Raw genomic sequence first — 72,089 nt, 5'->3', positions numbered from 1 at the left:
GTGTAACAACAGTATCTCACAAACATCTACCCTTAATTTATGGTTGAGGTATTGAAGGCAAATTGCTGTTTATGTGACAGTGTCGTGACAAAGACGTGTGCTTTCTTTTCGCGCTTTCAAACAAAAAAAGGTGCTGAGGAGAAAATACTCAAAGTTTCCTTCAAGTGTTCGAAAGTGGGATGGGCCATAGAAAACTAGTCGTCTATGTTCTCTTCACTTCACTGGAGTTGATTTTGTTAACACCACCAACCCGATTTGGATCTTCCCAGCAATGAGTGGCATGCTAGGAACTGTAGGTGGTGAGTTTGCCACAAGTGCGAGTCTATGCCTCAGCCCAATGAATGTGTATGTTGCCATGAAGTGCCACAGACGAAAGAACGTTTGAAGAAAGACAGGAAAGGCGCATCTAGCTGTGTTACCAATTTGACCGATTTTGAGGCACACTTACATCCTGCACTTCTGGGTACTTTTTTTAATGAGGAGCAGGAAGAACTGGAGAAAAAACAATAAACCGAAAGGAGAAAACGGAGACCTATCAAAAGAGTAAGGATGTTACATTAGGTTAAAATACCCTAAACGCTAAATAATGCACACTAAAAGAAGTGATTTTATTTTCTTGCAGGCAGAATCAGTAATTAGTTGCTTACAGGCATGTATTGGAGTGGATACTAGGCTACAAGGTGACGCTCTCGGAAGCAACAATCGGATTGTGCTGCCGTCATGCATTGTTTGGCGAATCCGAAACAATTTTCCAAGTCCAGATGGCCATTACACCGGATTTCAATGGCCAACTGAAGGCACATTATGAGAGAGAACTTTTATTTATTTATGAATAGTGATGAATGATGATGAATTAAATATGAATGATGATTCGTAAGAATTCTTCATTTTTCACTTCAAGTATATTTTAGGCTTCGTAGGAAAGTATCCAGTAGGCCTACAGTTTTATTAAACTGCAAAAAACAATAAATCTTTGAAAAAAGCAACCGCTTGTACCAACTCCGACCAAACTGTGATCCACCAATTACATCTAGAAAGCATTTGTTTCATCCGTCGCTAACGACGCCCACCCAGGATGACGTAATACCACCAAAGTCGTCCCAGAGCAGTAAAATATGGAGTTATGCCAGTGGTGGCGCTGCGAAGCAGTCGTTTTGTATAAATTTCGCCCTAACCAGTCGAGCTTCGAGGTTAAGATTAAAAAGTTCGCTAAGCATAATTCTGCGCTAAGAAATCAGGGATATTTAAAGAAGGGGATACGAAGGCTTTTATTACGTCTGACAATAGAAGGGCTTTTGTTCATCGTAAATAATCTGTGTTTATCGTAAAATGACAATTGGCACCGATAGTAATTTAATAAATCTTGTTATGATAACTTGCATTGCACTATTAGCATCCGGCCTGGATATTCACAGCATGCTCATGGTTGCTTGTTAATTCAACTACCCATATACTTGCTTTACATCCAGCCTACTGCAAAGGCTTTGTTTAAAAAAAACAGCTTACTGGTAACTTTTCAACTGTCTTTGTAAACAAGTATTCTTTAAATATGCTCTACGTAACATTTGCTAACTGTCTTCTGTAGCTCATTATACCAGCTGCACTACAAAACTTTCTATGATTTAAAAAAAAACACATGTTTAAAGCATTGCAAACTACCGCCCTGGTAGTGTCATGAGAATAAGGCAATCGCTGCGAGCCTTCATATCCCCTTCTCTAGATATCCCTGTAAGAAATGCTTAAAAAAGTTACTAGACTTCGGTCCAACCTGTCAGGGGCACTTTAACAGAACATTTTTAATGTAAAGCATTAAAACATCACTTTGGGCCCCTAATTTGCGCGCGCAATGCATTCAATTATCTTTCCGGGCTCTTTTGATACATTACGGGCCCCCCAGGGCAATAGAATAACAACTTTAATGCTTGAATTTAGTCGTTTAGGATGGTTTTAACCAAATATTTTTGCGCATTAATTATAAAACCACAATTTTGGGCCCCCCAACAATCACAGGCCTGGGCCCTCAAGGGTACGCCGTACCCCCCTCTCATAGGCATTGATTGTCAGACGTAATAAAAGCCTTCGTATCCACTTCTTTACATATTTATGATTTACACATAACAACTTCTAAGTAGGAAATAAAGTCAATCAATATTACCGATACCAAAAACAAAACAGAAACGACAACCACAGAACACTTTAGCATTATCAAAGATTAAATTAATAAAGCCAATGAAACAATTCCTAAAATGAACCACCAACGACATAGCAACTGGATGATAGAAAGAATCTTGGAGTTGATGGAAGAAAGACGACAAAAGAAACACAATGAAAGTGAATACCAAATGTTGAACAAACAAATAAAAAAGCTTATAGCAAACCTGTGAAAAGTACTACGGTAGGCTATACCTATTTTATAGTACTTTTCACTGTCTGTACTATACATTTTTTACTAACCTGTACTACAGTGACGTTCGGTGGCTACCGTTGGGAAAGCAACTTGGAAATATGCTGCAGCAAGGTAGTAGGCACGAAGGGCGTAACCGTCGGGTGAAGCCCGAAGGCGTGTTGCCGAAGGCCACACTTCCAGCGGGGGGTCTGGGGGGCCTTCCCAGAAATTTTTGAAAAACACTTCCAATTTGGTGCGCTCTGAGAGCATTTCCAAAACATATCAAAAATAAAAATCTGTCAAATTGTGCTTCGCCTATGTCGTGATCATACATCCATTTAATGTTTAGAAGTCATGAACAATCTTAATTTTAACGTTGCAGGACCAAAGTCCAGTGTTAGACATGGAATAATAGTTGTCTAAATATTTATTTCGTCATGAATGTTCATTCTCAGATATTCAGTTAGGCCTGCACTACAAAAACTAACACTTAGGCCTAAACATTACATCCGCAAGCAGAGGTGGGCACCCGCTACTTTTAAAGTAGCGCGCTACCCGCTACCGCTACTTGGGCCAAAGTAGCGTGCGCTACCGCTACCCGCTACCCGCTACCAATTTACAAAAATAGCGCGCTACCCGCTACCGATACTCCGGCCAAAGTAGCGCGCGCTACCGCTACTTCTTCCGCTATTTTTGTCTAAAATGACACTAGGAAACACTCAAGTCCCTAGTGACACAAAAATGACCTTGAAAACGAATGTTATCATTCGTTTACGCTGTCATTTTAACGTCGTTATAGAAAACACATTCTAAGGGAAATTTATTGTTACGCAACTTTCAAAAACACAAGCATTTCAAAATGAGAGTTACCAAGTCCTGCCCGCTTTTTTGGACCCTAAGTCCAGCACATCACTAAGTCCAGCACATCTTTTCCAACAGAGAAAAGTCTCTCCATCACAGCACTGGAAGGAATGGGGGTGTTGTATTTAATGAACAGATGTTTTAACTCGGTATTCGAAAAGCTCAAGGACTTGCTCCTGTCCGAAAAAAAGGCGTCCACAATTGCTGCTTCCTTCTGCACCGACGTTTCATGGGATGGCGCAAACACTCCAAAAAATACATCCTCGGAGTCATGACTGATGTTGGTGTCACTCTTCTCGATATCAACCTGGCTTGATGTCTCCCGCAACAGTCGAATTACATCTGTCTTGACTTTTTCTCGCAGTGCGTCAGCATCATCCGTGGAAGCGTAGTGCAGAAATTGTAGCCACGACGTCTTGAAGGAGGGATGAAGACATGATGCCATAACGCATTTCATGTCGTTGAAGCACTTGTTGAATCGTTTCTTCATCCCTTCAAGGACTTTCACTTTCAAGTCCTCACAGGTCACAAGATCACTGATCTCGGTCAACTTCTTCGCGCAAATTGTGATGGTTGGAAGCAAGACTCCGTAATATGCCTTGGACTCGCCCTGGAGAATGTCTAAAGCCTGGCAGATAGGCTTCATCACAAGGAGATATTCGCCGAAGAAGTTGCCGTCAGCTAGAAAAGACCGAAACTTTGCAACCAAGCCGATTATATAGCTGCTTGACCACGCCAGTATTGCAAAAAAACAAGCATTTTTTTCAATTTAATTTAAAAAGTAGAGGGTAGCGAGAGTGCGACTGAACAAAAGTAGCGCCTCTCCCGCTACCGCTACTTTGGAAAAAAATAGCGCCGCTACTGCAGCAGCTACTCCAACTAAAAAGTAGCGCCGCTACCGCTACTTTTACTAAAAAAGTAGCGCCGCTATGAGCGCCGCTACAAAAGTAGCGCGCTACTGCCCACCTCTGTCCGCAAGCAATTTGTACAAAAAGCTGGATAAGTTTGCCTCCTGCGTATAGAAGCTTAACGAACTTAAATATTGCATCCGCACCTGAACGTTCATTGGCAAAGTAACGTTATATCAACGCTGTAAAAAGGGCAAAGGCATGACTATGGAAGCTAGTAGACTAAAGTACATGGCGAGGAGACATCAAAAAACAGCAACAATCTTTTTGCTTTTATGATACTGTGCTGTGTACCGTGACGAGAGACCATTCTGTGCGTACGCGTATGACCAGTTAGTCTAGCGCTTGTAAGCATTGACGTCACTGGGAAAAATACTCTAACCATAACACATCTGATTGGCTAAGCAGCTGGTGACGTTTTGCAAAACGAGTGAGGATTGGATAAAACGAAGGCGTTTTTTGACGTTTTTGGACTTGGGGAAAGCAACTTTGCAAGTTGATTTCCCTGAAGCCTCAGTGGTTGTTTCTGACAGAAGCGTTTGCGTTAATTGGCATTTATAGGCAAGACATGCGGTTTGGTGAGGACTTAGACTACTCACAAGCGTTACGAGTAATTCTAGTCACGAATACAGTAATTTTCAAGTTAAAATAGACGTGATAAATTATTATTTTCGTGCTGGTAGGTCTATATCGATTTTTGTAGTTAGTATCTTTTTCGTCCCGGACGCGTTAATGACGAAAAATAAAATGATTGAAATGATTGATTGATTGATAGAGACTATGGTTTTATCAATGCATATTTTAAATCTTTTGGTTTTGTCATCTTTCTTTTTTTGTTGGTGCCCAATTTGTGTGTTTACTTTATCGTTCTCTACGTGTTTCCGCCAGCAATAAAAAGTAAACTTAGCCTACTATGTTTGGCATATAATTATATTATATTGCAGCAAATAGCGAGTGCATATCGGCAGCAATGGCGAGTGGTTAGCGCATTGGGCTCACAGTCGAAAGCCTGCATGTTCGACTCCAGCCACTCGCACTTGCTGTTGTTTCTCTGGGCAAGAAACTTTACGATAATTGCCTCTACCCAGTGATCGATTTCGAGCAGTGATGTACGCGCATACAAAAAATATTGACGCCGTCAGCGCAAACGCAAACGTTCGAAAAACTATACGCCGCATGCGTCAACGCAACTTGTAAAAAAAGTTGGCGGCGTCAGCGTTAGCGCATACTCTAGCGCATACTCATTTTGTTTGCTAGGTGCCAAACATTCACACGGTATAAACCACTCGAAACAACACACTTTTCAAGCCACTTCGCGATTTCTCGTTACAAGAAATTATCTTTTTGGCCGGAAGGCACATCTGGCATTGAAAATATAAGTTTTTGCCTTTCGAAGAAGAGCTTGTAGGGCCATGGATTTGTATTATCATGCTCCATTTCACTTGGAGATTAGTATTACCGTAAGTCAGTGGTTCTCAAACTTTTTTTTGTTGCGACGCCTCTGAAAAAGTTTTCTGGACTTGCGACGCACCAGCAAATAAAAGTGAATGAAGAAACTTATGATTAAAGTTTTGTTTATTGATACAACAACAAAAAGCAAAGCATATTATTTAATGTGACGTGTGGGCTTGTTTGTTTTCACAAAGTTCATTGAATCTTGAGAGAATTTTTGAAATTGCCACCAGCATTTCTCTTTCACTGTTTATTCGTGATCGATATTTGGTTTTATCACCGCCAAGGCAGAAAATTTTGCTTCACATAAATACGACGTGGCGAATGGGATAATAATTCGCAGTGCTTTCTTTCACCAAGCCTGGATAGTGGATAATCGTCATTCATTGAATCCAAAAATTTGCCGGATTTCCTACTATGAAAGGATCACGAGTCCATTCGTAGTTTGGAAAATTTTCCGGGAAGTATTTTGCAAATTTCGACTCGAGCTTGGACAAATGTAGATAAATATGCTTCGCAAATTTGAAGGGAAAAAAACGCACTTGCAACCTCAACTCTTCACTATTTTCAAACTGAAATAACACCAAGGAAAATGATTCAGAGTTTCCAATTTTTTTTGGAAGGATAGACATCCAGTACTACGTTAGGGTATCAGCAGTGGCAATTTTTTTAGTTAATTGCGGTGTAGGCTAATCGGCTAAGTGCATTGGACACATGTGTCCCAGCGGTCCTCAAAGGGTTAACCTCATTTTTATAATCATAAACTGAGTTCAGCCAAGAAACGGAACTATTTTGCGACGCCCTTGGAAAAGTGAAACGACGCACCAGGGCGTCGCGACGCACAGTTTGAGAACTACTGCCGTAAGTTATTCCCTGAATACAATAGTGTAGTGTAAGAAACTGTAGCATATGCCTATCAAGAAAATTCTAGTATTATACTAACTGTCGCTCCTAGTAATATACTAACTGTCGCTCCCTAAAAATCCATTATAAAAAACACTCTTTTTAAAATAATTCCGTTTGAATAAGACTAATATTGCTTTTAATGCCATAATTCTCTCAGTAAGCTCTATGCTTTTTTCTGATAAGATTTTTAAAAAGTGGGTTAATGGAAGACAAAACTGCCAGACACAAGCAAGTTTAGATTCTGAACTGCACAACTCTTTGTTATTAGCATTCAGGGATAGTTAGCATTACTAGTGTTATTACTAATTAGCAGTAGGCTACTCAAAAGCCTCTCACAATTGGCCCCTGGATGCATGTTTTGCTAAACTGCACATCAAGTTACAAAACATATATAATTACATACTTACGCAACAGAATGTATAAATTGTCAAGTAAAAATTACCTTAGCTTGATAGCCTACTGTATGTAGGCCTACACATTACTACGCAGTCTACGCTACATAGCCTAGCCTACAACAAGAATAATCGGCAAAGTAATGTACTACATATAACATACAGAGTACAACATCATGCAAGCAATCACGGTCGGAGACCAAATATTTGAGTTTGTTTAGATACATAGGCTGCACTGCTCATTGCCTGAGAAGTTTCTGATTTGCCCCAAAATGCAAGACTTAACTAATATAAATTAAAGTGCTCACAATTGCTTACAAACGCCTTCAACACTGCTTGCCTAAAAAAACTTCACACTACGAAGCCAAGTCATTGTTTACATTTTACATGGAGCGGCATTACCAACCTACCTACTTGCTTGCTTACATTACATTCCTGTTTTGACCCGTAATTTCTCAGTAGGCCTAAGTTGTTTTAACTAGCCTAATTCTTTCTTTTTTTCTGCAAGACTTCAGTCTCCACGTGGGACTCTAGCGTCAAAGGCAGTAGTGCGATATACAAACAAACTCCAGCTGACTGAACAATAGATGACACTGTGACACAACACTAGAACAATGGGCAATTGCAAGACGTTAACATTTTGCAGTTTGACAAAAAAAATTGCAAACAACAACTAAGACATTAAAAAGTATGCGTTGACGCTATGCGCTAAAAAACCGCGAAAACTTTACGGCGCATCCTCAAGCGCAAACTATCCAAAAAAATGTGGCCGCAAGCGTTAGCGCAAACAAAAAGTCTACGCCGCATGTATGCGGCGTAGAATTTGCGGCGCATACGTACATCTCTGATTTCGAGTAATGGGTAGTACCAAATTTAAGTCATGAGTAAAGTAGACAACCGAAAACAGACATTGCCGTCGGCTGCAGCGTGGGTCAGGTGTACGTCGGAAGGCGTACACCGATGCATAGCGCTCAAGTCCGCTTTCCCGCAATGCAGGATAAAGATAAAACAAACAAACAAAACAAAATATTGTGTTTTGTTGTGATGGTCAGAATAGAGTCAAGTAAAAACAAACTGAACTGAATTGAATAAAACTCGAGAAAACACCGAAAAGCCTAAGTGGGAAATACCCCAAAGTAAAACTTAGTCACAACACACGCCACAGCCACATGCTAGAGACCAGAATGATCGTAAAATGGAGCTGGAGTTTACCCGATTTTCAGAAAATGGAAGTGATTCGGAGTTTCAATTTTCACAAAAGTTTGAGAGTTTGGTTCTGCAATTTGCATTTTAGTTAAATCAACTAAGTTCATGGCCTATAGCTTTGTTCAAAAATGGGAAAATATTGCAGAAAATATATAATATATAAAATATATATTGCAGAAAAATGGGAAAATATAAAATATATATTGCAGAAAAATGGGAAAATATATATATATATATATATATATATAATATATATAATATATATATAATATATATATACAGAAAATATAAAATATATATTGCAGAAAAATGGGAAAATATATATATTTAAAGCTATTGATTTATTTTCTATAGCTTTGTTTGTAGAAAAAAAGCTGTCTCTACGATATTTGATCTGGCGATAAAATGTGCTCCACTGAAAACATTCACGTGCTACCAAGATTGACAAAGATTTGTGCACTTCTGACTAGTCCTGAGCTATGGATAGTTCATGCTAAAAGTTGGATGGTAGAAGTAGGAGATTGCGTACTAAAAAGTAAGGTAGACAACTGGAGGGTCATCTCATAGTGTTATGACAAAATTTGGTGCAACTACACTACAGCTTGAGGTCTACCGCCAATCCGCCATATGTCCCAGACTCAGGTGCAGTGCATGTGACCTGTCCATGGGTGGTCAAAGTGTATATTGCCATAATAAATGTATAGAAATACTTGATATCATTTTTATTTAATATTACCGTATCATTCAAGTCATGATAGTGCAGCATAGACACCAATCATCATGCTACAGTAGTTACGGTAGGTAGTACCTACCGTACTAATATACCGTACTAATACTACCGTACTAATACTACTGTACTAATAATACTGTACCTACTAGGTACGGTATTATCACACTGCTGCAGTTAGGTTTTACCGATGTTCTAGCACCCGAAATTTCAAGCCAAATATAGCATTTCATTTGATGAGAATGAATTTACTTTAGGGCAAAGAAAACTTTTGCAGTTCTGTCTATTTTTGAATTTTGCAGTGACCCTCCAGCTGTCCACATCACAAGAAAAATCTCTAGGCCTACATTGAGTCGTCTCGGTATTCCACTGACCCTATCATCATGTTGTAGACTACGGTATGTATTGGCTTGTATCATGTTAACTCAGAATTAGATTTTGAAGTGGAGTAGATTCGCAGTTTAAAATGATGAAATTTTTTTGAGTCAGATTTGGAGTAAAGTCTAGTTTGGTGGACTAGGAGTGCAGTCGGAATCTCAAAAATCATGCTCCGCTCAACACTGCCACATGTCTACAGTGCAGGGATAACTGATGAACATGAACTATCAAAAATGAGTGCTCTTCATTTTGTATTCAAAACCTCTAAGTCTAACCATATTAACCTTTTTACTTTAATAATATTGGTTAAATTGTTGCTTGTTTGATTATACCAATTCGTTTTTTTTTTCAGATTACTCTGCAAAGGTTAGTTGAAATTATTTTAAAATCATGCAATAAAGTGTGTTCAAATGAGTTTTGGATTTTATAATTTGAATTTTATTGTATATATATACTTTATCATATACATATAGTTTGGGTTTTAAGTTAAACTCTTGAAATCGATTATTGGATCTTAAATTCTTAAATCCATACATCTCCGCTACACAGACTGAGAGAGAGAGAAATATGTTTTTTGGTCCTTCCGGTACAAGAAAAAATTGAGTTATTACACAATAGAACACATATTTAATGCAGAAAGGACTGACAGCACTGAATAACCTTGCGGTTTCCTAGTCGAAGTGTTGCCTGTCAGCAGATGTAACAAGTAACAGCAGATGCAACCTATTTCGTCCCCTGAAAAGATTGAGAGAATAAATAGAAGAAAGCCAAAGTCGCTGATCGGAGTTTCGGCAAACATTTTAAAATTTTCCCCTTAAATTAATCATTGAATTTTTATGGGCCACTGCAAAATAAGTGTGAATTTAGTCAACAAAATTGACCGTACCGGTAACATGATAATGTTCAATTGGATTGATTGATTGATTGAATCTTTATCCTCGGACTGGGAAAGCTTCTTGCAGAGCTTAATCCTGGCAGTTTCGCATACTTGTAGGGAGGCTTTGAATCACTGACGCAGGCCCGGTCACCGAGATTGACAGAGTGAAATTTCCGATCGTTGAAGTCTTGTTGCCGGGGAACTATTCCATCCATTAGATCAGTGTTTCTCAACCCCGAGTCTGCGGACTCAAATGAGTCCGCGGAAGGGCCTGGATGAGTTTGCGAGCACAGTTGCTTTTGCTAGTAGTCAGTTCATATTGTATTACAAATAAAACGTAAAATGCTCCTATTTCACCAACTTTATCTTTGTGATGTCATAATAAATTGGCTAAAATTCTAAAACTGACTGTGTTCTACCGGTGAGATCACAGTCAGTTTTAGATTAGATGCCTGGTGAACAGTCTCAAACAGAATTACTTAAAATGGCTAAAAGAAAACAAGTTTTTGGATATAATGATGAATACTTGAAGCTTGGATTTACTTCGATTGAGGTGAATGGCCGCAGTGTGTGTTGTGCTTAACAGTCTTAGCTCACAGCTCTTTAAAGGACACGAAACTTCGTCTGCACCTAAAATCAAACCATGAAAATTTTATTAACAAATCTCTTGAAGTATTATATTTAAAGAAAAAGAGCATCAGGTGAAGAAGTCGCATTGATCGCCCAACTCCTTGGGGAGGAATAGTATATTCTCACAGTCATGCAGTGCGTGCTTCTTTTGCGGTTGCATGGAAAATCGCTTGTGCAAAAGCACCTCACACAGCTGGAGAAAATTTGATTAAACCAGCATCTGTTGAAATGGCCAGGATAATGTGTGGTGATGCTGTTGCTAACAAACTGGAAATTGTTCCTTTGTCAAACGACACCATGAAGCGGCGTATCGAAGAACTCTCAAGAAATGTTCTGCAACAAACAATCGCTGCCATAAGATGCTGTGAAAGATTTAGTTTGCAACTGGATGAGACAACCGATATCGGAAGTGATGCACAGCTCATGGTGTTTGTGCGATATTTTGACACAAATGATTTCGTTGAGCAGTTTCTGTTTTGCCGTCCACTTGCTAAAAATACCACAGGAGAAGAAATATTCAAGAAAGTGGATTACTTCTTTGAAGAACATCAGCTTGAGTGGTCTAATTGCGTGTCTGTTTGTGCTGATGGTCATAGGCGCCGACTTTTATTTTTGCATGGGGTGGCGGATAGCACAATATGGCAACCTAAAAACTTTCAAACTGCATGTTTTTGTTTGATTTTTACTAAGCGTGTTTCGTAGATCCTATTGTCTTTTCACACCTGACTTGTAGCTCGATAATTTACAAAGCAACTTTAAAACAAAGCACAGGAGGTATGTCGTGAATTTTATTGTTACGTTGCTGCTCTGACACTTAACATTTGGCAAAAGTATTTTTGCGAACAGCAGCTCTGTCAATCCAATTGTTAATCGTCAACTTGTAACCGTGAAGCTTCAGCTTGATAAACATTTAAAATTAGGACGTGGTTCAATCTCTGTTGCGTCATGGTAGATGGCAAGGAGGTTTTTATGTGCCTAAGTGCACTAAACGATCGCTCCGCCTCGCAGGTGGTGGAAGGCAACGATAAGCAGGGTTGGTTGATTTAAATCAAATGATTTAAATCATTGATTTAAATCATGATTTAAATCAAACAATAAAAATCAAAAAAATCAATTAAAAAAATCAAATGATTTTTTATTTGCTAAAATAAAAATAAATAACATCAACAAACGTTTCACTGCTTCTCTGTAATACAAAAGTTATATTTTAATACGTAAGGCTATAGGCTATGCATGTTTTGAAAGGCAACTTAGTTTACTTGGCAGTTCACAAACAGTGTTGTTCACTAAACATAGTTTTTAAGCGAGTTTTTTCCACTGTTGGTCTGGTTCAATCAGAAGTTCGAAATCCATTGGGTACTGCAAAAGCTGGCGAGCTTGTATTTATGTACAAACTTTTCAATGCAAAATAAACTGCAATTTTTGTGTCATCTGAACTTTTATTGTTTTGGTATGGTACGTCGGTAACATAATTATATTACACAGTTAAACTTTCTTTGCAAAAAGTCTGGCTGTAGGCTATGCATCAGTTGAGCAAAAAAGCAAAGTGATGCGTGCTCAAACGTAAGGAAAGATCTTAGTGTAGTGAGATGACAGTCTGAGACGTACCTCAATCTCGATATGCACATTATGATTTAGTATAAAGCAACATATCACACCTACTTAAAAATATGTGCAATAGACAGGCTAGCCTACAATATGATAATAAAAATGATTAAACACTTGCAAAGCAAAGCCTTTCAATCAATCAAGGGGTTAAAAATAATTCTGCTATCTTACTAAAATGATCTCTTCCCCCAAGTAGACTCGACGCTTTTTTATATAAAAAAAATCAAAAAAATCTGATTTAAATCAAAAAAATCCGATTTTTTTGATTTTTTTAAAAAAATCATGATTTTTTCCAACCCTGACGATAAGTATATTTTCACAATGCAGACCACGTTTGGAAGCATTAATGAAATTGTTTCATTGCTTGCAAATAGATCAAGCAGTTGCGACATAGTTGAAACAAAAATCTGTTTTTGCTGTTGAAAACTTTCCAGCTGTTGCAATTCCAGACGCAGAAGCGTTGGGTTTATGTCATCTTTATATGTGGCAGCGACATTTTCAAAAGCAGCTCTGTTCTTTTCCGATGCTTGATCCTTGGAAAGCAGAACTGTTTCCATGTCATTATCGTTTTCATGTCCTGCTGTGAATAACGTGACAAAAGTGAAGAAGAACACTGTTTAAATACGTCTAAATAAATGCTTTGGTAGTAAGCATCTACGGTAGAAAAAAAAACGGTTGCTGTTGCTGGTCATCGAAAGATATTGCAGTACGGCCACGCGGCAAAGATGGCAACTGCAAACCCATATCATCAGCTGATTTTTTACATGCTTCAAACAACGCAGATGCCTCACTTTATGTTGCTGCATTCCAAGAAACCGTTGATGATACGGCTTCCAGTAATTCACGTACCTTTCCGACATTGATCCCACGTTTCTGAACAGTGATATGTACATTGTACAGGGCTTAAAATAAGCAAAAGCTTTTGCAGGACACGCAAGAAAAAGTAAACGTCCAAATTATCCATGGATGGCATGGATGCTGTCCATGTGCAATTGTGCATGGAACATGGCTAGTGGCATTGTTTCGAGTGACAGCATCCATGCCATCTTCTTTCGATGCCGTGTCAAGCCAATCTAGTATGACCTCATACTGGTCAAGAAAAGCATTTACACTGGGAGCTGCTTTTCGAAAATTTTCAAAAGTTTTGAAAATTGCATTTTTTTAATGAAATTTGAAAATAGATATTCATTTAGGCGGTGGAGCTATCAATCATCGAGATAATTTTATTTACAATTTTTTTATAGCTGGCATAATTTATAGCGATATTATAAGCAGTTTAAAAATTTTCAAAAAAGATTTTTGAGGGAGGCAATAGAAAGATCGTATTTTATTGATTAATAAATCCCATTGTAAACCTAACAAATGTAACAATGACTTATGACAAATAACAAATAAAACGATCGCAACAACAACAAGGAAAAATTCGTAGCCACGTGTTGCGTAATCTTCACGTAGCTTGCTTGGTGTTACGCGAGTATCATGCTTGTGACAAAACAATCATTTTCTTCGCAATGCTGTATTGGTTCACCTCTTGCTTCATGTTGACTTGAAGCGAAAACAAATGATCAAAAAAAGATTTAAACGTCCGTTCAAATTACCTTTATTTGCAGTAAGTAATGTAGCCTAAACGGGGTGGCTACATTACCACCACGCTACAGCGGTTACGGGGTGGCGTGGCCACCCCATAACCCCGTAAGTCGGCGCCAGTGCTGATGGTGCTCCAGCCATGATGGGAAGTAAGAAAGGCTTCATGAGTTTTGTCAAAAAGAAAAACAATAACATTTCGGTTGTTCATTGTCTTCTCCACAGAGAAAATTTGGCAACAAAAGAAATACAAGAAAATCTTGCCATAGTTTTCAAAGAGGTTGTATCTGTGGTAAATTATATTAAATCTCGTCCTTTGAACACTCGCTTATTTCGTGCTTTGTGTGACGAAATGGGAGCGGAACTCAGTGGGCTTCTGTTCCATTCAACTGTTCATTGGTTGTCACAAGGAAAGGTGCTTGAGAGAGTGGCTACTCTTAAAGAGGAAACCCATCTTTTTTAAAAGAGCAAAATCATGAACTTGCTGATCGCTTTCGTGATGATGAATGGATTGCGAAGTTGCTATTTTTGGCCGATGTTTTCAGCCATGTAAACCAACTGAATAGTTCTATGCAAGGAAAAGAGAAACTATTTTTTGATGTTTTGGAAAGTATTGATGCATTCAAACGTAAATTAAGCTGTGGATGCATCGAATGAAAAGTGGGAGGTTAGCTGCTTTTCCAGGATTGAACTTATTTGTGGAAGAGAAAGATATCAATTTGGGCGTCGTTTTTCCCATTTTTTTTGAGCACCTCAACACATTTCTTTCTGAATTGGATCGTTATATTCCTTCCAACGATTATTGCAGGATCTTTAATTGGATTGGGAATCCTTTTCAGGTGTCAGCGCTAGAACTTCATTCAGATATGGACTGCATTGCTGAACAGTTGCTTGAATTGCAAAGCCGACAGATGTGGAAAGACAAGTTTAAAAAGGCTTCTTTGACTCAATTTTGGGCAAATGTGCAGTCGATGGAGCCTAGTCTTTCAGATCTTTGCAAGCAAGCTGCAACAGCTCTTTTGCCATTTCCAACCACATACCTGTGTGAATCTGGCTTTTCAATTCTGGCGATGATCAAAACGAAGTATCGCAATAGACTTCAACCGGAAGATGACATCAGATGTGCACTGACAACCATAATTCCGGAATTCGATAAACTTGACAAGCAAGTTCAAGGACAAGGCTCTCATTGAGTGTGTGTTGAGTGAAAAACAGTGCTTGCTTTTTTCGTTGATACCAGATTAAACTCTTTTGGATAGAAATCAAAAAACCTATTTTTTGTTAATATATAGCTTGAGTCCGCGGATATATAGGCGAGCTTGAGAATAGTCCGTGGGTCAAACAGGTTGCGAACCACTAGGCTGGCCCCTTTTTGGGTGATTTTGGAAATTGATTAGGCCTGGGTGTTAAATTTTTGTTTTGACCCAAAAAAATGAGATTCCCAAAATTTTTTTGGATTTGAACCATGTCTAGACCCTGCCCCGGGCCCCGGTCCGTCTCGCCAGTTGACGAAATTTAAAACAGCTGTAACTTTTACAATATTCATGTTAATAATGTCATGTAAGTACTCATTTTCATTGGTTTTTCATGGAGAACAAGAATCTAAAGGTTTTTGATACATATGGAAAGTGATGGAATGGGCAATGAGGAAAAGAGGTATACCGGAGGTATTAGTGAGAGCTGTGATGTCTATGTATGAGGATGCAAGAACAAAAGTGAGAGTTGGATCAAATTATTCAAACGAGTTTTCTGTGAAGGTTGGTGTACACCAGGGATCAGTTTTGTCACCTCTGATATTTGCTATTGTGGTTGACGTTGTAACTGAAGGAGTGAGGGAGGGCTTATTGAGTGAAATTTTGTATGCAGGCGACCTGGTCTTGACAAGTAATAGTATGGAGGGAATGGAGAGAAAGTTTGAGAAATGGAAAGAAGCATTTGAAACCAAGGGTATGAAGGTGAATCTTGAAAAAACAAACGTGATGGTGAGTGGAGCAGAAGGAACAGTTGTTGAGAGCAAAGTAGATCCCTGTGGAATATGTGGCAAGAGAGTGATGAGAAATTCAATGCAATGCAAGGAATGTGGAAAGTGGGTACATGCAAGATGTGCTAATGTCAAGAGAGCCGCAACAAGATTGGCGAAGTGTTTTGTTTGTGGGAAATGCAGTAAAGGAAGGAATGAAGTGGAAGGCCATGATGATGAGTTCTTCCATGGCATCGAAACAGTGACAGACTTCTGTTATCTGGGTGATCGGATAAATGGAAGTGGTGGATGTGAAGCAGCGGTGACAACAAGGGCAAGATTGGGCTGGGCAAAGTTCAGGGAATGTGGGGAAATGTTGCATGGCAGAAAATTTTCACTAAGGATGAAAGGAAAAGTATATCGGAGCTGTGTGCGGCCTGCAATGCTATATGGTAGCGAGACATGGGTATTGAGAGAGAGTGAACTGGCAATCCTGAGAAGAACGGAACGGTCAATGATGAGAGCAATGTGTGGGGTGAAAACGAGAAGGGAAAAAAGGACTGAAGAATTGTTGGATATGCTAGAGATGAGAGAGACCATAGACCAACTGGCAAGGGCAAATGGAGTAAGATGGTATGGACATGTGATAAGGAGGGAGGAAGGAGGTTTTCTTAGAAAGGCACTAGATCTAAAGGTGGATGGGAAGAGGAAACGCGGTCGTCCAAGAAGAACGTGGAAACAACAAGTGAAGGATGAGTTTAAAAAAGTCGGACTGAAGGAGGAAGATGCAAGGGACAGGGTGAAATGGAGAAAAGGGATTAAGACAATTGCTGCGCGGAAACAATCGGCCACCCCCACTAGTGGGGAACAAACCGACGATGGATTAGGATGATGATGATGGCATGATTTACAAAATCTTGATTTTTTATAATTATTTGAAAAATTACTGTTATTACGCTTATTAGCCTCATTTTGCATAGCAATGTCTGAAGCAACTGCCTTTGTGTTTACTGTATTTATTCTCTTGATTTCAGCATAGTATTGTAAGGTTTGTCAAATTTTTAATATGGATGAGAGAAAAAGAAGACAAATTGCAAAAGATCCGCTTGATATTGGTACGTACCAACCCATGAGTCAGTCAATGCTTCCGCTTAAGCTAGATGTCCTGAGGCATTATCTGTATCTGCGAAATATTAAGTACACAAATGATGTAGGACAAACTGTGCTCTACAATGAAGTTTATGACTGCATTTGTAAAATCTACGCAGCTGCATCCATTCCAGTAACAAAAAGTAAGACCAGAATAATAGCCGAAATGCAAGAACTAGAAAAAATGAGGAAGGAAGTTAATAAAAGAATCCCAAACGAATTCTTGACTTCACAGATCATCTAAGTTTGATTTTCTCTGTTCTTACAAGTACAACTGATGTACCAATACCAGAGAGAGAATTTTACAATGACCATTGCACTGACAGGAAAATGATGAATTCCTTCTCTGTTGACAAACAACAAATTGCTAAATATCAGCATAAACTCAGAAATCAACTCCAGCTGACCAGTCTTCAACCGGAACCATCAATGTTGGAATGCCACGAAGAGAGCAGCTTTTGTCAAGGAAGCGAATCTGAAAAGAGCAGTGCAAGTAGCTCCGAACTATGGGAAGAAGAAACTTGTCAGGAACACCAGTCAGCTTCTAGCTCTTCATACTTCACACAATCACTGCAAAATACAGCTGTTGTTGCAGCGCAGATCAATGTTGGTGAAGAGCAGGTAGCCAAAATTTTAACTGCTTATAACCAAGACATTGGTTACCAAGCAGTGGTAACGAGAAAGAAAGTTTGTGGTCAGAGGGAAAAAGCACGGAGACAAAAGATAAGTGAAATGAGACAAAATGCTGTATATGGTATGTTTGGTATGGTGATAAGCTAGTTTTTAACTTTGTGAATGAGATTTTGAGCTATAGTAACAAAATTAACAGCTATTTAACACTCCATATATCAAACAGGTCTTTATTACGATGGGCGCCTGGATGCTAAAACGGTTGTGAAAGAGAGCACATTGCCTTCATCATCATCAACACAAAAAGAAGCCCACTACTCTGTTGTTTCACAGCCTGACAAAACTTATCTGGGATTTTGCAGCCCTGAAAATGGGACTGGTATGTAATGCATATGATTTTATATTATCTGTTGAACTAAAGGAGCTGGATAACCATATAAAGCATAACTAGTACACATGATACAAAGTGAACTAAAGTAACCTACGAAAGACTGCTTCTGTTCTTGGATGGATATTTCTAACAATGACACTTTTCTCAACAGGTAAATGTGTAGCTGATAGCATCTTGGACTACTTGGAATCATTGGAAGTTGATGCTGGGGATATCTGTGTGTTAGGCTGTGACGGAACAAGCTGCAACACTGGGTGGAAAGGGGGTTCAATGGCATGCATTGAACAAAGGCTGGCAAGACCATGTCAACGAGTAGTATGCATGTTGCATCATTGTGAACTGCCACTACGCAAGCTGTTTGAAAAACTTGATGGTTCAACAACAGGCCCAAGTAGCTTTTCTGGACCAATTGGTCAGCTGGCAGCAACAGATGTATGGCAGCAGCCTTGCCAGAAGTTTGATCCTCTCAAGCTTGCAGAATTTCCGTTGCTAAGCAAAGAAGTCGAAAATAGTTTGTCAACAGATGCAAAATATCTTTATCAAATGTGCATGATGATGAATGATGGAAATATTTCTGGGGCACTGCTGAAGAAAAAAATGAGCTGATGTAGATTTTAGATTTTACGATGCAGCTGTGTAGATTTTACAAATGCAGTCATAAACTTCATTGTAGAGCACAGTTTGTCCTACATCATTTGTGTACTTAATATTTCGCAGATACAGATAATGCCTCAGGACATCTAGCTTAAGCGGAAGCATTGACTGACTCATGGGCTGGTACGTACCAATATCAAGCGGATCTTTTGCAATTTGTCTTCTTTTTCTCTCATCCATATTAAAAATTTGACAAACCTTACAATACTATGCTGAAATCAAGAGAATAAATACAGTAAACACAAAGACAGTTGCTTCAGACATTGCTATGCAAAATTAGGCTAATAAGCGTAATAACAGTAATTTTTCAAATAATTATAAAAAATCAAGATTTTGTAAATCATGCCATATGTATCAAAAACCTTTAGATTCTTGTTCTTCATGAAAAACCAATGAAAATGAGTACTTACATGACATTATTAACATGAATATTGTAAAAGTTACAGCTGTTTTAAATTTCGTCAACTGGCGAGACGGACCGGAGCAGGGTCTAGACATGGTTCAAATCCAAAAAAAATTTGGGAATCTCATTTTTTTGGGTCAAAACAAAAATTTAACACCCAGGCCTAATCAATTTCAAAAATCACCCAAAAAGGGGCCAGCCTAGCGAACCACTGCATTAGATGCTGCTGAGTGGAGAGCGGTCCTTAACGTGCGTTGCTCAAACGCACACCCCGAAAGTCGAACCAGCACCGCTTGATCTTGAAGCTTCTTTGTTCTAGAAGTGACGCGCTAACCAATTGAGCTATCGGGATGGATGGGTTTGGCAACTTTTACAAAGTTTTGAAATGTTTGGTGACATCTTTGTAAGATAGTGTCGAAGATCACCCCATTTATGAACTAGCAAGCGATTTCTTTGCTTTAAAAGCATCAATGTCACAGCCGAAAACCCCTTTTCGAACGTATATGAAGTATATCCAGGCCTGTATTATGGTATTCATAAGTGGGGTTTGGCTCCACCAGCAAGCTGGGAATGCAGTGCAGTGAAACAAGCTGCTGACCAAGTTGTTCTTGTGTGCTCCATCATGAGGCACCAAATGGGATGCATGGTATGGCAGTGGGCATTGGGCAAGCTACCCTTACTAGCCTTTTTCCAACACTTGGCCTGCACTTTAAAAAATATCCTATATATACATATATTATACATAAGAAGTTGTTCCATGAAGAGGTCTTGATCTTTAAATGCTGTTTAATTCCAAGAGGCAACGCAATAACACTAATGACCACTAAGATCCTGATCCTACTTAAGTTTGAAATTTTTTAATTCTTTATTAAATTAAAGCAGTATATACTGGTACGGTACTTTGTATTTGCAGCTTTAGATAATGGAGTTAAGTAACTTTTTGGAATTTCTATGCATTGATGACAATTTTCTTTTTGAGAACTATGTTGAAAAATTATGTCTTAATGTATTAGCAGCATGTAAAAATGAAGAAAGTTGGAACGCAAACCATGATCAGATAATAACTACGGTGTGTCAATTAAATGGTTTCATACAATCTTTCAAAACAAGACACTCACAAGAAGAGTTCAATGACAATTTAAATGAGCTGATCAAAAACACTTTCACTGACTTGTTGAATTTTTACCTACAGTCAAGTCGTCTCGACTTAACACCAGCTTGCCAGTTGATATCACTATGCACAAAGACATCTGTGTTGTCGGATACTACTTTGAAATTTTGCAGAAAGAGTATACTTGAATTTGTTGAATCATTTTTTGAGCGGCTGTTATCTTCTGATATTTCATTTGATGAAAATATCACAACATCAAATGAAAGATTAACACAATTAATTGGAAATTGTGTCAGTGAAGGACATCCTCAATTAATTTCCTCAATATCTTGTTTGTTATGTGATGCAATTTGCTCACTGAATACATATAATGATAAATACAGGTCCCATGTTCAGTTGTTTCACAACTGTTTGGTATATTTGCTGAATACTAAAGACGACTGTAAAAATACTCTTCAAAAGTGTTTATCAAAAATTGAAGACTTTGTATACAAATTAAGCTTGCCAATTCTACGATATTTGACTCGATCCACTGGTTTTCAAGATGTTTCAAGGAAGAACATTACATTGGAAGTAGAACTGGCAATTACAATTTTGCATGTACTGTTTAGCATCGATCTTGTTCAAAGTGCAAATGGTAACATTTTGATTACTTTTCTCAATCATGTTCTTTCTATAAATTCCATCTGGTGTATGATACATCTTGGCATTTATCACAACCAATCATCTACAAGAAAGAAGACCTCATCACTGTTTTTATTGATTATTCGTTACTTTGAACAATTTTTACCAGATTTACAAGTGTCATGGAAAGAATCAAATGCATTGCATTGTGAGGAAGAGCCCGATGAGTGTTTGATGATCTCATTAACAAGTGAAAATTTTGTAAAAGTGGTTTTTGATTTGAAGATTCTTGTTCAAATTTGTGAAATTCTTGAAGAACGACAAATTCATTTGGTAAAGCCCGTGTTGACAAAAATTGTTCATTTATTTGACCAAAAGCCACTAAATCATCATGTTTCTTTCTCTTGGATTTTTCCAATCCTGCAAAGAATGTTTTCCCATGAAAGCAAGTAAGTTTTTCAATAGCGGTAAACGTTTATTTTAGACATAATGTTTACCTTGAGTTAAGTGTTTGTATGAACATAAGAATGAAAATTATACTTGTAAACCGCCGCTTAAGTTTTAAGCTTTGTTGATACTTTGAAGATTCTTGCAGAGACTTTATGTCAATATTTATTTGATTACTATGTTGTGCACTGCTTTGTAATTCTCTTACACAGTAATAAAGATTGCTTTTTATGAAAACTTTTAGACAAATCCAAAAAGAAGGTCTTGCATTTTTTCTTGACTGCAAACTCGAAGACTTATTTCTGCAACAACCGAATTGCTTCTCGTTTCTTTGCGATGGGCTGCTTGAAATGTTGGGAGAAGATTTTCTCTACTTACCAGCAGCCAGGTTTTTAACTTTTGAAACTGTTTTACACAAAGTCTGCAATATTGTTTATGTATTTTGCTACTAAATTACTGATTATGCAATTACGTTATAAAGACAAAAACAATTATTATGAATTATTTGGTAGTTTCCGACATGGTTTGTAATTGTACTTTTGTAATCAAGTTTATTGTTTTTTTGGTTGTAGCAATGTAGCATTTGTTGCTTGAGTTTGCTTGCTAGAACTGCACAATGATCAGAGTATTCTACAATAATAATTATAATATATATGCATGTGGGAGGATAATAATCAACTGCAATGCATATCAGGTAGCTAACATGATGGGATAATATTTTTGATATTACTTATGCCCATGATGTCGGCACACTACCTAATGCCGCGGTCCGTATGCCGCGAGCACGCCTGACGCAAGACCTAGCCTACCGCAATTGACACGCATGCCGCGAGTCTGAACAGAGTTTGATGAAATAAAACAAGACATGCAAAATATTTAAGCTTCTTATGATGATCCTTGATTAGGCTATGGATGCACCATTGCTCACTGACATTACAGAATTGCAATAGATTGAGTTTCGCTTTTAGCAGCATGATTGTTGCTTACTTCACAATATAGATATTAACGATCTGTTTTAACCTAATGCTGCGAGTTCACTGTGGTAATAGCCAATTGCACTTGAGGCTGCTGTCTTGAATGTTGTATGTTGAGTTTATGTGTTGTCAGGCGTTATTGCTCTAAAAATTTTGTCAAATCAGTAATAGATTCAGTAATAAATCAGTAATCACTAATCAATAGATTAGGTGACGTAGTTCTTCCCTTTCGGCATGGTTTTATTGAATCATTGATGTAAAAAAACGTTACTATTGTATGTCAGTATTCGTTTACGTATTTACTGATTTGTGCTTAACACACATTATTGCATCCATTAATAAGTTAACCAATATTTTATTTAGGCCTGCACAAGATGGTAGCGATGTCGCAATTGGTTTTCTTTTGAAACAATTTTTAAGTCGTTGCCTCCAGAACGGTGCTTCCTCTCGGAAGTTTATGAAGAATATCCTTCACGGTATTAGCTCCCTCACATGGAGTCCTGTGTCATTGCTCTACCTCTGCAAGGCCTTGCAATCCCTCCCATTTTCTTCTGCATGGGATGATGATGACCAATTTGTTATCAGGTAATTGCGGTAAAAAGAGAACATTTATGCAAGAAATCCATGGCTATTGTCTGCAGTCTAGGGCAGCCCGTGGCCTACGATATAACACGGCCGGATATCGTGCCGCGAAGAGAAAAAATTGGAGGGGTAACTTTTCTGCACAAAGTTGCATATTATATACTAACAGCTTTACAATGGTTAACAGACAAAATATTTTACATTACTGAACAATTTATGGACATAATGATGCGTTAAAAAGCATTCAACATAAAATTGTAATCATACGCTGATAAGCTTGGTTCAATTGCTAATCTGGTCAGCCAAAACTTGAAAATTCGATGTGGCAAAGTATCACAGCTACCGTCATTGTCACTTTCACTTTCATCTTCTTCTTCATAACTCGATGGTACTTCAATGACCTTGCGTTTCTTGCCTCTCTAACTACTGGTACTTCCAGATCCTGTTCCAGATGGCGTCTTCGATATTTCTTTCTGTGCAGCTATGTCTTCAGACGTATATGCCTTTCCTGCTGCTACTTTGGGGCCACGTTTTTGACGTGTTGTTGCTGGTGGAGACAGGTGCTCCTTCAACATGTTTGCCACAACTTCTCCCAGGGCCTCTTGGACTGTCTCAGTTGGATTGTTGTTTGCATCAGGGAGACGCTTAAGCACCTGCTGCTCATCCTGAGGTACTAGACCGCAAGCCTTGAATCCAGCTGCAAGGTTTTTCTTTTTCTCCTCCATCTGGTTACACAGTCGTTTCAAAAGTGATGGAAACACGGTCTTTGGTATGCTACCCTTCACTCTGCTCTCCTTTCTCCAGTCCTCCAGTATCCTTCTCCACATCTTTTTTACTGGCCCAAATACGGCAACATCCAGTGGTTGAAGTAGATGGGTTGCATTGGGTACTAAACTGATAAACTTGAAATCATTTTCTTCACAATCAGCTATCACCTGTGTACTGAAATGTGATGCCAAATTATCCCCAATAAGCACTTTCTTCCCAGGCTTCTCCTTTACATGGTCCGGAAACAACTTGAACCAATCCTCAAACGTAGTGGAATCAAACCAACCACTAACTGAGTGATTGTATAATGCACCAGGTGGGCCACCTTCCGTCCAACCAGCATAGAGATTCCTTGATTTATACACGACCATCGGAGGGAGATACTCTCCCACCGCATTTCCGCAAAACATCATGCTCACGGCTTGCTTGGAGTATGATGTCTTTCCACTCTTCGAAGTCCTCTTCTCACAATGCACTGTTTAGCCCCTGGATTGTCTGTTACATTGGTTTCATCATAATTGTACATGTTCTGGGGCTCTACCTCATTTAGCTCCTCATAAATGTTTTTGAAATATTCTTTCACGATAATTGAACTAATTTCAGCACGGCTTGGCTTCACATTGTCAGTAAGTCGTTGTGTAAGATGTTGACGTTCCTTAAAATTTTTAGCCAGTCCCACCCAGGCAGGTTTTCCCGGAAGATTTTTATGGTTTTACCTTGTCGATTAACATAATCTTGTACAAGGTAACGAATGTCAGAAGACGATAATGGAAATTTTCAATCAGTTAGGTGGTTGATGACTTTTACGAGTGCTGTCTCTTCAGCAGCCAATAACACTGATTGTCCTCCTGGTTTTCCTGCATGTTTCACTGTTGGACGTGTCTTGTTCCAAACCGTTCCATATGGTATTTTGAACTGCTTCGATGCAGCATGAATGGTCAATCGTCCATTCTGCACCTGCCGCACAGCATTTTCTAGGTCTACTTGAGTATATGCAGTTTGATACCCCCTCGACCCAGCTTTCCGTTTGTAGACTCGTGGCATAATTGTTACAGTATACTATCAAACTTAATCAGTATCTACAAAACAAAATACAAATTTACTATCATAAAAGCACAACTATACAGAATTTTGGACACCATTGTTCAATTTTGACGTTCAGTGTGACTTTGATAACCAATGTCAAAGTCACCCCGATTAACGGTATTCCAAATATTGCTTAAGCTACTAACATATTTTATAATTAATATGTACAATTACAGTATAAGTACATAAACTATCTAAACCAAGGCTGTAGTTATATTGACGAAAATGAGGCACTTGACTTCCACAGAAAATTTTTAATGTGCATGATTATGTCTGTTCAACCTTGTGACATTTGACAAATATATACTGGTTATAACCAAGTGGTTTTTGGAATATCAGCCAAAATTTCCTCTAGTTTGGTTGCTTCTGGGCTTTGTACAAGGATAGTTTACAAAAATTCGACAATAAATTACTAAATGTTAATAAAAGGATTTTTGGAAAAAAATCAAACTATTTAATTGCTGCTCTCGATCCTGACTACGGCCTAGATCACATCACAAAACTGAATAATCTAATGACTAATAATGTAATGCCTACCCATTATTGCAGATTATAACATAGAGCATATATAACTTAGTACTGCAGCACAATATACGTCTACCCTGTGGTGTCATTACTGCACTAAAATCTTAACATGTTAGTCACTATTGCTAAGTAATATTTTCTGTGCAAAAAGTTATCACTATATTATTGTTATTGTTTATCTTCAAGCATTAGCAAGCTGCTCCAATCAGCAATTCAAACTAGATTAGATATGGCTCAATAGCATTGCCAGATAAGGAATTCTGCCCTAACTTGAGAAAAGTTCAAAGCTGTTGAAAACAAAACTTGTATTTTTGAAATTTTTTTAGTCCTGGGAAAAGATCCTTAGCTTAACCCATTCTAACTTTAATCCTAACTCTGGCAAAACCTGCTTGTGACCATGGCAATATGTGGGTAAAAATAGCCACTCCGAATTACATTTGCTGTTTTGTCAGCAAAATTGATACTGCTTGCTACAGCAAAGTTTTTAACAAGACCAAAGATGTTAAAATGGTGTATGATTACTGGTGCTGTCTACTCTTGCAACAGATACCATTTTAAAAGCTTTGGTTTTATAGGAGCTGTGCTGCAACATCAACACTTTACATTTAGGCTACAGTTTAGTAACTTCAGAGAATGAAATTAAATGGTGAAAATTGAACTGACAGTGTTGCCAGACGCAAAGCGTTACCCCTCTAATTTTTTCTCTTTGCGGCACGATATCCGGCCGTGTTATATCGTAGGCCACGGGCAGCCAGGGTACCCCAAGGGTGTACTGTAGAAATTGGATGTTCGAAGTATTCAACAGTGTTGAGAAGTAAATAACAGATCACCTAAGTTAAATTTATTTGATGTATTTTGTATATATATATTTATTAACAGTGGTATAAACACTGGTCTACAAAAAAAAAAATTATCTCCAGTTTGGAATTTAAGAACTGATTTAGAAATTAGAATAATTTTGGAGTGCTGAATCTGAAATCAGATTTCTTCTATCACATCACATTTTTTCGATATGATAGCAAATATACTGTATTTTTGCCAAAAGTGGTAGATTTGACGTTACGTTCACCACCAATGTATGCAGTGCCATAGCGAAAGGTTAATGTTAGACAGCCCAAAATAGCTTTATAAAGGTTAAATGGAAAAACATTGCCATAGGTTTGCTTCAATTTTTGTGATTTATATAATCCAAAACATTAACAGAGTGTGCTAAGTTATACTTTCAGCTTCATTTTTAACTTGTCATTACACTGGAGTTAATAATTTTGCGTCAAAACAAATTGGCATCAAAATTGTATCATATATAGTTTGTGGATGTGTTTCAGCTATGTATGCATCTCATGGCATGGATTACTGGATATAGCACAATGCTTATGTGTGACAAACGCAACGTTAAATGTTCCGCTTTTGGAAAAAGTAGCAAATTGTCGTTATCATATCTCAAAAACCTGGCGTGATAGAATAAATTTGAAGTCAGACTCAGATTCGCATTCAACACCCCAAAAGGACTCTATATCAGTTTTCAAAGTTTATGCAGCAAAAATCGTGTCATTTGACCAGTGACTTAATAGGTCTGGTATGTTCATCAAATGCTTAACTTTACATGTAGGTGGGACATCCCAGTAAGAAAGCAAATAAAAAATCAATTTCTCGATTTAGGGGTTTTATGAATCTGTCAGATTCTCTATTTAGCAGATTGTTTTAGAAATAAATTAGTACCGGTAGTTGAAAACATCAACAACTTACTTTCGAAGAAAACAGCATTTGAAAACCACTCGTTAAAACACAAGCTACATTACTCACATTTATCACTGTAAGTTTTGACACACAAAAGACATTGAATAGAGTCACAATTTTACCATATTCAGAATCCTGATGAAATTTACTGCTGTTTAGATACAAAAAAAGATTTTTTAATACAAAAATTATTTCCATCAGGAGTGTTCCCTTAATCTCTTAAATTCTTCGTTTCAAATCTTTGTGTTAACTATTGCAAGAATGCAAAGTGTCAAAATGAAAGACCAACGTTTTCAGGGTGAATCTGTTGCTTGAAAACAAGCATTCATGCAAGAGTTCCGTAGCAATGCCCCTTTTCTTCACTAGTCTAGTGAATATTCCTTTACCTGTTCTGTGCGAGTTTTTAAATTTTTTGTGATAGTTGTAATTGTTGATAAAATTGACGAAAATTTGACTTGGAGATATTGAGGCGTTGAAATGTTGAATTCTAACGCAATGGTGAAAGACGATTGTTGTAGCAAAAATTGTGATTTCTTAAATTAATTAGCTAGTAACTGACTTGAAGTTCTGTGTTATAATGTTGAATGTGTTTTCTAGAAGGAATTTGATTTCTGCGATTTTATGACTTACTACACTGTTGTCAACAAGCGGTGGGATGGCCCAGCGGGTAAGGCGCTCGCTTTCTAATCATCCAATCCTGGTTCAACTCCCCGCTTATGCTGGTTGTTGAAAAACACCGCTCACCTCTACCCAGGGTGTAATGTAGTTACTGAAGGAAAGGCGGCCGAGAGGAAGGAACTGGCCACTCTACTCTCATTAGTGCCGATGGCTTAGTATAATGTGTTTCAGTTCTCATCCCCCGATGCTTGGATTCAAGTATGGGACTCACCTTTACCTTACACTGTTGTCCTTTCAAGGAAACTCTTCGTGGAGACGATTTGCACTCATGACGTCACATTGAAGAATGAGATAAAACGAGTTTTGATTAAATGCGTCATGTTACATTGTGATCCAACTCTCATCTTCATGGACGAGTTTCTACAGCTCTTGTTGGAGTGTATGAACGGCAAGGCGATTGCACGTGGTTCGGTATCATGGAAACAGGTTGGTAGTGCAGTTACTGCTTGTCGTATAGTCGTGCAAACTATTTTGGTCAAAGACTTTTCTCAAACTTTGGTGCAAAAGTATATTCTGAGATTTCTGGCAGGCCTCGAAATTCACGGCGGACATGTCCGCCGTCGCAGCATGTGATGTCCGCAGGAAGTACCATCTAGATCGGTCAAATTTGTCCGCCGAAAAATAACACAGGAACTAGCGATACAAATCGTCATTGCATAGCATGAACAATTGTTGCGAGAATATAATTTCCCACGCATGTACAAAATGTGAATACTGTTTCCCTAAGTTTCCATTCAAGCAGGAAAACTTACGATTTTCACGTTGCTTCAACGATGGATGACATTGAATCAGCGTAACAAAAGTAAATTCTTCGCTAAGATGGAAGCATCGGTACTTGTACACTAATCATGTACAACGTAGTTCAAGTATTACTAAATTAGTTAAATTGCAAAGTTGGTTACAAAACTAGAAGATACCAGAGGCTATTACAGCAAGATGCAGCAAAATTTGCTACGTTTTGGTATTACTGTAAGAAAGAAAAGGCCCATGGAAAAATTATGAAAGTGAGAATGAGGCGATGAACCTACTTGCTCTTCGACACTTTCGCTCGCATGACACGCAAAAAAACCTTTAAAGAAAGAAGCTTAGCAAAACTTTGCACAGCAGAACATAGTAGCGTTAGTGTGGAAGTTTTCCGACTTGTGCCTAGAGCAGTGGTTCTCAAACTTTTTCAGCTTGTGGCACATTAGAAAAAATATAAAACGCACGCGACACACTTACAAAAGAAGAAAAGTTGCTTTAAAAAAATTATTTTCACGTGTCAATGCGATGGATGTGCTTGTTTATACCAATATAAGCTTCGACTGAAACGAGGTTGCGCTGTTGACAAACATATACCCGAATTTCATCGTCAATTTCAAGCAGTCTCTCTCGTTTACAGCTTTTAATTTCAGTCAAAACAGAAAAGCCACGTTCACATAGCTATGAAAATGCAAATGGCAATATAATTTTGATTGCTTTTGCACGGATCATGAAATAGCATTTGGAAGCAGACAGCCAAAACGCATCCAAGTTTTTGTGGAAACAGCGTTTGAAAAAATGGGTCGTTTCGTAAATCAATGAGCTGTTCTTCTTCTGCAGAAAGATTGCTTGATTCATTGCTTCCAAATGGTGGGAAGTAATGTTAGTAATAGCAATAGCTATTAGCTAACATAGCAGCCCAATAGTGACGTGGCAATTACCCTGCTGTATCGGCAATGCCATAATTGGTTTCATCGTGACGTGTGCTTATTTATAAGCTATTGAAGGAGTTAAAGCGCTTTTAAGTCGCATGCTTGTCTGAATGGCTTATTTTAAATATTTATACAGTTCTTTTCCAAAATTTTAAAAAGATTCGCGGCACACTAGTGTGCCGCTGCACACAGTTTGAGAATCACTGGCCTAGAGCATTGTGACGCAAGAAGCCACACGACCTCGTTCGGTGGAAGTTAAGCAGTTATGCGGCGTATTAAGCGGCTACAGGGCGCATTTACTCTTCAAGCGCACGTCGTTGTTGTGATGAAAGCCTTTCAGAGTGACTTCGCTGAAATTTTAAAAAGCCTTCTAAACCGTAGCTACTAGGTATAGTTCTCAAATGGCGAAGAATTATCAAAATAAAGTGATTAAGCATGACGATCGACGTTAAAACTCTTGTGTCCGCCGTGAGACTTAATTTGTCCGCCGAGATAGCTGCTCAGACCGGACACGTTTGTCCGCGTCAACAAAAACGAATTTCGAGGCCTGTTCTGGTATAGTTTTTTTGAAATTTTTATTCAACCCTCCCCCTGCCTACCCCGAAAACTACTTTTCAGGCTACAATCGTCTCATTTTGTATTTACGCTCTTTTCGTTTTGTAAACGGCGTTTACAGTTCAACCTGTGTTGTTACTTAACTAAAACCAACTTACACGTTCAAAACAGTCACGAACAGTTTGTTCTGGTCCAGGCTTTACAGTGAAAGACGGTAAAGTTGTCGTTTTGCTTGTGAAATGTGTTCAATGTGCCAATACAGTAATATATATATGTTTTGTAAATACAATTATAAGATAGCCTACTCTTCTTACACTGTTTTAGATATCGCAATGGTTCGTGAAGGAATTGCTGGGGATGAAGCATGTGTTAAAAACTAATGTTGCCATGAACATAGTGGACCTGAACGTTTACAGGCTCAAGTCAGTGCTTTCTGATGTCTTCGCTATTGATGTTAGTAGCCGCAGAGTGATTCCAACGCCTCAACACATTGCATTATGCTACTGCCTCACCGTGGACGGGCTATCTCTTACTGCGGGTATAATTATATTTACTAGAATAATCATTTTTTTTGTAACAATGCAATTACTTTGTATTATTTAAATGGTTTAAAATTTATGAAACTGACCCTTTAAAGCGTTATATCAAATGTGGTATGTTGTTATTCCGGCTAACCGACGTCCGGATAGCGTACCATGCGCCACTGGCACTTGTTACAAGGCGTCATATTTATTGTGCTGTGGAAGACTTAGAAGACACTTTAAACAAGCTCGCGAAACGCAGTTCGAAAAACGCTGACCTCATAATGAAACTATTACCTGACGTTAATTTGTACCTCAGTTGCTTCGTTTGGGCTTAGTTCATCCATATCGTTTAGTTTATCCATGTTTTTAAAGTTTTATTATAACATTTATCACTTTCTTTTGTAGTTGCATACAAAGTATCAATGTATTATGTGCTCTAAGTTTTCAGTTAAAACTTCACCAAAACAAATTAATCAGTGTTGCCATAACACGAGATAAATGCGAAATGACCGTTTTTAAAGTTTGTGGTTTGCGACATTCAATGGTGACTCTTAACTCTTTCAGGCACGAAACAAGCGGAAGAGTTAGTGCAAGCCATTCTATCAATAGTCGGAGCGGTCACTGACAAGGCTGCTACTCATGTTTACATGCCGCAAAAAAGAGTGGTTTCAGCTTTTGCTTTCATGCATTCCATCTTAGAAATTGCAGGGCGTACTTCCACCATTGCAACACCAGGTAGACTGCACTGCGATAATAGCGGCTTCAAAATTTGTTGAGCTTGTCAAATGTAACCGTGTTGCAAATTGCAAAATGCAAAAAGAAGCGATGCAACTTTTATACTTTAGCTTTTGAGAGAGGCGACCTTGCCAATTTCAACAAAAAGGAAAAGGCAGTCCTCAATAATAACTTGACTTGCAGCGGTTGCACTGCATAAATTTTAGAGTTATTTTATGCATGCTTCTCTCCGGCAATACGTTGTGTTTAGGGATACGAAATGTTTTGCAAAGATCATGTCAGTGATTAGCACGGATTTCCAACGTTTTTCGATATTTCTATGTTAAAGACTTAAGGGTACGTTGGGATATGTAAAGTTATTAAGACCCAGATCAAACTAAATGGAAAACGCCATACTCGAGTTTTACACTTGTTTGGATCATCAGTGGCGCATTGGTGGTTCATTGTGGAGACGTGGCCGAGTGGTTAAGAACGGCATACTGGACACCGTAGTACAAACTCGACGGCACTCAAGTTGGAGAGTGAAGACTACCACATTTCCCATCAAAGTCAAATTTTCCATCAAAACCCGAACTTGAAGATTTATCTTTAAGTGGAAAAATACTAGGAGGAGCACAAAGATTCACATTTTTACACAATTTTCAACCACAAATCAAAAACCCTACTAAAATTTGGTAAGAAGCACGAGATCGATCAAACTGGAACATCATTGTACATCGAGGGCTGTATCAGTTATGAGACCTACAGAGAGATAGAGAGGTGTGAAATAAATTATTCTTATTACTCTGCTGTATTGCGCATGTAACTTACTGCTTAAAAGAACGTCATTTTGTTGTAACTACGTTTGCTTATAGATTGCCTTTCTTGCCTATTCAGATTTACTTCATGAAACTTCCATCTCCCCTTACATGAAGTTGTTTAAGGGGGTTTTGGAATATGTCAGTCGTAAGTTGCCTTCGTCCTGTGTAGACCTTGATGCGGGAAAGTTGTATTTGTCGACCGTTGAAAAACTAATGGAATTTCTCCTCGACCTAACTGTTCAACAGAGGCACAAATTGCTGAACAGAGCATCTGTCCCCCTCGTTGCAATGGCTCAATCCTCCTTGAACTTGCATGCCAAGTTGGTAAAAGGTGGAAAGGTAACGATTTAAAGTTTTCATTTTCAGACGTATTTGTAAATTTGCAAGTGCAACCATATTGCTAGTTTGGAACTTCGCCAATAGATTTATAGTAGCCTGGTACAAAGAGTGTATTATTTTTGTCTTAGCACAAAAAAAGTTAACATCTTTTACCCTCAAATGTTTATCGTTTAGCTCCAGAAGGATGACGCCCATCGTATTTTATTGAGCTCATTCACAATACATTGGTTTTGTAAGCTGACTCAGCAATACTCCATCGTATTGGAAAAGCCGTTGATGTTCAATCTCACCGGTGAGCTGGTCTTGTTTTGTACTTGAAATAATTTTGATCCTTAACTTGAAAGCTTCTGAAACTTAATCCTGATAAAAATTTAATGTTTTTAATACAAAGACCCAACGCCACAAAACTTTAACATTTCATTGACAAAGCATTCAATGTTAAAACAATTGGAAGGGCTGTCTCTGCATGGCTCTTCTGGATACGTCACTGCTACCACTACTTTATTGGAGATCTGGCTATACACGATACCATACATTCAGTCGAACATCAGGTTACTATCTTTAATTGAATTGAAACTTACTTAAATATTTGTTTAGAGCATCTCGGTCGTTTGGATTTAAACGGGAGTTTGTTAGGAAAGCAGAAAGCAAAGTTGGATAAAGAGTGGACTCAAATATTTTGTGACTATACTGACATCCAGTGGGCATGCGTTCCGTATAGTTTACACCACGAAGCGGTGCTAACAAACATGGGAGATTGCCAAACTATACTTGACCAACTGAATGAACGACTTGACGTAGTTTCCAGCATTGAACTCACGACTTTGTTCATCGTGGCTCAGTCCTTACTTAAACAGGTGAGGTTTGATTTAACGACTTTTACAGGTTTGAATGTTCTCTTCAAATACTTTTCTGGCAAGGACTACCTGATACGCCATATAAAAACAATTTTTTATACACTGATAAGTTACTAATAACATCTTGCATTGCGCAGGATGGTAGGCACTAGGTAGGCCTCTGTGTACGGAATGGCCCGTTTCGGTGAGTCCGGTTCGGTGAGTTCCATATTCGGTGAGAGCCTTTTTCGGTGAGAGCCCTATTCGGTGAGAGCCCTATTCGGTGAGAGCCCTATTCGGTGATTTTTTTTTTTTTAATTATTGGGTACCGTAGCCTAATTATCATTGCCGTTATAGGGCTAGGGGGTAGGGGTTAAGGGGTTAGAGTTAAGGTCTTATTTCAATGTTTAGCGACGTTAAAACGATGTAAAAGCGGCAATGATAAATAGGCTACGGTACCCGATAATTTTTAAAAAAAAAATTCAAAAAAATCACCGAATAGGACTCTCACCGAAAAAGGCTCTCACCGAAAAGGCTCTCACCGAATCGGACTCACCGAATAGTAGCAGACCCCTCTGTGTAAGAAGGCGTGTGGGAGCAATGCAACATTAACTCGTCATATTCTCCTTAGTTTCCGGTATTCGCATTTTGTTATTTTATTTGTCAATGAAATTATAGACAATAGCATGGTTTTAGTTTTCTTTGTATGTTTGTTCATCCTTTTTTGTCTCCTGATTAGATTGACAGTGATTCTTCAAATGCATCTGCCACTTGTATTAGAATGATGTGGAAGGCTTGCACCGACTCATTCCATTCACCTTCGTTTCGAGCTCTGTACAAACTGTTTATTGCTGCTACTTTCCAACCCTGTATCTTGAGTTCCACTTCGGGATCACCGATACGTAAAGTATTAGATGATGTTTTCAGTGAAATTTCCTTCCATTCTAAGTTAAAACTGGGTCTTCTTTATGACGTTATAATTGCTTGCAAGGGATTTTGGTTGTTCACTGACGTTAATACCACAAAGGAAAATGGAAAGGCTAATTCAAATTTGCATAAATCGCGAAAAGGAAACTGTTTCTCTTCAAAAGATCTTCGGATCCTCGATTTCAACCATCCACAAAGTGTTGAGCTAACGTCCACCTCACTTATCTCTGCGAAGGAGCACAACGATTTTTTCTTGCATTGTCTAACATATTCTCCTCCAGCTACTAAAACCTCCAAATCATCCCGAGAAGCTCTTGTTAGTGCCGGAGCTGCCAAGGAAGTGCTCACTTCGTTTGATGAAGGTTTATAGATTATGAATAATTTTGCTTACAAATAAATTAAAATGTTGGAATTTTGTTTAAATAGTTGGAGAAAGCTTTTTTGGAAGTTTAGTTTAATGGTAACTTTTTGAAATTACAAGCACTTTTAATAGCTATTTACAACCATTAACAAAGTTAAAAGCTAACGAGTCATTAACGGGAATGTCCCGGATGAGAGGGAGTCCCACATCTTTTACTTTTGAGACTGTGAGTGACAATTCTTCGATAGACATTGTTACAAGATTTGAAGTGCCCTCTGCCTAACGACTCATCCTTATCTGTCGGCATTGTTAACCGATAGATTATCTGTCGGCATTGTTAACCGATAGATTGTGTTGTCAAGGAACCACCGTAAACCTCGTTGCCACCTCGGTGTTACTTGCTTTGACTTTATCTATTCCTGAGCATGTCAAGTTTGGCAATGACGTATTGCACTCTTTGCTTCAGCGGGATGACGTCATAACTAAGGTAACTCTAATTTGACGTGATGCAATGTTATGTTTTTGTTGCTATGTAACTGCATGGCCTTAAAAGAGTGCGATAGACAAAAGTGTGCTAGGTTTTCAACAGATATCCCTTCTCAATGCTCTTGTTTTATTCCTTTAAAGATAATGTCTAAAAAGATATTGTTAAAACTTAACTACGGACAGTGGCTAGTGTTTCGAACTTCCGGTCTCTTTAGCGTAGTTAGTGGATTACTTGGAACTCTGTTACCAATACAAATTTATTGGACGTTTGAAAAACACCGACAGCACTTTTAATACTGCCACTTACTCTCGGCAGGTGCTTTCACAGCTTTCATAGATTCTTGATTGAACGCAATCAAGTTGATTTACTATCATTCATATCAGATCTAACCATAGCCACCTGGAGATGCGGCCTGATTTGTCACATTTTGCAGATTTTGATTACAGCTACTGCTAGTGCTTGACTGACATTTTTTGAGATGTTTTTACTTTTTGCGGTTTCCTAATGACATAAAACTTTTTTGTTGCCTTGGGGAAACAATAGCAAATGAGAAAAGGTAAGTTGAAAAACGCAAAATCAGACTGTTATTGAAAATTAACAGTCTGACTAAAATCTTCGAAATCAAATTTTCTTTGTTTTTCAACATGTGAGGATGTTAAAACCTATTGTGTCATCTGGGGAAAAGAATAAAGAAAGCGCAAAAATCTAATTTTTAGAAAAAAATATTTAAACGTTCGCCCAAAGTTAGAAAACCTGGTAATTTCTGCAAAATGTGACAAATCAGGCCATATCTTTAGGTGGCCATGGTCTAACTGTTAATTAGATTCTATTTCAAAATGAAGTAGTAAAATTTTCTCTCTCAGTCGAAAGATTTACGTCTATAGATGATGCAGTTGCAATGTTTCTGCATAGGAGCAACCTCGATGTCATCTCGGTTCCTCCTCTCATCTGATGAAGCAAAAAATCTGGCAGAATATTCTTTTGCTCCTTCCCTTCGTTTCAGAAAAAGAAGCAGAAACCATGATCAGGAAGTTAGCATCACGCCTCTCTATGGATATACAAGCTTCTGTGAGGCATCTTGTCGAATGGGCCCTAGTACTGCTTCTTTTCAGGTTAATACTTTTGATAATTTAATGTGGTGTTGTGGTGAAAGATTTCAACATATTTCGTCCAAGGATCCGGTCAAAATGATCAAGTGACAACATAAGTTGTGCGACTAAATTGAATTTCTAATCAGTTATCTTGGCAAGACGAAACATGGCAGGTCTTCAGTTTTATTATGCCATGCAGCTAAAACACTTACCGCGGTCGTTATTTTTGAAGGGCAATCAGTTTGTTCATTGGCTTCATGTGCATAATCGTCGTACATCTTGCACATGTTTTTCTTCACTTTTTAAATGATCAGCGATAACGATTTATAGAGAATTACATTTAAAAATGTGCTTAAATTTGTGACGTATTTTTTATTGTTATTTATCTACTTGCGCAGATTCCGACGCTTTGAAGAGATTTTGACGTCACAACTCGAACGCAACGTCACAAAGAGCTCTTCGTTCTCATGCATCTCATCCTTCCTCTCCATTCTCCTGCTTTGTGGAGCTTCCCGACGCCATGACACCCCCATGGAGGAACAGGTAGAGAGCACCTCATTGTTTCTCCCTCTCCTATATTTTGTGGCACTTACACTGAACCGCACCTTGACCAAACATGCGACTGAAATCTAATAAGTAGGGTAAGTTTTTTATGACATAAAAAAATCGAAAAATATGACTTTATTTTTTTGAAATATATGACTTCATTTTTAAGCATCAAATTTATGCTAGTCTCGTAATTAACAACTCGCATGCAAGTTTTTACATGTATTTGAACATGTATGTATTTGAACATGTATTTGTATTTGAACAACAACATATTCGAACAACGAACAAAATACTTATTTCACTTCAAAATCACAAGAAGAATTCAAACGTCTAACTCTAATGCATCTAATCAATTAGCATTCAAGTACAATTTCATGTACTAGTAACTAGTATACAATATTTGCGTCTGCGAAATTTCTGTGTTGACAAAAGTTTGGTTTATAAAGGAAAAATGACCGCTCCACATATGCTGAAATAGCATTTCAACAATTTTGCACACAATGCTGGAGAAGTATCTGCTCCACTCAGCTTCACCATTGCTTTTGCATCATATTTTTTCTAATCGTTTCTTAGTATATTTTTTCCATTGCACAGAGTCGCTTCCCAATTCAAATGAGTTAATATCATCATAGGCCTCTTGTACTGTGTATGTGCGCAACTTACCATTTTGAGAATTTAAGTTTGTCCATTATAGCATCGGCTGATTTATGTCAACTGATTGGTCAGCTTTTGATCATTTGTATAGGTCTTACCTTTCCCAAAGAAAGACATTTCTTTTATTAACTTTTCTTTTGCTTTTTACTAGCTTACAAGTCTGTTAGTCGGTTGCAGGTACAAAATGATTTCGGGAAGGGGGCAATTGCCCCCTTTCCTCCACTGACTACGCCCCTGTTCACAAATTATTAAATTTCAATGTCTACAGGAGCTGCTTGGACTACATCCACAAAGTTGCTAAGGTTAAATCTTTGCATTTTAAAGCAAAAAGAAAAATGTCATATTTTATCATTTATAACAGAAAATATGACTTTTTATTACTATGACTTTTTAAATAGAGCTCATAACAGTGCAGTTCTTTCGCTGTTATCAGTTTTAAAAATTTTTGTACCACCAAAAAAAGACTTTAATAATTATTGTTACTGGCCCTACTAATAAAGATATAGAGAAATAGTGAACGCAGTTAATGTAATACTATAATGTGGGTCATCCGTTTAGCCACTGTTTTTTGTTTTTTATTCTTATGAGGATGAGCTTGTAATGATCAGATTCTTAGTTTTTATCGGTTTCTTTTGTTTCGTCGTCAGAACAAATTCTTCCTCGATCTGGTGAAACTTACCCTGCCCTGGTGCATGAGTCAGCATTTTTCAATTCGTCTCTATGGCAACGCAGTCCTCCATAAAGTTGATCAACATTTCAAGGATCAAGGTATTAGAAGTTAAAGCACTTGTGGTTGATGAAAATTGTGATGAAAAATTCCGGTTTCAATCCAAACAGCATTCCATGAGAAATTTTTGTTCGTATTTTGGCCAAAGCTCAAAAGGCAATCGCTCCTTAAATTTTAATAGAATGTTTGCCTTGTCTATTGAAACGTGTATGGATAGCTCCAGCACTAACTAGCATCAACATAAATATGACCACGTCACAAAATATCTGCTTGGGAGAGCCCAGCTTGGGCCGATCAAAACAGTTTTTCGAAAGGTACGAAAGAGAAAAAGGTAGCCTTACAAGTAAGAAAAAAAAGCCTTACGAAAGAGAAAAAGGCAGACTTACAAGTAAAAAGTTTCATAATTACTGGAGGAAAAGATACACTGTGATGTTACCCGCTGGAATTACTGCATTCATATTTTTTTCATGCTAGATTTACTTTAGTTTCTTTAAAATGTGTGATGTCTTTGTTGGTTTTGAATCTTTATCCTAGGACTGACAAAGCCTTTGATCGGTTATTCCTGGTAGTATCGCATACTTGTAGAGGCTTTTGACGCAGGGCCGATCACCGAGATTAACAGAGTGAAGTTTTCCGATTGTTGTTGAAATGTTGTTGCCTGGAAATTTTTCCATCCACTAGGTGCCGCTGAATAGAAAGCAGTCCTGAAATGCGTTGCTCAAGCGCACACCCCGAGAGCCGAACCAGCGCCGCGTGATCTTGAGTCGGATGCTTAACCACTGAGCTAACGGGGCGGACAGTTACTTTATGAATTTTGTTTTGTGGCTGCACGTCTGGGTTAGTAAATAAAGTGATGCCAAATATATGTTTTAAGCAGTAAATAACGCTTTGCGATGAAATGGTTCGCCAAACTGGTCGTTGTCTGTAATTTTGTTTGTTCCTGTGTCGCAGGAAAAGCTGAGATGCTCCACGCTGCCTATCCCTCTCTCCCTGCCTGTCTCATGTTTGCTGACTCATCATCTGGGAATGTAGTAAAAAACTGGAGGAGAATCAAGGAGCACTTCATGCTCTTCCAGCTTGATCCTCTCATGGACTATTCGATTGAGTCTATCTTTATCTCATTCCCCGCACTGTGTCAAATGGAGCCTCCGAGCGTGGACACAGTGGCCCACCTGCTCAGCGATGCTTGGTGAGTAGTTCTTGAGGGTCCAAGTCCAGACTTGATATATTTTGCATAAAATAAATGCTCTTTTGTTTCCTTGTATTATCTCAGAACAGCAACTACAAGCATCAATATGTTGCATCTATTGCGATTGATGATATTTCTATAAGTAATGTTTTGGTCGATCATTAATATGCGAAGCGTTATGCAATTAATCGATTGCATGCCATGCTACTTCACCCATACACGTACCTTGATGTTGTACGGCTGCAGAAGGAATCATGATCATGCTGCAAGCGAAACTCAATCTATTGTAAAAGGAATGTTGAGCTAACGATTTTTCAACCATAAAGTGTGATGCGTATGAAAAGCGAAGAGTTGTAGCATGAATTTTTCTGTTTAATCAAAATAAACGAAACAAAGTATTAACAGCAATTCACACGATTGCCATGTTTCCCATAAAATGTCGCAAGCATTTCCATATTATGTTTTCTAGGCTGCCACTTCATAACAAACGTGATGTCCTTTGGAATCTAAGCCCTTCTTGTTGGGTGGCCGCCCCTGGTAACCAGCGGTCGGATGTGGCCGCCCCTAGTCCAGGCATCACTCCTAATGACCTCATTGATGACCAAAAGAAAAGGTTGAACATGCAAAAGAAGATTGTAGTTCCTGACCAGTCTAAAAGCGTAAGTCAGCTTCATCTTATTTAGCCTACTTTAGAGATTGAAAAACAGCTTACTGTTTCTTTATTTTAAAACAAGAGGCGATGAAGAAGATAATAAGTTTTTTTGCTGATAATTTGTTATATAGCTTCGGTAGAGAGTTTGTCTTGTTGAACCATAAGCATACGAAGCCGAGCAACGTGATCAAGTTTAACATCTTCAAGTTTATTACATTTACATAAACATAAAACTACGCAACAAATTAAGTATCGAACGTTTTCGACATCACAAGATGTCCTCTTCAGGAATAATATACATACAACTTAACTACATCTGAAAAAAAATTACAATGGTTAAGTAAATCTATAAACAGAAACAGACAAAAACTGCACAATACTTCTGACTAGCTCAAACTCAACGATATAGGCTCCACGAGAACCAAAGGTAACTGCATCAAAAGGTGTTAAACAGATCACATGATATGGTAGAAAGGCAAGGTGCGAAAAACTAATTTTAAAATACAGAGAGCAAGAAAGACGAGCCGCAAGCATACAATTGTCTGTTCAAAAGTGGATTGTAACGTTTTATGTACAAGGCTTTCAAGATCTTAGTTTGATACTCAGACCTGCCTCTGGACATGATCTCAAACTGCTTGATAGAAACGTTATTTTGGCATTCTGTACATGAAAAAATGTGATCTTTAATTGCGCTTTTCTGTATAGAATTCAAATTCAGGTGTTCCCCAGCTCTAGTCGATAAATGTCTTGTTGACATACCGATGTATGTCAGGCTTGCATCACGCAAACAACTGAATTTATAAACGACATTAGAACATAGAGCAAAGGGCGTAGGTGACTTCAGCTGAAAATATCTGCCTACTTTGAACATTCTATATACAGGGTAAATGTCACAATCAAATTTCTTTTTGACAATTTTAGCTAGATTTTTTGAAAATCTTACCGAATCTTTTCCCAAGAATGGTCTATAAAAAAAGTTGCTAAAATCGTCTTCTTCGGGTTTATCTTTCGGTTTCGTATCCAAAGAAGCTTTTAATATTTTATCAAAAAAGTATGACGGGTATCCATTTAAATGTAGCATATTTTTCAACTTGTTAGTTTCATTGTGGAACAACAAGTCCGTTGAGCAAACCAAACGGGCACGAGATAAAAGACATAAGATTAATCCAAATTTCCACTTATTTGGGCAAAAAGCATTGTAATTTAAAAGTAGGCCAGTGTTGATGGGTTTTCTCCAGATTTGTGTGTCAAACGAGTCATGATTTATTTTTACCTCAACGTCTAAAAAGGCAATAGTGTCATCAGATTTTTCAACAGTAAATTTGATGTTTTGATATTGAGCATTTAAAAGGTTTAAAAATTGCGAACAAGACTGATCGTTGTCAAAAATTGCAAAAATATCGTCAACATAACGTACATACATTTTAGGGTAAAAATCGCGGAACAGTTCAAACATTTTCGTTTCTAAGTGCGCTAAAAAGAAGTTGGCCAAAGTTGGACCAAATTTGTTATATGTTAGGAAGTGCAATAAGTTGGCTATCCATCGACTTGACAGTTATTCAGAAACGTTTCGTTTTCAATGTATTCACTCGTATCCGTTACACCCAGGTCGCCAAAGAGGGTTTGGTGTTGGTAGCTTCGTTGATTGACAAGCCATCTAACCTCGGTGGTCTCACGAGGACGTGTGAAGTTTTTGGTAAGATTTTGTTGCTTCAGCATTGCATTACTATATGTGTAGTTTTTGTAGGTTTTGTACCGTTTAAAATCATTGTACCGTGAATTCTTGTTTAACACAGCAGTCTCGCGTAGCAAGGATATGATATAATCGTATTAATGTATAGCTAGCAGAGGAAGTTCTTCTTAGTGCCAACACTAGGCTGAGTAATGAGTATCCACCAGCACAGCGAGCACATTGCATTTAGCTGACTGTCGGTGCAACTTCTAAGCTATCACTGCTTCATTACATGATTGATTGTCGGACACATTATTGACGGAGATGAACGCTCCTCAAGGTTGCAAACTGAGAGTTAAACCACATGCTTGATCTTGACATTTTTCAATTGCAAAGTCCGATGTTTCCCGAGCCACCTTGACCAAGCCCTCATCACAAGATGTTGTTCATCTCAGGTGCCGAACGGATTGTCGTTAACAGCGTATCTTGCGTCGAGGACAAACTCTACCAAGCTCTCTCGGTAACCGCGCACAAGTGGGTCCGGATGGAGGAGGTAAAGAAGCATCAGTTGAGCGGTTTCCTCACTATGATGAAGAAGGAGGGCTACACGATCGTAGGCGTTGAACAAACTGAGCAGAGTATCTGCCTCACTCAATACAAGTAAGCGACAACCGCAAGAAATTGATGGTCCTCCAGGAAAAGTAGTTCATCCTTTGACAGGGGTTTTGGATGCAAGTGATCGTTTACGCGTACGTTTTCATCAGATATAAATTTTCACCATCACCAATTAAACTTCTTCACTCAACGCAGTTGACGCAAACGAAAAGAATGATTTGTGCAGCAGCATGTGTGTCGTTTTTCTTTGTTTTTAAAACACAGTGTTATGTGGTCAAAATATAATCACTTTGCATGCGTTCTTATAAAAGTATTAACTTTCATGTGCAAAGTGTGACGAAAGAGCGTTCTTCCTGGCTATTAGCACAAGGCTGAGCACTCACTAGTACAGCGAGCACAGTTACGGCTTTTCTCATTTAATATTTCTCTGTTTTACTCAACTGACTTAGTTCTTCTGGTTATTGCGCTTCCATGGCCAGCTTAGGTTTGATGCCCTCGTGAACAGAGATTATTTTCAACAAATCTTTTCAATATGAAGAAGATCGATACAAGCCACGTATGCCAGGATTTCTCAAACGTTTTTGTTCTGCATGCTGATTTTAAAGAAAAGAATACAACTCCTGTTAAGTAAAAAAAAGCAGAGTATACTGTGCGACTCTTGTTGAATAGGCTGAAAGTTAATCAATTTGAAATCATCATTTCACGATACAAATCTTAAAGAATATCGGTACGTGACGAACTCATTCCAATCCACGCAATCTACAAAAAGATCAATTTTTTCTGCCTCGTTTTAACATTCCCACTCCAGTCTACAACTAGCTACTTGTCCACACGATAGTGGCCGAGGCAAACAGACAATTTTAGAGCACAATTAGTTTCACTGATCAAAGAATGGGCATCAGAAAAGGTTACACTGGTATTAAGACTTGTTTTGGCATCAAAATACGCATTTGAGGTTGGCAATTGTTTTCTCCGGTCCTTCGTAGCTATTACTACCTTATAACTTCTGATTTGATGTATAATAAATATTTGTTGATTTAATCTTGGTAGTTGTCAAGAAACAAGTGTGCCTGTGCCGCCATTTTCAGAAACTTTTGGTTGATTGAGGTGATCTTTATGTTCAAACCAAAATAAATTGTGATGTTTAATCCTGACACTTTCATCATCATAATCCATCGTCGGTTTGTTCCCCACTAGTGGAGGTGGCCGATTGTTTCCGCGCAGCAATTGTTTTAATCCCTTTTCTCCATTTCACCCTGTCCCTTGCATCTTCCTCCTTTAGTCCGACTTTTTTAAATTCATCCTTCACTTGTTGTTTCCACGTTCTTCTTGGACGACCGCGTTTCCTCTTCTCATCCACCTTTAGATCTAGTTCCTTTCTAAGAAAACTTCCTTCCTCCCTCCTTATCACATGTCCATACCATCTTACTCCATTTGCCCTTGCCATTTGGTCTATGGTCTCTCTCATCTCAAGCATATCCAACAATTCTTCAGTCCTTTTTTCCTTTCTCGTTTTCACCCCACACATTGCTCTCACCATTGACCTTTCCGTTCTTCTCAGGATTGCCAGTTCACTCTCTCTCAATACCCATGTCTCGCTACCATATAGCATTGCAGGCCGCACACAGCTCCGATATACTTTTCCTTTCATCCTTAGTGAAAATTTTCTGCCATACAACATTTCCCCACATTCCCTGAACTTTGCCCAGCCCAATCTTGCCCTTGTTGTCACCGCTGCTTCACATCCACCACTTTCATTTATCCGATCACCCAGATAACAGAAGTCTGTCACTGTTTCGATGCCATGGCAGAACTCATCATCATGGCCTTCCACTTCATTCCTTCCTTTACTGCATTTCCCACAAACAAAACACTTCGCCAATCTTGTTGCGGCTCTCTTGACATTAGCACACTTTGCATGCTTCAAATGATTTGAACTGCTGACTCCAACCCTCCCCCGAAATCGATACTTTAAAGTCCCCACTTGCTCTTCTAGATCTTCTTCAAACACGTCCAACTTCAACAGTCATACTTTTAATTTTCTTATGGAGGTCACAAATAATTTTATGTATGATGTGTCTATACAACTTGACAACCCCAAAATGACCCAACACTTGGTCATAAACCACACTTTGAAAGCCTTTTGGTTACTCGTCATATTTAATAATTTTTAATGTTTATATATAAAAAATGAAGCAATGTCCGATCTAACAAATATTTGCTTATAATGTTTTAGATTCCCGAAGAAATCTGTAGTGGTTTTGGGAAACGAAAAAGAAGGCATCACTGCCTCTCTCCTCCCCTTGCTTGATGTTTGTCTGGAGATCCCCCAGATGGGAGTAGTTCGTTCCCTAAACGTCCACGTCAGCGGTGCTGTCGTAATGTGGGAGTACAGAAAACAATGTTCCATGTGACCCATGACATCATTATTACGTACCTTTCAATCGCAAAATCGCCATAGTAATTAATTACAAGTCAGTAATGAGAAAATTAGACCCTCTATCCCAGATAGTGCCCCTGTTGTCTGGTACGATGTGGACGCTGTGTTTACCTCCCGGTGCTCATTGTAGGTTGTAGCCTGGTTCATTATTACCGTGTCTTATTTGTTTGCTGATGCAGACTATGCGGCTTGGGAGGTGTGGTTGTATTTTGTCAAATCAATAAACTTTCCTGTTTTTGCTATTTGTCATGTGAAGATTTAAATCAAATGAGTGGATGGTAAAGAGCTCTGTCAGTGTAACCACGCTACTACTATGCCACAACACTGCCGTGTGTTGTGCAAGACTTGGGAAACTTGTTTTGACAAACTTATTTACTCCTAACCAGTGGCGGCTCGTGCCATGAAAACTCCCACCTGAAAGAAAGAGAAGAGGGAAAATATGTTTTCCTCTGTGTTTGTCCGACCCGGTTACCGTACTTTTTTCACTTAAGAATTGCGGATCGAAAATTAAAATATTAAAAGTTTTGTTTGGCAACACCGATTTTGGGCAAACTTCTTTGCAGCCCGAGATTCTGGATTTCAAGCGCTCTGATTGGCTAAAAATTAGCCTTGAAGCTCCACCTCTTTTGGTATTTTACAGCAATTTTTGAATCTGTTTGGGCTGCATGAAAAACAGCCCCACCTAACCGAATAACTTTACAGACTTTTAACGTTAGTTTTTATTTCCCAGAGTAGCGATGAGCCATGAATGTAGAAGTGTTAGCTGTAGGGTTAGTGTATTCAACAGGTTCGGCTATAGGAAGTGCCAGCCTAGGGCATCTCAAAATCACTTGAACCTTGTATGCAACGGCTAGGCTAGTCAAGACTAAGCTCAATCGGCCTACTAGTAAAGTTTGTCTCCAAAGCAATAAGCTCACTGTCAGCTTTTTTTAAATACAGCTTAGGAATACATCAACTTTTCAACAAAGTTTGAATGCATTTTTTCCAAATTTGGGTAAAAACATGCTCAGAACGCTCCAAATTTAATGCGATTTTTCTGGGGGGAGACCCCCCCGCGAAGTCGTTTGCAGCCCCACTGCTTCTAACAACCCCCATTGTAATGCTAAATACCAGCTGTACTATTGAGCATGTAAGTTAGTGGTGGGTAGAGACGTATAACAGCAACTAAAATTGTAATGTAATCCTCTTGAAGGAATGACCCATTTCATTCTTGATTTCACCCATGGGTAATTAGCAGTGGTGGGCTACTTTTTTTTCAATGTAACAGAGAGACGTTGCATTTGTTTTAGTCGCACTCCCAATACTTTACAATTTAAAGTTTTAAAAAAATGACTCGTTTATGGAGATTTTTTATGGAAACAATGTGTGAAAAATCGAGGCAGAAATCATTTGACTATTCTTGGAAATATCAAACCACGTTGATACCGACAAGAGTGACACCAACATCAGCTTTTTGGTGTATTGGTGCCATCGCATGAAACGTCAGTACTGAAAGAAAGGTCAAGTGTGGAGTAGAGATGCAGCGAACCCAAAATTTTTATCCGCACACCGCACCGCAACTGACTCATCTATCCGCGCACCGCACCGCACACCGCAATTTATCTGGAACTTTGACCAGTGCCGGTCTTAGGGTTTTTCGGGCCCTGTGCGGAATATGCTTTTGCGGGCCCCAATGACAATAATCCAATTCAGTGGCGTAGCTAGGTACTTTGAAAGGGGAGGGGCGGTGATGGCGGCGTGCTCGCCAAAGACGACAACCAGCGGTGGGGGGTCTGGGGGGCCTCCCCCAGAAAATTTTGAAAAATTACTTTGAATTTGGGACATTCTGAGAGCATGTTCAACAAAAATTTAGGTATGAATATTACTGTGAAATGGTGCTGTCCGGTGGCATAGCAAAAGGATAAGATCATGCTTTCTTTGGCATTTTTCGGAAATAAAGCTATGTCTCTACAGTATGTTGAGTCTGGATGCAACCTATTTCGTCCCCTGAAATCGTGTAACAAAATTAAATTTCAACTCATTTCGTCCCCTGAAAAGATCGAGAAATTTTGAAATGTTTGCGGCAACTCCGATCAGCGATTTCGGCTATGTCGTTTTTTTTTTCTCGATCTTTTCAGGGTACGAAATATTCAGGCGACGAAATAGGTTGAATTCGTTGTCTCCATGTTTTCTTGTTGCGAATTTCTTTGCTGAATTCACTTGTTGAATTTTTTCTTTGAAAATGACAAAATTACTGCATTTTCTGAGTAAATTGCGGGCCCCCTAATTTGCGGGCCCTGTGCGATCGCACGGTTTGCACATCCCAAAGACCGGCACTGCTTTGACACTGCACCGCACTGCACACCGCAAATTACAAAATTAAAAAAAAATATTTTAACGAGTTATTGTTTAGAAAGTCAATTGTAGGAAAAAGCATCCATGGCATATAACTGGTAACCTAGTACCAATACAGTTGTGCACTAATTGGCCAGGCTAACCAGATCATATTCTCTTATCAGCAATGCATCTAAGTTCTAAGACATAATACAAACTAAGACAAATAGAATGTTCCTGGATCCAGTATCAGGACTTTTGAACACTTTTTGTAAGCAATAATGCAATTATAATGCCAGTGGCTATATGAACTACACACACAAGAGTAAAACTTATAGCCTGAACTCACTGGGCTAACTGATATAGTAAATAATGCGGTAGTTGCGCTAGGCCTATAGCCTGGTAACTGAGCTTATCAGCTAGGCTACTAACCAAAAACATTCGTACAGCTTCCCTGACAAGCAAGCCCTAAAACCCTGTCAACTGCAAGCCATTTGCAATTTGCATTTGCATAGCTTTCCATCTTAGGGTTTCCGAAGGGAAAAATAACTGATCCGTGTTTCCAATTTAAATTTGAAGTTTCATAGCTGATTCTTGAAAAGTTGAAAGTTTACGTTTACGAAAGTTTAATTTCTTGAAAGTTTACGTTTACGAAAAATTAATTTCTTGAAAGTTTACGCGGCAAGCGGCGCGGCGCGGCTTTGTCATTTCAACCTTCCACGCGGCGCGGCGCGGCACGCGGCGAAAAAGTCAAAAGCGGCCGCGTACGCGGCGCGGCGCGGCGCGGCTTGCATCACTAGTGTGGAGACCTTTTTTCGTACACAAGCAAGTCCTTGAGCTTTCTCAATAGCGCATTAAAACGTCTGTTCACTTAGTAGCCTATAGCACCCTAATTTGTCCGCACCGATAGCTCAATTGGTTAGCGCGTGACTTTTGGAACTAAGAACCTTCAAGATCAAGCGGTGCTGGTTCGACTCTTGGGATGTGCGCTTGGGCAACGCATGCTAAGAACTGCTCTCCATTCAGCGGAACCAAGTGAATGGAATAATTCCCCGGCAACAACAATTGGACCTTTCAATCTGTCAGTCTCGGTAACTGGCTCTGCGTCAAAACTCTCTACAAGTATATCAGGAATAACTTGTCAACGCTTTGTCAGTCCGAGGATAAAGATTCAAAACCAACCAAATTCCTTCCAGTGGCAGGGAGACTTTTTTTTGATTGGAAAACACGTGCTGAAGCCAATGATGTCACTCGTTCGCACTGCCGTTTTGACTTTGCAAGGTAGTTGAATAGTTCTTCATAGTGTATGTTTAACGAAAGCAGCGGTAACTAATAATTTCGGTGATTACTTTCCAAAATCATTGATCCAAATGCTGTTATGGAGTTTTGTATTGATTAAAAAGACGCTGATTAATCTTCCTAACTGAATTGTTTTTATTATGAGATTATTTAAGATGAAATATCTAAGCTGAGTCTAAAGATTTTACAAAAATGACCAACTAAGAACTCGTATGGCAGAATATTCAAAGCAAATGTAGCTTCTGCAAAGGAAGCAGTTGCGGCCAGACTCGTATTAAAACGCATTGTGATAAGAAATTTTCTGAACACTAGGCCCAGGGGGTAGACTACTTTTGGATCCGGGATGCTTTTAGGGCCCCGGAACGAAGAAATCATCGCGTCTTCTTTGGAAATTCTTAGCAATGTCGATTTGAGACCCGAGGTCCACATTGGTACCGGGCCCAAAATTATCTTCTTTAACATCCCTGACTAGGCTTTCTCGCTGCCAAAATAAAGTCTGAAAATGCATCATCTGTAGGCTAGAGCCTAGAGTGTAGTCTATGTCTGAACAAAACTGTTCGCTATGAGTTCAATAAAGCTGTCCTAAAAACACCAGTGTGTTTTAGACAGGCATCTCAAACGTGATTATTTTGTGAGCATCACAGCGGCAGGAATTACTCACAACAGGGCTTCCATAATAATCGGAAACTTCACTTTGTCAATCTCAGTGACCGGACCTGCGTCAGTGGTTCAAAGCCTCCACGAGTACCCTATAAGAATCGCAGGTTCTCAAAGAAGCTTTATCAGTAGGCTACGAACATTCAGATTCTCACCATCAATTCTTGATGGCATATAGTAGTTTTAACATTTTTTGAAGGATTGCGACCGTTCCGATTAAGTTTTCAATAAGATGTTACGTTGAAGAAGTCTCAAGATCCTAGTTTTCGATTGCATACTTGGTTGATTAACTGGAAACGGACTTTTCCGAACTCCGGGTGAGTGGTTGGATTGAGGTTTTGTCAATGAGCTACGGCCGCTTTTTCATACTTTTCCATCGAGGGAAATGTGTTTTTCCTGACTCGCATTTTGGTTTGTGGTTACAGCTACAAGTGTTTCCCATGTTGCAAGTTTTATTCTTTCATAATGAGTCAACAAACATCAACAAAATAATTACAAGAAAATTTTCACATTAAGTCGTTCAAAGATAAATCTTCCTGCTCTGCAATGTCAATAGATTGCAGAGAAGAGGAAAATTGCGTGACGCTGTTTTGGTCAAACGTTTATCGATCTTCTAAGTCCAAATAATAGTTGAAATAACTGTAACCAGACTTGTAACCTGTCTTATCTTTGATGAGCGACAATAAAGTGACATTGTAAAAACCAATGACGTCAGTTAAAGAATGACCACTCAAGCATGATGTCACTTGTCATGAAAATAGAGTTGGTGGATTTTCAAAAGTTTTGAATAAGATACCCGTCATCATAATGTGACGTCAACAATACTGAACAAAGACGAATAAGAAAGTTAACAGATGAGGTGCTAGCGGGCGTGGCGTTGACAACAAAAATCTGCGCAACAAAAAGTAACACGTGTGTGACGTAGGTGACACGTCATCGATGAAGCAAACAGTGCTGCAAACAAATCATGACTGTTCTGTATGAAGGTGAAAACGAGTAACGGAAACGACGATAAACGGCAACATCAATCGGCGGTTGTTCCTGACAACACTGCAGCGATACAAGCTATTTCATATCAACAAAATAATAGAAGGTCGCTGCCATCTGGTCAAGGACATATTGACAAACGGGGTATAAAAAAGCAGGGGCGTTCATGGACATCGGGGGGGATTCAGAAGCTTACCTCAACTAGCAACATAGCCGCGCGATACTAGCATGGATTTATTGATATTGCCCAAATATGTAGTTAGGTCATATCAGTTGTGGCTGCCCAAATCAACATGGTATACTTGTAGACAACCAAAATCTATACAACAACAATACGAGTCCGCCAAATGAAAATCCTACAAGAGGCTGCACATTTTTTGCAACTTGGTGTTTCTTCTTTTTTGTAATTGTTGCCATGCTATTTTACTTAGCATAGCTTACATATCGAAACAAGTATCGTAACTACAGTCAATATTCTCAAAGAAAATGACCTTTCAACTAAAGGTAAAGTAGCAGTAATTATGGTTGGTGTTTTCACAGCTTTTTTACTACATGTATTATACTATTTTGGACAGATGCATGAAAGTTCGCTGTGTTCACACATATTAGTAACCAATTATGAAGTGTTAGGTTACAACCAATAAACGAACATACACTTTATTACATTACCTTAGCCTGCATTTATTCAGAAGCTGCTCAAACAGGCAGAACATAGCACAGAGTGCCTAATTCCATATTGTGAGCTACATTATGTTCAATAAAATGAGTACTCACGTTATGTTGCTTTGGGCGGTTCCATGAAGGGATTGATAAGATTGAAACAATTTGACATTTTATGGCTGCCAACATGGTGCAGCTGTGTAAATTAAGGATGTTATTGAACTCGGGTTAACAGGTTCGAGTCCAACAGCATCGTATCAATTTGGACATTTTCAGATTCAAAAGAATTTCATATTTTGTGGCTGCCTAAATCAATGTGACATACTGACATACGTTGTTGTGAACAAACAAACTTAGTAAGAATTTGTTTATTTTGGTCACTCTGCAACAATAATATGAGTCTGCCAAAAACAAATTCTACAGCAAATATTTTCTAATTGTTGCACATTTACATTTATTATTGTTGCTTTTTGCTTGGCAACCTTAGCCTAAATAATTGTGGGTTCTGTCCGAGTTGTTGGCGTATTTTGACAACCAAGAGTAACTTCCCTATTGCTCTTCTGACTCGTACGCCTGTGATACGCCTCACATGGTGTTGGCAATGAAAACAGCGGAATTGTGTCATATTCGGAATGTTGAAAGAATGGAGGCTATTTAGTTTTGGCCAATTGCAATAATCGGACAAATATTCTAGCGTTTTCTCTGCAACAACAAAGAAACAACTTAATTGGCGAACGAAATCCAGCAAATAAATAAATTAGGCTATTCAAGAAGCCTTTTCAAATAAATCTTGATATCTAATTGATAATTATGCTTTCAAAATTTTCTTTTTCAGTTGGATGGATTTCGTGAGTCCAATTGATCGTTGTAACAGCTAACTTTGTGACAAGTTGCGCGCCTGAGAAAGTCCATCAATGTTTTACGCGATAAACTGGTCCAGTAAAATATCGCTCACAACAAAAGCGTCTAGGTAAGGTCACATCAATTGGGTGAGATGAAGATTTGATTAAAATGAAACAATTGCTAAACTGTCACGATGTTCTAGAATTTCTTGAGCAGAAATGTTTATTAACAGCAGGGCGTTAGGTTGTCCTTCGACTCCACAGCGCACCCAAGTGTTAATGTAGTTTTTACTGTTGGCAGCAAGAAGCAAACAGTTTTGTCGTGTGAGCTGGATGGGTCAACACCCCTCCGCAGCAGACAGCAACTCAAGACAAGAAAATGGCAAGATCTTCGAGCAATCCAATCATCTTCGCCGCATTTTGTGCAGCATTGAAGTGTTTCTCATTCCTCAGAGAACTTGAAACTTCCACGCTTGACTTTGGTCTTTGCTGTAGTCGAGGCATTCAGATGACGCCGGATATGCGTTGGCGCTTGATGACGCTCCCGAATGGTGGTAAGGATATGATTGAGGCACGAACTGATGACCAGTCGCATGACTTTGTGATGCCCCGTGGTGGGACGCGTGAGCATGTTGTCCTCCCATGGACATCTCTCCCATACCGGACCCGTGTCCTGTAGCAGCATGGAAGGATGGCAGATATGAAGTTTCCATGGTTCCAAAGTAAGAGTGAGAGTTAGGATAGTTCTGGGGGTAACTTCCGTTTGGTAATTGGGGATTATTCGACATAGCATATGGGGAATGAGCAGCGTGGGCTACAGCAGCTGCTGCGGCCATGTATGGAGAGTTTCTGGTGGCGCCACCTCCTGTATGATATCCTATAGCTGCTCCTACGTGGGAGTTTCCATCGCTGCTTGCACCTGGGGACACTGATGCTGGGCTCCATATATTGGATGAAGATCCATTTTGAACTAGTGAGTTATGGCCATGTGACCCTTGCTGCTGATGGGGAACGGCCGCTGAGTGGTTGGTGCTGGATACTGAAGTTGTTTTACCGCTAGACGACACTGGAGAGCTGGGTATTGGTGACGTGGCCGATGGCTGCTGTGTTAACGGAGGGTGACCTCCAGTCGCAGATAGCGGTTGTGGAGGTTGAGAAAATGGTGGAGAAGAGCTGCAAGTTGACGTTGGGGTTGTAGGAGGACTTTTCTTTTTATTTGGAATGGTTGTACTTCCTCCATTTGATCCTGAGCCGCTGGAAGAGCTGGAAGTGGACCCAGTTGAGCCGCTTTTCTTTTTTTGTTCTTGCTGTTGGACTTGCTGTCGACATTTGGCTCTTCGATTCTTGAACCAAACCTACGAATCAAAACAACAAGTGTAAAAGAATAATCGATAGACATTGTGGTATATCAACAACAACAAAGCATCTAACGGATATGTCTTTTCGGAAGAAGCTCTGAGCAGGCAGGGTGAACTGGAAAAACCAAATTCTATCCAATTGATGTTACTTCTATTTTTGTAAATACACTCGTGTATATTATATCTCACAATAGTGCAGTCGAACTTGACTAAACAAATGATTTATTGCAAAATATCAATTAATTCATACTGGAAGTTATTAACTGAGCAGAGGAAACAACGTTAAAGGCTGCGGCAAAAGAATACTTTTTATTTGAGAACACAAATGCTTTGTTTACTGACAGTGAACGCCAAAACTTCTCCGCAGTGCTGAACAACGTTCTGAGGTAAAAAATGAGTAAACCAACCAGAATACAAAAGTTGGCAACAAAATTTCATTTGTCTATGCTGACATCTTCGTTCAAACGGTGACGCTAAATTCATTAAATGTCCTTCTGGTCATTTTAGTGCGAGACAATTTTCATACTTGACACGGCGGAGTAGGCTTTACGTTGTTTTATGGCGCCGTTGTGACGCCGCAGTATCACGTGGGAAACGTGAGGTATGACATCAGTAATAACTCAAACTCGCATTAAATGATTCTTTGTTCGATTACGTCAAATCTCGTTATATTCTCTTACTCGGCCTTTAACCCTGTAAGCCACAACACTGATACGACTCGTCGCAAAACAGTGAAGAAAATCACGTAAAGACAAATATGAACGCGCAAGGGTTGTTCTATCCAGGAAATAATCCGCCCTCTACAGATAAAATATTTGCTTAATAATTTGTCGGCAATTCGAAGGAGTGCATGGCCAGATCAAGAATAGTAATGCCCAAAAATACTGCTGACATCATGTGGTTCATATCACCTGCACTCTTGACTCTGGGAGGTTGATCTTCAGGGCGACTTCTTCCCTCATAAATATGTCCGGATACCGAGTCTTTGTGAAGAGCGTTTCTAGAATATCGAGTTGAGCGCGAGTGAAAGTTGTCCTCTCTCTCCTCTGCTTCCGTGATGAGCCTGATGAAAGATAACAATAAATATTAATCGCTTTCCAAAGAAAACTATTCTATTAACCATTTGTTCACCAATCGCTGCTAAACTACCCAAGTAGGCCATCCAAGATTACAGCAATTTCCTTCAAAATGTTACTGCATAACTTTGGTATCATTAAATTGCGTCTTGTGAAATCATTATTGCCTTGGTACCTATGGTTAAAAATACTGCTTTATCTAAATTATTTTTCTATTTTCCGTAAATTAGAAGTTTTATTTTATTCACTCGCGCCAGGGCCGTGTCAATCATCCTCATCCCACTCGCGCCAGGGCCGTGTCAATCATCCTCATCCCAAAACCTACTAGTGGGCTCTTATTTTTTCAACGACGGTGCCTTGAAAGTTTCTCAAACCATGGGTTGTGAATTCGGAGAAAAAACATCTGACGTTGATTCCACAATCTTTTAGAATATTATCATATTATCTTTGACTACATAACAATAAAAAGAGCTATGGAACTAAACTAAAAAGTACTACAAGCTCGTTTGTTACGGGTACGCCAAATATGTCCGACTCCGACTGGTTTCGCCAGAATGCTGCCAACATGGCCGTTTCTGAGGAAAATTTGGACCTGATACCAGTGAAAGAGGCCGCCTCCGAAACTGGCAATTGCATCACATTTGAAGTACAAAAATTAAAACCAGTTCAAAAATGACTCAGTTTTTGTTTTCAAAAAATTAAAAAACGCTGGTGTGAATACAAAATACTTCAACGCAACAAGATAACTCCATAAAATCTGGCGTTGTAAAGTTTTTTCCTGATGCAAGCCCCCTTAAAAAGTTTTTGAATTAATAAAATCGCCTCGGATGCAAAAGTATGCTCTGGAAAATCCCTGTCAACACTATTGGCTGCCAATATCGAACATTTTCTTCATTTCACGAACATTTCGTGTTGGACAAGTCTTACTCTGTCAACCCTTGAAAGACACTTTTCAAAAAAGCGAGATGGTAGTATTATTTCTTCTTCTATAAACTAATAAAATAGCTTAGATTTACTGGTTTCGTTGATTTTAAACAGTCATTTCTAATGATGATCAGCAATACAAACTTTGATGCTGTCTAAGATATAAAATGGGTAGTTTTTGTAGCAGTATTGTCACATTTTTCATTTTAAATAGCCGAAAAACGCTAGACTAACTAAATATTGGTGAGTCGGGAGCCCTAAATAGAGGTGGGCCCCTAATCGGGAAATTTTGAAGGATTAAATACGTCCTTACATGATTTAAGCTATTGAGCACTCAACGTGGCCTTTGACATCCGCATACACAAGCGGCGAATAAAATACTAAACTACACACAAGTCGATTTGTTAGCTGACTACCTACCGTATCCTGGAGGGGAACCAAACTGCATGTTTTTAGTTCCTTGGTGTAGTCCTTGCATACCTGTTGGAAAATAAAGCGTTATAACACTAAGTAACAATTGAATTTTCGTAGTTCAGTGTTTTTACTACTATAATAATAATAGAAACAATGAAAGCCCAACTTATTTATTATGTTTGTTAATGCGATTAAGAACTAGATGCGCTGTGATTCCCTGGGCATTTCTGCTTGCAACCGTGGCACCCTATTTTTTAATCAATTTTTTGGTCTACCCATAACTTGTCGTGTTGGAATATACAAGTTTTTCATTTGTCTTCGCATTTAGAAGCGATCATGTAGTTATTCCTCAAAGTTTGACTTAATTGAAGGACACCACCAGTGAGCGGTGAAGGACAATGACCATTGTGATGCCTTGTGGAGGCACAATGCTGATGATCGTTTAAATATTTAGAACTTTTGTTTTATTTGCAAGAGTTGATCAACCGCAGACTATATATCTAAATAGTGGAGTCAAAATAATCCTTATTTAAAAATGTCATTATGTCTTCAATATATGTTTTTGCGGGGAACGTTATAAATAAATAACCGATTTATTTGCACTAGTTAGACTTAACTAAAGCAAACAAACACATCGCACATATACAAGGTAAAACTACTGTAGGGTGGACAGATTTTAAGTTATGTCGTGCACATTTATGGTGAATAAGTTTGCAAAAACAAAATAGCATGAGCAGGAACTTTTTAAAGACTTACTGTAATTCTAAGCATTGAATGTAGAAAATGTAAAACTTATCGCAATTACTCACGTTGAAAATAGCAAGCCGCCGAATCACCTGTCACGTCACAATTCAAGTGGATGATGAAATCACGTGACGAAAAAAAAAACATGAAAAATAAAAAATTCTAATTAGGTTGATGAAAGTCAAGTATTTTGTCAGTGAGTTAAACAATGGTTCGAAGAGAATATCATATGTGACGCATCAATGTCAATCAACTGTTTTCATCACTAAAACACAATCTATTTAAATTTTTTCGCAAGTGATGCATCACACTAGGATGAAAGTTTTTCAATAAAAGTTTAAGAAAATTTGGTTGTTGCAATACAAAAAAAGTGGAATCGACAAACTGGATCGGTTATTAAACAGACATTATTCATATGTTGCATTTCTAGTTCTACTTTTTATATGATATTGTAAATGTTAATGAATTTTATCCAGCTGCGAATGGAACAACAACGCTATTGAACATTGATTAGATGATGTTGACATAGCTCAGATCTCTATCTTCGGTGACGTGTTTACATAATAACCTGGGTTTATTTATTTCACTCACGGTGTTTGCTGCTGTTTAGATAGAGCAGTTTACAGACAACAAGTCACAATATGCAAGCACAAAGCCGCGATGCCTACAGAAACGGCGGCAAGTAATTCCACAATCAAATTGTTTTCCAACGAAATTCGAGAAATTAAGCTCTCCAATCACGTGATTCATCTCGGTTCGTGACGTCACTGCAGCAGTGCGTGACTTGTGATTCATACCTGGGTAGCTGACAGACGGGTGAAGAAGGTTCATGTCCGCTCCGATACCCAGCCCGTTCATGGGATAGTGGGGAGATTTCAGGTAGGGCATCTTCCAGTCTATCTGTCGATAGTGCGCTTGTTTGAAGCTGCTCGGAGGGATTCGCTGTCGTCCCATCAACCAAGATGAGAGACAGCGGACCCCACCTCGCTAGCTAAGTTTTTTTTTGTTATAAACACGTAAACTGACAAAACTATGACAACATACTACTAAAAAATTGTCCAATGATAATAAAATCAATACTCTTTATCATAATGACAAGTTTTCTCAGCAATAAAAACACGAGAGCAATTTATGAAACCTGTCTCTGTCGTATAAAGCTGGTCAGGTCTTTGAGCTGAGGAAGCGTTTGAGTATTGTGACTGGTGGTGGTTTAATGACGTTGTGTTGAAGCCAGAACACCTTGTTTGTGTGTTTACAAAAAGTTATTTTATTGTGAAATTGATGCATATCTCTACCTTTGAGCTGTTGTAAATACTTGAAACGTTTAGTTTCGATGCAAAACATATTGTCCTGATTTCGTTTCGTTTTCAAGCAGCAGTAATATAATTTCGTTCTGAATTCGAAACTAACTTATTTGCCAATTACTCCGGCTTAACAAAAGTTTTCTAAATTAACAAAGTTTGTTGTCTGTCCAAAGGTCTTCTACTACCGTTAAAAGTTGCATGGCACCAGGAAAGACTGAACCAGGCGGTGTTTTGGATGCCGCTCTATCCCTTCGTGGAGAACAAAGTTGTTTTCACAGTTTAGTAGCACACCGATGAAGGTACAAGGGGAGGAAGAAGCATGCAGGATGTAATGCGAGTCACACTCTAACTCCAATGGCAACAAAATCCTTTCTCACGCTGTCCATTCTAGTCGGCTTGTTCAGTTATAAATCTTCACAGGCAACGCTTGTCAATTATTTAAACGTAAATTAAACAGATAATTGAAGATAACAATTTTGTTTGTTTATTTCTATTGTTACGTCAAAATATTGTAAGTTTCCCAAAACAACTGGTCTCTACAAAGCGAATGACGATTAGAAAGCCGAAGAAATGCACACTGAACTAAAAACAGTGTCAAAAGATGATTGTATACAATTGTTTGTACAGGTATATGAACAAAAATAATTACGAAAAAAAGTGGTCATGTCCAAATTGCAATTTTTATAAGATCTTTTGAAGGTATTGAAATTAAATTCCAAAATAAAACGTCGTTACTAAACTTTCATTAAAACCTTGTTCTGAATTCCCCAATAATGTATTCTAAAAGAATGCTTAGTGTGATTTAAAAGAATAAAAAAAAAGTGGAGTGCCACACTAAATTGGCAAGTTCGATTTAGTGCGATGCTCTATCTTTTTGTTAAAATTAAAACTTCGCTGCAAAAGAACGAAAGTGCAGCAAGCTGTACTGTATCATGAAACAGTTGAAGCATGAAGCGAAGGGGCTGCAATTGATTGGTTGAAGCATCGACCATCAAAAACAAAGTTGGCAGTATCAATTAGTTGAAATTTCATTACAGAAAAAAAGGTTTTTAGCAAATTTTAATTCTAAAAAAGAAATTATGCACAAATCGGTCAAATAGGAATCTTTCTCAAAAAATTTCCGCGAGAAGACTTTTCAGCTATGCGCTTCTTACGCTATTGTGGTAATGGGTTGGTTATTTTGAGCTTTTGCTTTGACTAATTAATTTCTTTTAAATTACTTGGCAAGCCCCCCTCTAACAAATGCAATTATTTTCTCTGATCAGACTTTCCTAGAGTCTGGACAACAATGCTGTAGACTAGGAGCCAGTAAAAGCACGGTCAGTCTCAAGTACTCTCACACAAGAATTTCATATAAAAACGTTGTTTTGAGCTGAAAGAGTTTGTAAATCATGAGGAAAACATGGATCGACATCACGCTCTTGGAGTCGTAACTTGTTTGTCTTTTATCGCATCTGCTACCAATGTAGCTACGAATAATATTTCATCGCGTTCTCAAAATACGTTGTTGCACTTTTGTTGTTGCACTCTTAAATAGTCGCAGGTATAAGAAATTGAGATGCAGCGCTCGGGATGCGTCCAAGGTAGAGAAGCACTGCTATAGCGAAGCTTTGACTGTTAAAATTCAATTGTAAAAGTTCCTTCAGCGTTTGGGATGTGTTATGTTTTTTTCACATTTCTCTAATTCACTTTTTATGGTTTGTTATTTTGAGTACGACGTCTTCAGAAAAGGGACAATGATATATCTTGTTGACATCTATAAGAATCCCAACAAGAGTACTGCATAAAGTTAAACGAGCTTTGTCTTTATGATATTGGTTACAGAAGAGTTCTTGAGAGTGCTTCTTCAGTGATTGTTTTTTCATGCAAACTGTTCATAGATTGGTATTCAGTAGCTCTGTACCAGCGGTCCACAACCACACGGGCATGTAAAGACTGCAGCGTTGCGTAAGCACTGAATAAAAATGGCTGCCAAAAGTGCGAGTTGATGACGACCATAGTCGTCAAGCTGATTGAGTTGTTGCAGTAACAAATTTCAACAATTTTATAAATTTATAGTTGAAGCATATCTATGCAGACATTTAATGCTATAGCCGGTGTCTGGTACACTGTGAAAATTGCAAAATTGTTACAAGAGTTTACTTTTGGAAGATCTTTAATCTAAGAAAGACGTTGCTTGTCGATTTTACAAAGAGGTCTCAGGTAGGTCTCAAAGAAGTATCAAAGTCTTACGTCAAAGGTAGGACATTCTGAATATTCCACGCTTTCAGGCGTGACCCTTTAAAACCGGGCTGCTAAAGAAGTTGCAAAAGTATTGTGGGAACATAACCAGGCCAAATCCAATTAAGTCAATTAGAGATCGCATCATATTATATCAAATAATTTCTCTCTTAAAATTGTATTTATGTACAAAGAAAACATTAAAACTAGTGAATAACTGAGTATGGTAAAGTTCTTTCTTAAATAATAACATTCAACACCAAAAAAGATCAACTCATTGAAATTTCAAATGACCGTAAGCATTAGATCTTTTGTCTTCGTTTTGGAATAAACAGGGCCGTTGACAGGATTTCTCGGGCCCGGTACCAATTTATTTTCGGGCCCCCTTCATCGACAAAGTTGTGAATATAAAGGTTGTGTACAAACTTTTATTGATGTCGTTTAACACTTTGCTCCTCAAAGGGAGGCCGGATTTGGCCCCCCCCTCATATTTCCTTTAATTATTTGAAGCACAGTAACGCCATGCACTTGGTTTTTCTTGACTTTTCCTAAAATTGCCAGGCGGATCTGATGATATTAAATTTGATGCTAAAAGTTGTGTAGTTTTCTTGTAAATTCAAGATTTTGGTGAATTTTTGCTATTTCTAGCTAACTTCCAGCAAAGCGTAAAATGGATTACATTGCGATGACAAGCCATAAGCTCATAATTGCTTCGTGCATCGATATGCGCGAGCAGAGAGAAGCATTCTCTTGCTTTCTTTTGTTTGGTTTGACCTCAATAATACAAAGCGCGTTATTTCTTATGCTACAAAGAAAAGCCAGTGATCGCAAAGCTGTTAATTAGAAACAATAATAGCAAACGTTTTTTGCGTTATCAGCTCTACAAAGAAGAATAGCAATCCACGATCAAAATAGTAGGCTATGGAGGCCACAAACTATTCAAAACAGTTGTTTCAAGCAGATAATATTCATTGACGAATAAAAAACGTTACAATAAGAAATCTTCTCTTGGATAAAGACACGAAAACTTGGTTTCGAAATAAACGTTCTATGGAAATGCTCTCATTGACAAAACTTGCAATTGAGGAAATGTATCACTGCAAATGCTTTTGGGAGAAGCCGGAGAAATAGCGTTTTTGCAAACAGTAATTGTGAGATACTCAAAATTATGAGATAGGCTTCATTTACACGTAGCAGCTAACTCGATGGCGTCCCTTCACTGATTTATGTCGCCTACTTGTTGTTATGTCCTGTATTTTTGTTTCACAGTGCACTGTGTTTTGTTCCAAAGAGCGCAAAATAAAGATGATAATGCTTCATCTACATTACAAAATATTTTGTAATGTAGGCCTACAAACAAAATGTACAATGTACACAATGTACATTACAAAATATTTTGTACTGTAGACGAGGCATAAAGTTAGGCGTCACATAAGACAAACAACAAATCAGCTTTCTTCATCATTGATTCAACATCTGAATACGTTGCGCCAATGTATAAGAGGCCGGCTATTGTGAAGACCCGCCATTTAGGCTATAAACGATCCGATTATACCAAAAGTGGGACAAACTAATGGATCAAAGAATGAATAAACAATGCTGAGAAAACTAAATCTAAGTGACGAACAATACCGATGTCTTCATTTATCTTGGAAAAATGCTGCCCAAACTTATCAACAAAAAATACAGTAAATAACGGCAAGGATCCCGAAAGCAGAATTTGCTCAACTTTGGCATGAATTTAGTCAGACATCTACAGTAATAATTCCACACATACAATAACGGGCTCTCAACTGCTGTAAGATAACACGATGGTTCTGGTTCTGGGCGATTTGTGTAACAGTTTAGGGGAAGACACTACTTGAAATGATGCACCACACAAAAGATTTTCAATGAAGACTGAGTCTAAAAACCGATGTGGATTGTGCTGCACAATGACTTCAAGTTCAGGACAGACAAGGCACAAAAATATCACGATAAAAATAAAGACCTTGTGGGAGATTTTCGAGAATCATAACACGATGCAAATACCAAAAACGCATGGTTTGCATGCTGCTCTAAGCTGGCCGGCAACCACAAAGGTAGACAATACAGGCAGTTTATAATTCGATAACAGCGCAATAAACATTATAAATACGTAAACCGACAATTTTCTTTTACAAACGTTTTACGTCTAATAGTAAATTTTCCCTCAACAATTTTTTGTGAAGCACTTGCAAACCACGGTTTTATAAAATAATTCATCATTATTATTTTTTACTTCTCGGATATTGTAAAACGTCATCAGCAAAATCACAAAAAAAATTTCATTACTTCAATGTAGTAGGCCTAAGAATTTCTTATAGAATTGTAGCCACGTTGTTTCAACAAAGAAGCCATTTTTTAGCAATATAGAGTTATAGAAAATAATTTGCAATCATGCAAATGGTTGGAAAGAATCTAGGAAGTCTTCTCACAATCTGGCACAAAATGATTATGTTTATTGTATCTCTGTAAAATGTTTTACGACAAACTTTGAAGCTTCGTTATAATCATTTTTATCTTTGAAGTCAAAAGTTATTTTTTTTTTTTTGGCCAGAAACATAATCACTGCCTTGCTGATGTTGTCGATATTACGCGTATTTTTAGTGCTTCAAACAATAAGGACCCAGTCAGCAATCCAGTCCTTTTACATTGATTCAACATTTGTAAACGTTAAATTTATGTAGATTTGCTGACTGTGGGTTATTTCACATTTCCTTTGTTTACGCACGTTCCTCAATTCGCTGTTGCATTATTTCGACGCTGGCGGCAATTCGCTGTTGCATTATTTCGAATTGATTGACACAATCTTCAATAAAAAGTGAGCTTCGAACTTAGCTTTGTTGATATAAATGCTGTATTTTTTGTGGATGTAATTTATGAGTCATGTTTATAAACACCCGTAAGCGAAATGACTTATGATGTGGCCTGCATGATATTTGTGATGCGACTTGACACAAATCCACAATTTCAAAAGCACCTAATTTGAACTTAGAAATTTCAGATAATTTCAACAACTTGTTCAACTGTCTTCTCTCTACTAAAAATATTCATACTACAAACTCAATTGTAGACCTAAATACACAAACGAAGATGTAAACAGCTATTCAAGCAGGCTAAGGTGTTACTTATGAGAAATTTGGTTCCATAAAACTAGAAGCTAGCCATGAGTTTGGGAATGCATTAGTTTAGGATAAAAATGTAAGACAACAAACGCAGTTTTGTTTTTTTTTCAAATTCGTGTAACAATGTTACTTTGATTGTAACTATTTTAGAATCAGTGAGTAGCTTACAATAAGATTTGCTCGCAAGTCGTAAATTCTAATCAATGCAATGATTCGGCACACCGCACACACACTTCGTGCGTTCGATCGAGCTCTTTGTTATTCAGAAGTTTGCATGAAATCGGATTAGCACGGTAATTAAATAGCGGCAAGTTAAATCAAAATTGTCGTTTTTGGGTACCTTTGCAAAAATTGAAATATCAAGTTTAACATATAAAATTTTAAAATAATGACTTTTCAAACTTATATACAAATGATTTGCTTTCACACCAGTGCAACTTCTGTTCAAATAGCATCAGCGGATAACACGTAACAGCTGATTGAATTTGATCCAAAAACGGCCCCCCCTTGAGCAGTTAACTTCCAAAAAAACGTTGAAAAGCAAAGGGTTAAGCATGGTCATTTAACAAATCTTGCGCAATCTTAAAATTTCTTGAACCGCAAAACTTACTATCTCTATCTAGAGGTTGCTTTTTTGAACTTTTATTTGTCACATGGCGCTAGAGTATTACTTCCCGATTCCATTAATGTTTCACCGGTCATTCTAGGCTCACCAGAAGAGAATTTACAGCACTGCAGACAGTCAGAAAGTTTTTAATTTGATTTGGGAAAGGTGTTTGGGCCTAGGTCAAACATTTGCTGATTGCTGCAATCTGAAAAGCGGTTTTGGTCTAATTTTTAGTGCAGAAATAAGGATAGTAATCTTCTTACCTGTGCCATTTCAGTTTTTGAGTTTGAACAAATATCAGCCTGTTTATTTTTAAATTCGTGTTTCGGGTAATATTTGTGGTTAGGGAAATCACTATTCTAGACTAAATTCTTATTCTACTGTTTGGTGGCAGAAGTGGCTATTTCACCACCAGAAAGCTGAAGTGGGCCCGGTACCCAGAAGGGGCCCGGTACTTTACCATCTGACGGCTGAAATGGCTGTTTTAACCTCTGATGGCAATTCCTTTAGATCTGATTCTGATTATATTATAAGATTTTGATAATGTTTGAAGTAGCAGGGAATTTTTTAAATCTGGGCCCCTTAAATATTCCGGGTCCGGGTCTAAAAGTACCACCTAGACCCCCCTGTCAACGCCCCTGGGAATAAAATCAACAAAAACTACTCAGAACTCGCAAGTAAACTAATGAAAAGTTTGCTGGTCTTCCTTACGTCCAAACTTTGTAAAGCTTTTCTTTTCAAACATGGTAGAAATCACGAACTTGAGAAGCAAATTCAATGTAGCCAACTTCTTCCCCGTGTTTGCCATCATTCGGTATTGACACCACCTTGTACTCAACCAACAACCCCAAAGTTCTATTGACTGAGGAGGTGCCAAAAACAGCTGATAGTTTTGTGTACGTTTTAATTCCGCAAGTTAAATCTGAAGGCTACACATCTACACCCTGCCCAAAGTCAGACACAGGCTGCTCATTTGGCTCATAAGAGTTCTTGCGTTCAGTAGGACCTTGAGACCAAGACGAGCTCCCATGCGACAAACTAAATCGCCTGTCTGGGCTAAGCCCGACGGCTGATTCCAGTGGCCGGTGTGGCTACCCCCGTTCCAAGCTTTTAATTGCACCATTGTGCAATGTGCATTCTTCCTGCGTCACAGTCCTGGTGCCAATCTGCCTATGATGTCACAAATGGTTTTGTTTTGCGAGTCACTTTCAAAGGCAATTTACTGTTTAATGAAGACGAAAAAGTGATTAAGTTTTTGTAGGAATTGAACAATAGAAAAAAGTTAATTAAAATGTATAATTACACACCACGGTTTTCTAAACACGCAATTTTCGAGGGTGGTTGTGGAAAGTAAATTCAAAAGCTCGATATCAGAAGCAAACTCTAAAACTAGCTATGTGGTATCAAAGTGAGTACAAGCAACAGGGGATCGTGGTGCTTCCTTGGTAAACACCAAAATTGCAACGGTGAGAAGAAATTGGTCAAACAAACAACACAAAAAAGGCTAATCAAATAAATTCAAGTAATCCTCGAAACAAGGACATTCCTAGGTTAGAGTCTCTGCTGTTCTGTCTGGATGCAAGGATTTTGAGTTACTTTGCCCCAATAAAGTTCCAGTTTTCAAAAAGAAAAATTAATTGTTAAGTTGAATATTACTTGTTGAAAAATATTAAACCCGTTCCGCGTTTAAGTGATCATAACTGTCCTAATCAGGCAATTTTTTGTTTTGTTTTCAAGCTACAATTATTCAATGACCAGCAAAACTAGAAGCATGGAAGTTTAAAACTAGGTTGAAATGAAACTACTGTACTAGTGTTAAAACAGTCTTTTCGAAATTCTATCCTTTAAAAGATATTTTAAATTACATTTCTTTGCAGTGCTGCTAACTAAAACTTTTAGTGTTAAAAGCAAACTGTCTTTTGGACGCCAAATTTTTGGCTTCATTCCGAAATTAGTTTCTCCATAAATATATTTTTCGTTTTGCCTTGATTAAATTTACATAAAAAATCTTCATCAGACGGCTGGACTTATTGATAAACCTAACAACCAACATGACCTCTTAGATGTTTTAAAGTACATTTCCTTGCAATGCTGCTAACCAAAAGTTATAGTCAGAAGAAAACTGGTTTCAAATGTTTATCGTTCCATACACTCAAGGCACAAGATGCTTAAGGCACAAGATGCTTACCGCGGTCGCTCATAGGATGGTTCGGGCACTTTCTTCGGGCAGTTTCAAATATCTCACTGGAAGTTTCTTGGTTGATTTTGAATATTTTACAAGCTCAAACCTATCAAACCACAAAGGAGTTTTTATCACTACTGCTAAAACCTGAAATCAATAAGATTGTTTTACTAGCAATTCAAATAATTAGATGAGCTACATAAATTTCGGTTTATCATACCAACATAAAACAGCATTATATCTCACAGCTGTGCATTTGTGTCTCAAGTAAAACCCCCTTTATAGTTGTTGTAAAGCTTTAGAGAAACACAAAACACAAATATAAATTAATTTTTTGATTTGTGCGTTTACCACATGCGAAAAAGCACATTTTAAAGGTAATCTGCAGCACAGTGTGGTTCATTTATTTTAGCTTGCAATTGCTTTTGCAGTACGGTACCACATAAATCAATGAAAGTTCTACCACATTACCAAAAAATATTGACATAACTAGGGTAACTTTCTGGTTTAAATTTTCAATTCTCTTGTTGAAAAAGCTTAGCCCGTGATTGTATTCAACTGACTTCTACGTGCTTTCATGCCACTGGGAGACTTCTTAGGTTTGCCAAAGACACATCTATTCTTGGATCGTTTTATTTGCACAAATCTAGTTTCTTTTTCGATTTGAACTTATTTTTCACTTTCTGAATATGCAATTGTGCATATTTAAAAACTGATGAATTCGAACGAAATTATCTAAGTCTTCACTACGGTCCAGTAGATTGGCAACGCCAGATTGCCTCGCGAATAAAGGAAGTCTGATATGAAAACATAATCTCAATCCTACCAACTCAAATTAATTAAAGTTGAAAATGGAGAGACAAAGATGCATGCGCAGTCCTATTGTCTCCAAATTGCTCAAAAGAACATAAGAGAAATAGATTAAATTGTTCAAGAAAGAGAGGAGGCGATAAAAGCTGCACATCATTTTGACGTCACAATCGCAGTGAAGGAGAGAAGTTGCAAAATGGACTGCAATGACTGGTTTCGTAGATGCTGAAGGTTTGAAAAAGTACACCGGCGTAGAAAGGTGGCTAACTATTTGGAAGATGTAAACAAAAAATTAGCGCCAATGCAGTGTCCATTTGCACAAAGATTATCTGCGGGCGACTACTTAGAGTTTCTGTGCTAACAAAAACATAGAGGCTTGAACGAAAAACAACTAATATTTGAAAAGCAAAACAACGGTAAAAGATGTAACATTAACGTTAAAAACCTTAAAAATTGAATGATGGATAGGTCTGGCCTAGAACTTATTTGTGTTTGGTTGGTGGCAAAGGATGCCCGCCTATTTAAGTGAAGACTTCTGTGCAAAGACTTAGTTGAGATATTAACCTCAATAACGCGACTTCATCATCAGGACTCAGATGCAGCATTTTTTATTTGTAAATTGATCAACCAGTTTGTTTGTGTGCTCGTGAGTTGATTTAGAATCTCACGAAAAAGCTGACAAGAAAGACTGTGCGATAATGTCTGCAAGAAAGCCAAACTTGTTCCTGAAGCGACATGTTAGAAGTCAATGTTATATTACGAATGTCAGAAAAGAGTAGGTCCAAAATATCAATTGCACCAAAACAATTCTTGTCGAAGTTGCGTTGAGCAATAGAAGCAGAAACCTAACACGCAACACAATCAACTATGTGCAATATAAAATAATACATAGGGAAGTCAGCGATTTGGTTCAATTCAGGAGGCGCAGCTGGATCTAGATTTGGAGAGTGTGCTTGGATATTCCAGAAGTAAAATGTTTTAATCAAATCTTAGGAAAAATTGTCTAACGTTCTGTATTTATTTGGAAATTAGTTTGCTTAATTTAAAAAAAAAACAAGGAAGTACACTGGAAGTGTCGAAGTGCATTGCTACTAACCAAACAACCTTGCTTGGACTTGTAAACAAAACTTGTTGTTTTTTTTGACACATGGCAACAGTTAATTGAAGTGCGTGTCGTACATCCGGAGCCATTGTTGGACGCTTCAACTTCTCAAACAGGATGCGCAATCATTCTCTGCAGCCGGGTATCCAGCAGCGAAACCTTTTGTTAAGCAAACAAAATGGCGCCGGTGGCGATGCGATCGCACGAAGACTCACTGCGCCACAACCGACGACTGCAGGTAGCACAAAAAATGACTGACTACTTTCTTCTTAATTTTGCCACCCCAGTGTGGCTTCGTGCAAAAACCAAAAAACAAGGTGAGAAATTTCAAACAGTATTTTCATAACTAATAAAGTTCATTTCCACAAACACATACCTTTTAGTTAAAACCAGCATCTGAAATAATTGATGTGCTTGAAGCGATGGCAACTTTTCAGTGTGGTACCCTACTGATGACGAAATATATAACAATGAGCATCGCTAATGACGTCATGATGTCAAATAAACAATAAACTGCATCGAGCGCTTCATTGAGTTTCGCTTTTAGATTGGAAATGAAAAAATGCGAAGGTTTGTACATAAAAATTGTTCATCGCCTGGTCAAATGCAACATTCTTTATGATCGTCTGGCAACAATCTATTTTGAAATTTTTTTAAAAGGAAATCTCGTTTATTTGCAAAACCCATTTGTCTTGTTTAACTTTCGAAATTAATGAGATTTCTTTGTCAACTTAAAACGAAACAGTTAGAAATTTCTGAACTCCAACAGTGAGGTAAAGTTAGATACGCGTAGCATCGTACGTTTCTGGGAATTATGTGAAGATAAAAATTAGGGATTAGGAATGTCTGGAAACGACAGTTCGCTTAGTTTTGACATAAAGTTTCTTTATCTTGGTTTCGTGTGATTTTGAACGAAGTTTTCCAGTGAAAACTTGTTTCTCTCAAATTAATTTCGTCTCGAATATCCTGTTCTTGTTGGTCATGGACATGTCCTACAAATAATTACTCAAACAACAATGTAACTTTGTCAAGAAATTACATTGTGACTCGACAAGAGGGAGCATACCGCAATGTGCTAAATCATTGGAGTTTGTTTCATCTTGTCTATGAAAGAGCAGCTTTGATAAATAGAAACTTTATCCAAACTACAACTGACAAAGAACTTTGGTTATTTTTAGGTTTCAGCTTCGCCCAAAATCCAATCAAGAATTCATAAAACGATAAACATTGTACCGCAGAGCCATTGATGGAGGTGTGCTCTTATTATTGGTTAACAGGTGCAGCCGTATAAGGCCGCCACATCATCATTGCTGGGCAAGAATCGAGATCAGATGTTGGTCGGGCTTAGCTTTTTCAAAACGATGTCTTGTTTATTGATGGCAAAGAGAATTCGCTTTGTTTGAAAAGAATGGCCACCGGTTGTGGTGAACTATTTTGAGTCCCGCAAACTCTAAGCTCGCTTGTCACTGCCTAGAAGTTAATTAAGAAATGCGGTTTCATGCAAAATCAAACACATGGGCGATTTGAAAGCAAGCTTGAAATTCCATTCCGTTTAAACCATAAACAAACTTTAAGTCCCACTTTCATCAAACAACAACTCAAGAGATCATGGAAAACTTTAAAGAAAATCACAATTTGTGAAAGATAAGAAATATCTTCAAAAAACAGAAACGGAAAAAAATTTAACTTCTTTGCGGTTTGTATGTTGCAATACCAACGATTAAAAATGCACACAGGTCATAAAATACATATCCACCAAATTAATAAAACAATTTCAATTTCGAAAGAGGCCGTCTAGCAATTACGATCACCACTCACAATAACAAGGTGAGACAAGCAGCAATTATCATCACTTGTGGGCGTCATTAAGTCGCCACTGACATGATTAAACACTTTTGATGAGAATATTTTGTAAGAAAAATTTTTACTTGAATATGTGAGCATACAAAAGTATTTTAACTGTAGATCTATTCCAGATTTCTAGACAACACACAGTAAATTACGTTGATGCAATGTTGCCATATCAACTGCCGATTTTGCTTTGTAAAGTGGGTAATATGACTCAACAATGCTTCGGCTATGTTCATATTGATAAGCGCGCAATCAAGTGTTCTTAACCGATGCAGTTGTAACATAAACTTCCATCGGCTGTGGTCGCCTCCGGGCTACATGGCAGCAACGGACAGCAATTCATCAAACCGACACAAAATATAAGTAAACCTGCCTCTTCCATCAGAGGTAAACAGACCACCTTCATATTTTCAACGAGAAAAGCAACAAGTCTTAGAATTGTCCATCGATCATCCGATGCCTGTTTGTATTGTGTTATCCTTAACATTGAAGTCATTAAAACAGCCAAAGAACCAACGACATGTACCACTGAGGAGTGCTGCCATAATAAGAATGATATTTCTGACATTCTACATGAAAAAAATTTACTGAGGAAGTCACAGTTTATTGTCTGGTAAACTCCAAATAAAGCAAAATCTACAAATTTAGCGCGTGACTTACTTTTATTGAAATAAAAAGTTATAAGTTTTCAAACTACAATCATATTCAGGATGAAGTATTCTATAAACTGTAGACCGTTTTGGAGCATACGTCTATCCTTTAAATCATGCCAACATGGTGTGGAATTGTTCTTTGTGTTTGATGCAAAATAACTGTGGCAGGTCGGCTTTCAAAAAGTTTGATATATTAAGAAAGGACGCTTGAAAACGATTTTGGAGAAAGACTACAAAAATACCTTTGGAGTTTTTCTGAAAACCACAAAAAAATTATTAATATTTATTTTACACGATGACACATGAACTTATGGAGGGAAATTAATCCTGACTCAAATCAGACTTTAAAGTATTTCAAACTTGTATGTGTAATCTTCTTAGCAAAGCCTAGATCCAACTAATTTCCTGTAAACCAACATTGGATGATCCCACCACAACATGTCAAAGTCTCCACAAGCGCCACTAAGTCACAATATTCAATAGTTTTACGTTGATCAACATCAATAAGCGTTAGCTTCATGTAGATATATCTTATATTTCCAGGTGGTTATCGTGAAACACTTTCATCTATCTACTCACAACAGACGATCAAAAACATCAAAGCAACGTCTCCGAAATAGTAAACTTCTTCCTCACGATATCATTTTAATGCCTTAAGCTTTTTCAGAAACAACTTTTTCTTGTTCAGTTTCCTACCACATTTTAATCTTATCCACACAAACATCACCAGATTCTTATTATTGTATATTCATTTGAAAATTATCAAAGTGATGACCGATAGCTGATCGCCATCATACCCAGGCTGCGATTACGCAGGAGTTTAAAATTTTTACCGGACCCTAACAAGAAGACAACCTAATGAAGAAGCGTCCTATAAGAGTCAACAACGATCACAACATCTTTGTACGCTTCATGGATCTTTGCATCATATCATGATTATTTTAAAGTTATAAACGCCCACAAATTCAAACCTCCCCGAACAATAAAAAACGGAAGAAACTAGGTACAGTTAACTTATCCACTTGTAAATAGCTTTACTGAGTCGTTATCGTTACATAACAAGAACATTGAGCTGATTAGCATGCAGGCTTGCTCAAGCGGGAACGGCATGATAAATTACTGAGCCACAGTACCCAGGCTAGACTGAGCATTCTTGCTCAATTGGAAAAATGGCGGCACATCGAGGACGATCGCTTGCAAGGTTCAAGAAACTATCAAGCAAATCACGTTTTCTTACAATTATGAATAACAAGATTAACGCCGGCCTTTATACGGAAACTGAAACACTCGCTGTATTTCTAAAAGTGATGCCAAAAAGAATTTTTATCTAAAAAAATTCAATTTGTCATTTTGTAGACAAGAAACTCCTTTTAGACACCATACAAGACCCCGCATAAAATAGAACCGTCATACCTTTCATGTCTGAAAAAGAATACACATAGAAAAAAACATAAGACGCATTCCTAGTATTTCTAATATACAAAGCAACAAAAGTATGAGAGCATTTTAAAACCATAATCAAACATTTCCACATTATTCCAACACAGCTGGGTGGTCTTTCTCTTTTGACGTCACCACGGCGGATTCAACTCGGCATGACGTCAAAAGAAATAATAAATCTTCACGCACCAACAGTCATACATTTCACGCTCCAATAATTGCAATCAATTTTGACATTAACAAGCGATTCAACAAATCCTATTGTAGGTGGAAGGCTATAGCCTCGGACAACAATCAAATGTCTAAAAGTTCATGCGGATTAGCCACACTCATACATGACATGCACTTAGTTGCAATTGCACTTCATAGTGATTTAAAAATAATGACAACATTCACTAAAACAATTATTTCCTAGGTTTGATTCAGTTTTAAACTAAAATTATACCATTCGATTAGCATATTTTTTAAATCTTACAATCACTTTCAATAGGCTTTCTTCCAGGAATGGTTAAAGGAAACAGTAAATCCTGTTAAAAAAATGCAAGGTTGCCATTCAACACACACAAATTGTCTTTCCAATGAAAGCTAAAACATGTTGCTCCTTGTTGAGCAAGTGCTTTGTCAGGTGTGACATCACAGCTCAAGCATTATGAAAAGATACTAATTAAACCATTCTCCAGAAAGACCAACTTCTTAAAGATCTCAGGATAACCATCAAAAATATTCTACACACAAATAGAATTTTGTGAAAATAAACATTTGATAAAGTATTTGAATACAAATTACTGGAAATTTTATCAAAGCGTAACAGTTTTAACTGTGATGAATCAAATGTTAAATATGTTTATGGCTATCTAGTTTGTTTAGTTTAGGTATATAAATGCAGGCTAAACCACAGCTTGCCCCCGGATACGCTTCCAATTGTAAGTGCTTTGGTTAAAGTGAAATGCCATCAGCACGTTCCAGAAATGATTTTCCTTCAAATTGGGTTAAAAACCTTGTTAAAATTGTCGCATTGTAATTTGGTGTCTCTTCGCAAA

At 38.1% G+C, this 72,089-nt stretch overlaps 3 protein-coding genes and 1 pseudogene across 3 annotated transcripts; 2 read left to right on the top strand and 2 right to left on the bottom strand.

Annotated features, from left to right (window-relative positions):
• Positions 1-10,963: 10,963 nt before the first annotated feature.
• On the top strand, positions 10,964-15,108 carry LOC145772592 (zinc finger BED domain-containing protein 5-like). The gene is made up of 3 exons (XM_082584453.1): positions 10,964-11,280; positions 14,141-14,330; positions 14,755-15,108. Exons 1-3 carry the CDS (start codon positions 10,964-10,966, stop codon positions 15,106-15,108), a joined length of 861 nt encoding a protein of 286 aa, XP_082440579.1.
• A 5,798-nt stretch (positions 15,109-20,906) lies between these two features.
• On the top strand, positions 20,907-44,696 carry LOC145772591 (tRNA (guanosine(18)-2'-O)-methyltransferase TARBP1-like). Its single transcript, XM_082584452.1, has 19 exons — positions 20,907-21,286; positions 21,529-21,672; positions 22,622-22,843; positions 27,874-28,060; positions 30,187-30,400; positions 30,951-31,121; positions 31,998-32,260; positions 32,435-32,552; positions 32,858-33,117; positions 33,836-34,385; positions 34,747-34,871; positions 35,784-35,983; positions 36,361-36,505; positions 37,813-37,933; positions 38,844-39,081; positions 39,551-39,740; positions 41,342-41,429; positions 41,861-42,065; positions 44,257-44,696. The coding sequence occupies exons 1-19, from the start codon at positions 20,907-20,909 to the stop codon at positions 44,432-44,434; spliced, it is 3,999 nt and encodes a 1,332-aa protein (XP_082440578.1). The 3' UTR covers positions 44,435-44,696.
• LOC145771703 (uncharacterized) lies at positions 23,074-24,652 on the bottom strand (annotated as a pseudogene).
• Positions 44,697-49,170: 4,474 nt separating the features above from the next.
• On the bottom strand, positions 49,171-65,333 carry LOC145771842 (uncharacterized). Its single transcript, XM_082583575.1, has 6 exons — positions 65,200-65,333; positions 56,532-56,630; positions 55,800-55,826; positions 54,997-55,056; positions 53,488-53,639; positions 49,171-52,573 (listed from the first exon to the last, which is right to left on the bottom strand). The coding sequence occupies exons 1-6, from the start codon at positions 65,210-65,212 to the stop codon at positions 51,668-51,670; spliced, it is 1,257 nt and encodes a 418-aa protein (XP_082439701.1). The 5' UTR covers positions 65,213-65,333; the 3' UTR covers positions 49,171-51,667.
• Between the last annotated feature and the right edge of the window lie 6,756 nt (positions 65,334-72,089).

Source organism: Aplidium turbinatum, chromosome 6, assembly GCF_918807975.1.
Source record: "Aplidium turbinatum chromosome 6, kaAplTurb1.1, whole genome shotgun sequence".
Lineage (NCBI taxonomy): Eukaryota > Metazoa > Chordata > Ascidiacea > Aplousobranchia > Polyclinidae > Aplidium > Aplidium turbinatum.
Note: the sequence above shows the minus strand (reverse complement) of the source record. Positions and strands in the feature narration are given on the sequence as shown.

Excerpts from the sequence above, each read along its gene's own strand:
- LOC145772591 (XM_082584452.1), top strand. The coding sequence starts at position 20,907 with ATGATACATCTTGGCATTTATCACAACCAATCATCTACAAGAAAGAAG. Across the intron at positions 30,401-30,950 it reads CGGGCTATCTCTTACTGCGG|GCACGAAACAAGCGGAAGAG; the intron begins GTATAATTATAT and ends TAACTCTTTCAG. Across the intron at positions 41,430-41,860 it reads GAGGACGTGTGAAGTTTTTG|GTGCCGAACGGATTGTCGTT; the intron begins GTAAGATTTTGT and ends TGTTCATCTCAG.
- LOC145772592 (XM_082584453.1), top strand. The coding sequence starts at position 10,964 with ATGTGTGGTGATGCTGTTGCTAACAAACTGGAAATTGTTCCTTTGTCA. Across the intron at positions 11,281-14,140 it reads TTTGAAGAACATCAGCTTGA|AGAAAATTTGGCAACAAAAG; the intron begins GTGGTCTAATTG and ends TCTTCTCCACAG. Across the intron at positions 14,331-14,754 it reads ATTGGTTGTCACAAGGAAAG|GTGTCAGCGCTAGAACTTCA; the intron begins GTGCTTGAGAGA and ends AATCCTTTTCAG.
- LOC145771842 (XM_082583575.1), bottom strand. Across the intron at positions 55,827-56,531 it reads CCCGTCTGTCAGCTACCCAG|GTGATTCGGCGGCTTGCTAT; the intron begins GTATGAATCACA and ends GTGACGTGACAG. Across the intron at positions 53,640-54,996 it reads TGGTTCCCCTCCAGGATACG|GCTCATCACGGAAGCAGAGG; the intron begins GTAGGTAGTCAG and ends ATCTTTCATCAG.